The 50509-nt window shown below is 42.2% G+C and overlaps 1 protein-coding gene across 3 annotated transcripts; it reads left to right on the top strand.

The window, feature by feature from the left end:
• The first annotated feature begins 8107 nt into the window (after positions 1-8107).
• LOC115830387 (cytochrome P450 3A7) lies at positions 8108-48002 on the top strand. Of its 3 annotated transcripts, XM_030796954.1 has the most exons (14): positions 8108-8319; positions 12163-12256; positions 20987-21039; positions 22924-23023; positions 26013-26126; positions 26387-26475; positions 27748-27896; positions 28985-29112; positions 30129-30195; positions 32783-32943; positions 34420-34646; positions 35735-35897; positions 38121-38200; positions 47810-48002. In XM_030796954.1, exons 1-14 carry the CDS (start codon positions 8249-8251, stop codon positions 47913-47915), a joined length of 1602 nt encoding a protein of 533 aa, XP_030652814.1. In that variant the 5' UTR covers positions 8108-8248; the 3' UTR covers positions 47916-48002. The 3 variants fall into 3 exon arrangements, with proteins under 3 accessions (XP_030652814.1, XP_030652815.1, XP_030652816.1); XM_030796955.1 differs by lacking the exon at positions 47810-48002 and having other exon boundaries at positions 38121-38679; XM_030796956.1 differs by lacking the exons at positions 12163-12256; positions 20987-21039; positions 47810-48002 and having other exon boundaries at positions 38121-38216.
• Positions 48003-50509: the final 2507 nt, after the last annotated feature.

The following is a 50509-nucleotide window of genomic DNA, read 5'->3' as shown; positions in this document are numbered from 1 at the left end:
CTGGTGTCTCCCCAGTTCCCTCTGTGTGGTGAAGTACTCCCACCTTGGGTCTCAGCATGACTCGTTCTGTGAAGGTCTTGTTCACATTTTCCCTTATGGTTCTGTTCCCCTGTGTTGTGTCACAGCACTGAGCAGACTGGACAATCCATTCACACTGATAGAGAGGGCCCTGTGGTTCTGGAGATAACCATGTAATTGATCAGAATAGGGCATTGAGGGCTGGGTGTCAGGCACGGGCTGCACTTGGGTGGGCAGGCCCCCTGGAAAGTCACTGGGTTTGGCAAGCTTCCTAGTAACATCTCTCCCTGGGGTCCTCTTGGAACTTCATGCAAAAATGCTGGATGCTGGTTTATTCTGGAGAGATAGTTCATTCCGATAATCAATGAAAACCATGTCCCAACTAAAGTTCATAAACTCCAGTTTGTAAACTGAGATAATCTCAGCTGAATGAACTTGCTGACCCTCTGCTTTCCCCCAGCCTCTCGGTGCCCTTGAAATCATGTCAGTTCAAGCAGCCCCATGAGGTATTACAATGTTTAGTTATTTCAGTGTTTATTAAACCTTGTCCTATGTTGACCCCAGGTGAATCATAAGCTGGACTTCTGACAAGGAGAAGTTATGATATTCTTTTCAATTACAGAAAAGGTAAGTTAATTGATAGGATTTTTAAAAAATATTACTAGTTTTGAAAAGGTAATTTGTGCACATGGTAAACAAGAAGGTATAAGAAGATAATGTGTTTATACTACTGAGAATAATGTTTTCCCTAATTTTTTTTGGTAGATGCTTTCATCAGATTAAGAAAATTCCCTGCTATTAGTTGTTGAAGGTTTTTTATATCATGAATGGGAATTGAATATTATCATGTATTATTAATATATCATTATTGAACTATCAAAGGTTCTTCCTAAAACAATCGAGATGATCTTATAATCATTCTCCTTTAATCTGTTGATGAGATCATTGGTATTTATAATTTTTCTCTGTTAACTATTCTTGAGTCTCAGGTTTAAATTCAACTTGGTCGTGGTGTATCGTCTTTGAACACTGCTGTCTCTGGCTTGCTACTGTTGTGTTCAGGATTTTTGCACTGATGCTCATGAATCAGACTGGCATGCCATCTTCCTTTGCGGTCCTGATTTTTTTCTGACTTGAATCATGTGGCCCTCATGGAATGAGTTGGGCGTGATACCTTCTTTTTCATGTATCTGGATTGATGGGACATTTTGGAGTCTCTCCAGATGGCCCTCAATGGTCCCGGTCTCCTCATTGTTAGGCTCCTAGGCAACCCCTTCTCATTTCTGGTAGGCCCAGGAACCTGTGGGTTTTATGTTTGTTTGTTTGTTTTTTGAGTTGGAGTCTTGCTCTGTCTCTCAGGCTGGAGTTGGAGTGCAATGGCCTGATCTCAGCTCGCTGCAACCTCCACCTCCAGGGTTCAAGCAATTCTCCTGCCTCAGCCTCCTGAGTGTCTGGGAGTACAGGCATCCACCACCACATCTGGCTAATTTTTGTATTTTTAGTAGAAATGGGGTTTCAAAATATAGGCCATTCTGATCTCTTTGCCAGGCTAGTCTCAAATTCCTGAGCTCATGATCTGCCTGCCTCAGCCTCCCAAAGTGCTGAGATTACAGTCTTGTGTCTCCACACCCAGTGAACCTGTGGTTTTTAAAAGCTCCCCATGCATGTGAATGCTGTGAGCATCCCAGGATGACAGCCACTGTGTGTTCAGCTGTTGGAACTGTGAGAAAGCACCAGTGGGACCCTCTCCAGCACTTGCCTGCTGAGGTCATGGAAGAGGCTTGTTGGGGAGATGACACCCTGGTTGACTCCTGAAGGATGGTTAGGAATGCACCAGATGGAAGCTGGGTTGGACCCACTCTATGCTAAACAACAGCTTGTGTGGACACAAGGAGACACGGACATGTCATTTTTGTAGAGGCTGGGGAGTGACCAATCACACCATTTGCTTAAAATATCGTGTACATTTGGAGAAGTGGACTGAGACAGGCTGAAGAAGCTGACAGAGGCCAGATGAGAAAGGGTCTTGTGTTACTTCCTAGAGTTATTTAGATTTTATCCTGTGAGTGATAGGAGCAGTTGGAGGGACGGAAGCCAAGGAAACATGCTTCAAGATTCCATGTTTTTTGAGATGCTCTCTGGTGGCTGAGTAGGGAATTCCCTGGATAAGTCCTGCCCAGGGTCAGCCAAAAGAAGTTAGGAGGTTACTGAAATAAGGAGTATGAGAAACGGTGTAGGTTTTGCTGATGTTTTGTAACACATCTCATGACAATCTTCATTTCCCCCACCAATTTCCTGTTTCATTAATTCCCTTCCACATGCTCTTCTGAAATTTGCCTCACATTCTTTGATTTCTCTTTTACATATTGGTTTCATCACCTTTTACTTTTTGCTTTCCCAGGAACACAAATGATTCTGATTGTGACATGTCAGAATTATATGCAACATTCCCCTTTCTGCTGAAACATGAGCTCACTGAATACACAATTTAGTAAAGTGTAGGATGCACATGTTGTTTTCATGGTCATAACCAGCTCTGTAGCATTTTATAACTACACTGGCAGTTTGCTGGAAGGTGTAGAGAAAATATTTATCTCATGTGTGGCTGAGACAACCTGCCAAGTTGTTTTAGGAGCCTCCTTGGAATCCCAGCAAGAATGCCACTGACACAATTTGAAATCACAATGTCCTGCTCCATGCCCTGGCTTCATGGCTTAGTCACCTCTGCAAGTCTCTTTCTAACTGTCTGTTTCCATGTCTATAAAGTATGAGTTAAATCATCCTAACACTATTCATCTTACAAAGTTTTCTTGCTGATATTAAGAGAGTTGGGAAAGAACTGTAAAAATTGTGAAGTGCCATGGAGATGTTAGTGGTTACTTTATCAAGAAATAGACACTCTAGAATGGAGTAGAAAGCCAACAGTTATGATTAAGTCCACCCCTTCTTTTTTTTTTAATTTACAAAGAAAGGTTTAATTGACTCACAGTTCCGTATGCTTGGGGAGGCCTCAGGAAACTTGCAATCATGGCAGTTGGCAAAGTGGAAGAAGGCACCTTCTTCACAAGGTGGCAGGAGAGAGAGAGCTCCTCTTCTTTTTTGTCATAAAGTCTACAGAAGTGCTTATACTTCAGGGCAAGGGCAGGCAGGGAGAAGAAAGGACATTGCTTCACCCCAGCCCTCACTGACAAGTTTGCTAGGGGACTTCACTTTGTCCCAGCATATGGGGCAGAACTCTGGCTACTACCCATTCAGAAGGCCTGGGCTGCATTTCTAGTTCCCCACTAACTCTGTGTGACCTTGGGCAAGGCTGGGCATGTGTCAAAAGATTGTGACCCTGGGCTCTCAAGCTAGAGAATCTACATATGAATCCTGGCTCTGCTAGAGCAATTGGTGATGTAACCTTGGATGGGTCAGTTAACCTTCCTGTGGCTTAGTTTGCTCATCTGTAAAATAGGGATCATAATAATATCAATACCATGGGGTTGTTAGACAGATTGAATCAGTTAATGCAGGGCAAATACTTAGCATGACATGTATTCACTATCATTTCCTTGAGTAAGAGCTGAGTGTGAGTGGGTGTGAGAATGTGTGAAACCCTTTCACTGCAATCTCAGTTAAGAAACCAATTCAGAATGTAAAGTTCAGGACCTAAATGGGTGGTTATCTTCTCCCAGTTGCATCCTATCCCACCTTTGCTCTTCTCCTGCCCATAGGAGCTATTGGACTTCGATTGGGCTGGAAGACCTGGTGGACCCTAAGTGATCTATAAGAGAAGGAGAATAGAGGACAGGAAATGTCTTCAAAACTCCTAGAGGGACACAGAGGCTGAGAGGCAGGCAGTCCTGCAGGGGTCTTCTGATTGGGACAAGGAGGACCTTGGTCTTCATAGGCCAATTCTCGTCAATTTCCCCCATGGACAGATGAGGAAACAGGCCCAGGAATATCCAAGGTCTCACACTTCCCATCCGTCAAGTCTTGTTGATTGTGTTGTATTCACGTCTTTCAAAGAGAGATAGAGTTTAGGGAAAGAAAGAAGGATCAACTGTGTCTGATACCACTGGGAGCTTAAGTAAAGGGTTCTTTTACTTCATAGCATTTATCCCAATTTGTAATTCAGTATTATTTGTGTGGCTGTTTAGTATCTCTTTGCCCTATTAGAGAGCTAGTTTCATCAGGGCAAGGATTCTGATTCTTTAATATTTAGTGCTTGCCACATGCCCTGAACACAGCAGGCATGCAGGCTAATCAACATACAGTGGCATCAAAGTGAGACACCTACCTCCTCCAGTGCCTAGAGTACATGTCCATGGACCTGCCACTCTCCTCAACACCACCCCCAGGCATGAGGCCCAGAAGCATTAGCTAATCCCCTCCTCCAGCCACCAAAACTTAAAGGCCACGTGTGGTGGCTCCCATCTGAAATCCCAGAACTTTAGGAGACAGCAGCAGGAGGATCAGTTGAGGCTGGGAATTTGAGACCAGCCTGGGCAACATAGCTAGACCCCATCTGTACTAAAAATTAGCTGGGCATGGTGGTATGCCTGTAGTACCAGCTACTAAGGAGGCTGAGGTAGGAGGATCACTTGAACCCAGGAGATGGAAGCTACAGTGAGTTATAACCACAGCACTGAACTCCAGCCTGAGCAACAGAGTGAGACCCTGCCTCAAAACAATTTTAAAAATAAATAAATAAAAACAAAACTTAGATACCACCTGGTCACCCCAAACTGCAAATTCAAGTTTTCCCCTACTGAGAAGAATGGGGACTTGTGAGCTGAGTTGCAGAGAGATAATCTTCCTTTTTTTTTTGGTTTACATCCTCAAGATCATGACCTGTGAAATTTGAATCTAATACACAAATCATTCCAGAGCAATGTTGCTTCCCCATACCACCAGCAATTCACTTGGCCACTGGAAGTCAGGACAAGCTTCCCAGAAGAGAGGTACCACTTGGGCTACCAATATAAAAGGATGAAAATATCGGAGTGAAGGTGTTCCTTGCATCACTGAGTCCCTGGACAGCCTGTCCACTCATGCTGATATCTGAGCCTAATGCTTCTCTGAATGTTGAGGTTTAACTTTGATCCAATGAAACTAGATCAAGAAAGAAGAAACGTCTTTCATTGCTGATAAGGACATGATTTTTCTCATAGTTTTATGATTACTTTTCCTTAGCTGTACTATAATTATCTGCTTATTTGTCTCTTCTCCATGTGCTTAGGGTACAAAGTTGACCAAGACCAAGAATAATGTCTGGGAGCACAGTACTGACAGCATAGCTTTAAAAACATGATGAATGCTTTAATACAGGAAATGAGTAGGGGAGAGGCCTGTGGTGCTTGGATGTTCTTCTAATACGTAGTATCTTCCTTGACAGTCGGTGCAGCTCTCAGTAGTCAAGTCCCTACATGTTAGAAGATGTTACCTTCTGTGGAATTAAGTGGCAGAACATGCCTTCGATTATTTTCCTTTGCAGAACAACACCAATTGCTTTAGTTAGGACAGAGTGCTGGCTGCATTTGAGTTCCAAGCAACGATTAGTCTATCACTGTTGGTATAGAATCCAACCAGTCACACCACCTCCTGAAGTTTGTAGGGCAGGTAAATCGTCATCTTAGAATAAAAATCATCTTAGCCAAGTATGTGTTTTAGAGGAAAGCAGAAAACATATTCGTTTCTATAAGAGTTTTGTTTCTAAAAAAAAAATAAGAAAGGCTCTTGGTTTAGGTGAGCTAATGAAGTTGTTGATAGTTATCAGATGACACTGGAATATTTACTTGTCTGAATGTGTTCTGTGCACCTCTCAGTGTGGGAACATAGAGATGGAGATCCTCCAGCAATGCCACTGATATGGTCAGAAACTGCATCTTTCTTTCTCCCTGCTGAGATGAGATGGAGTCCTTTGTTCTAGAAAACCCAGGGGGTGCCGCTGGGAGTAACCCTTGAGACAGGAACACGAATCTCAACCAATTTCTGGTTGCAGCCTTGAGTCTCACTATTTCCCACAGTGATGCTTAGCAGGGAATGGCAGGTGCACCAGAGCAGCAGAGGACCTTCTATCTCTGTTAGCTTTTTATAATGTTTTATTGTGATCAGTAGCAGTTGGGAAGCTACTTGCAGTCACTGAGCCTCAGTTTCTACATCTGTAAACTGGGGATAGTAGCATGGCCCTATTTAATGTGCTCAGCAAAGCCACTAAAAGGAGACAGAAATGTATCAGAATTCCCTGGACTTTTATCCTACTTCTCCTGGGGATTGTCACCCACCTTCCCATGTCTGTCCTTTGTTGGTTTGACACTTGCTGTCACTTCTTTTCTTAGGTACCTCTCTGTAGGGCTCCATTATTCCAGGGATTCCAGAGTTACAGCACATGCATAGCTCCATCCAAGCACGTTTATGTGCCTCCTGCTGCAATAGGCTGTCCCCAAGGAAGCTGTGGCTCCCAGCACACGCCTGGCACAACACTGCCCATGACATTCACCCACTTGGCCTTGAATCTGACATGGAGTCTGGCATGATGTTCACCCACTCAGGCCAGGTGCCGAGCAGCCCTGGAGGCTTAGGGGCCAGAGGGATGGGAAAAGGTGCATTTCTGGGGTGAGTATCAGTTTCTGCAGGAGGGCTGAACCTGAGAAAGAATAAAGAGAGAAGGAAGTGAACAAGCATAGCTTAAACATCATCTATTTCTAATGAGTTTTATGAACTCTGAGATTTTGTTTGTCATGTAATCCTTTCCTCAGGCGAAGCAGACACAGAACTTGGGTCTGAGTGAAGATAATGAGCTGATATAATTTTCACACCCTCATCACTGAGATCTCTCCCATCAGGAATGGGTCAGGGGGCTCACAGGTGGCAGCAATTGCTATTACAGGCCTCATCTCTACCAGCTCCTGGCACCTGCTCTCCTCCCATTAGAAAATCCTCCATTTGTCAAAAAGGAAGCCATTTGCTTTGAATTCCAATTCCACCCTCAAGAGGCTGGGACCGTCTTCTTGGAGTCCTTGATGCTGTGTGACCTGCAGTGACCGCTGCCCCACCGTTGCTGGCTGAGGTGGTTTGGGTCCACCTGGCCATCTGGGCAGTTGTTCTCTTCTCTCTTTCTCTCTTGTTTCCAGACATGCAGTATTTCCAGAGAGAAGGAGCCACTCTTTGGCAAAGAACCTGTCTAACTTGCTATGTATGGCAGGACTTTTGAAAGCTACAAAGGAAGCAGCACAAATTGATACTATTCCACTAAGCCATCAGCTGCATTTCATCCATGCCCTGTCTCTTTTTTAGGGGTCCTCTTGCCAACAGAATCACAGAGGACCAACCTGAAAGTGCAGAGAGCAGCTGAGGCACAGCCAAGAGCTCTGGCTGTGTTAATGACCTAAGAAGATGGAGTGGTCACCAGAAAGTCAGAGGAAGTGACACACAGTGGCCTGGCAATCCCAGCCAAGTCAACTCCACCAGTCTTTCTGGTCACCCACTGTGTGTGCAGCACCCTGATAGGGACCAGAGCCATGACAGGGAATAAGACCAGACTATGCCCTTGAGGACCTCACCTCTGCTCAGGGAAACAGGTGTGGAAACACACAATGGTGGTAAGGAGGAAAGAAGACAATAGGACTGCATGAAGGGGATGGAAAGTGCCCAGGGGAGGAAATGGTTACATCTGTGTGAGGAGGTAGGTGAGGAAAGACTCTAAGAGAAGGCTCTGTCTGGCTGGGTTTGGAAGGATGTGTAGGAGTCTTCTAGGGGGCACAGGCACACTCCAGGCATAGGTAAAGATCTGTGGGCATGGCTTGTTGGGATGAATTTCAAGTACTCTGGAATGAGGACAGCCATAGAGACAAGAGGAGAGTTAATAGATTTTATGTCAATGGCTCCATTTGTGTTTCTGATAAGAACCCAGAACCCTTGCACTCCCCAGAAACATTGATTGTTTGATTGTTTATGATTCCACATAGAATATGAACTCAAAGGAGGTCAGTGAGTGGTGTGTGTGTGTGATTATTTGCCAGCTGTCAAGGTGGAGAAGCCTCTTCCAACTGCAGGTCGATCACAGGGGGCCCTGCTACTGGCTGCAGCTCCAGCCCTGCCTCCTTCTCCACCATATAAACAATCCAACAGCCTCATTGAATCACTGCTGTGCAGGGCAGGAAAGCTCCACGCACACAGCCCAGCAAACAGCAGCACACACCTGAAAGGAAGACTCAGAGGAGAGAGATAAGGAAGGAAAGTAGTGATGGATCTCATCCCAAACTTGGCCGTGGAAACCTGGATTCTCCTGGCTGTCAGCCTGGTGCTCCTCTATCTGTGAGTAACTGTTCAGGCTCCTCTTCTCTGTTTCCTTGGACTTGGGGTGCTAGTCAGGCCTCTCTTTCCCTTATCTGTTTTGAAGATCAAAAAGGATGTTCAGGCTGGGCGTGGTGGCTCACACCTGTCATCCCAGAACTTTGAGACGCTGAGGCAAGTGGACTGCCTGAGGTCAGGAGTTCAAGACTCGCCTGGCTAACATGGTGAAACCACATCTCTACTAAAATTACAAATTTAGCTTGCATGGTAGTGCATACCTGTAGTCTCAGCTACTTGGGAGGCTGAGGCAGGATAATTGCTTGAACCTGGGAGGAGGAGGTTGCAGTGAACTGAGATCATGCCACTGCACTCCAGCCTGGGTAACAGAGTGAGATTCCATCTCAAAAAAAAAAAAGAGAAAAAAAAGAAAAAAAAAGATTTTCAAGGAGAAGTAGTTCAAGTGTTGGACGCTACAAACATATAGAGGTTATGATGGATGTTTTGCACATCTATAAAGGAATAAATAAGCATCTCCCCCATCCATCTTTAGTGGAAAGAACGGTTTAGGGACAGCATTGATTGAGGATAATCTAATAGACAATGGTTTGGACCCAGCTTACTAAACCAGAATTTGGATTTTACATTTTTCCCTTTAAGTTGCAGGAGAAGAGGATGAATCTTCTCTCCAGTGAGATCCTGGCATCCTAGAGCAGGTGGAGAGAAGAGTCTCTCCCTACTGTGTGTAGTGGAGGTTTCCCACCTATCACATTTTACTTCTAACTCAATTTCACACTTATTAAGAGTAAGGAATCATGGTCACATGGAAACAGAAAATACAAACCTCGTTTTAATTCTTTCACAGAAAAGTTAGCAATTCAGTGAGTTGTGGTAACATAGTTTCCATCTACTGGCATTTCAACATGAATTGATGTGGGTTAAATTCATCCTTTTTAAAGCCAGATTTTTTTGGAGATAGATTAATTCCAGCATGTTCCTTCTGGGTGATAAAAGAGGGCTATTAGTTCAGTATTTGTGACAATAAATGTGTATAAAATAACTTACCTTTCCAGAATAATGTCAGGAATATGAGTCTAATGCACAAATGTCTGTCTCTAGGACAAGATTGCAAATGTCTTCTTAAAAATACTTTCCCAAGAGTTTATTTTAATACCACCATTTCAAATACACCTGCTTAGCAGGTTATCCTAAACTCTCAGGGCTAGGAAGTAAGCAAGAGTGTGAGCCAGTGGTGATAGCAAAAGCATCCAGGTAGGATCCAGATGAAGTGAGAAAATATTCCTCACTCCTCAGGGTAGAACTCCAAATAGATATTCATGGGTCCTGGCCCCCTAGTGGAAGTCACTTGAAGGATAAACATGTTGGCATCTCATCTGCCTGAAGCCTGGACACAAGGGCACCATCAGTGTCACTCTGTGTGTGGTTGGCGATGTTGTGGGGCTGTCGCTACAGATTCTGGCAGTCAGGCAGACAATACCTTAGCCTTAGACTATGCCGGTACAGGCCAGGATTCAGAAGCTGTAGTGTAGACCATGCCCTTCTTAGGCCTATACAATTACATGCAATAGATGACTGATTCTTCTGTTAGCCTCTTCATTGTAACTGAAAGCAGCATTACTCTACCAAACAGAGGAGAGCTGGAAAGAAACTAAATAGTGTGCCCAGCCTAGCCTCTGCCTTGACATGGAACCATGTGAGTCTAGACACTCACCTAGATCTTTCCTCGGGGGCCAATGCTGCTGACACATTAACTCAGTAGTTTGTCCTGGCCTGAGAGATCATGTAACTTGTAGAAAGTTTAGAAGCAGAGATTAGTGTCATTGATTTTCCATGGCAGTGACAACAAAGGAAGGAACAGGGGTGGGAAAACCCAAGGCCACCCTGGTTTTGGTAGAGGGTGCACACACTTCCACTAACTGTTCTGGGGCAAGGATCCAAATGCACTATTGGGCCTGGCTATGCTGTCTCTGCTGGGTTCTCCAAACACGAGCCTCCATGCCATTTCTCAGTTGTATTTTACCACATATTATAAGAGTCACCGGATTTGTACAGAATGTTTGGAACCTATACTGCCTTAAGGGCAACACTTTAAAGAAGAGAAAACAAGGTCTTAATTGAACTGTCTGGAACATTTTATGGTTACTTATGTGGAATACTCCATTTTTGCTATCAACAGGAAGGTACCTGGCCATTAGAAGGTGCGTGTCTTTCAGCTGAAAGCACATATGAGGCATATGGATACATTTATACACACCATACTCTAGAACTGCGTTTTCCTAATTTGCCTGTCTGGGGCCAAGCTTGTGGGACTAGCAGATTCATGGTTGAATTGATGGCTGGCTACCTCTTCCATCAGCTGTTCTTCTTCATCCAGTCTTCTACCCCTCAGTAACCTCAGACTAGGAAGGTCTTCAGATATCCAGAACCCCCAGCTGGGGGGTCCATACATGGCCCATCAAAGATGGGTTGCAAGCAGGCCTACTATAGGGAGCAGCAGCCTTGATGGGTTTTCCTACAGACAATTGATGTGCAGATGCAATAAACTGACTGCTTTGTAATTGATCACCTTGACAAAAAATGAGCATGTCTGGCTGTATTAGTCTTTTCTTCCATTGCTATAAAGAAATATCTCAGGGTGGGTAATTTAGAAAGGAATGAGATTTAATTGGCTCATGGTTCTGCAGGCTCTACAGGAAGCATAGCAACTTCTGCCTCTAGGGAGGCCTCAGGAAATTTACAATCATGGCAGAGGGTGAAGGAGATCTTACATGACTGGAGCAGAAGCAAGAGAGGGTAGGGAGGAGGTGCCACACAGTTTTAAACCACCAGATCTCATAAAAACTCATTGTCAAGAGGACAGCACCCAAGGGGGATGGTGTGAAACCATGAGAAACTGCCCCTAAGATACAATCACCTTCTATCAGGCCCCACTTCCAGAATTGGGGATTACACTTCAACATGAGATTTGGGTAGGGGCACAGATTCAGACCATATCACTGGCACTGTGTTTATCAGGTGGATATCACCAGTTGGAAGGCTAGATTCCACAAGAGGAGGAATGTCCTTGTTCTTAGTTGTGATTCTTCTGCACAGTATCATTCAGGAAAATATGAGTCAATCACCCTCCCCAACAGCTCAAATCAACCAGATCATCTGACCACAGAGACTGAGGTGTAGCTGAAACGTGCTCGCATTTCCACGAGGCCAATGGAAGCCTTGAGCACAGTTGTCAATCTGTAGAAATAAGGACTCTGTGACTCCTCCAAGACCTCTCTGTGAATGACAGTTTAAGAAGATCCTAAAACAGGGTCAGAGCTTAGGGGGAAGGGAAAACATAAAAGACTCTGAGCAAATTTTAAGGACAGGTCACCATAGGCTCTCAGTGACCCCCTGTGATTGAGTCGATGCAGTGATGCAAAATCTCATTATCATTGCAGAAGACAAAAAAAAAAAAATGTCACCCTTTCTACCTAGGATGAGAATCCCAAAATCAGGGAAGAGTCCACTTACTAAAAAGACATGAGGGAATGACGTGCCCTGGAAGAATTCCTGCCTGAACCTCTCAGGATCATTCACATTTGAGAACATTTATCAAATATTCATTCCAGGACTGGGACCATGAAGACTTCAGCTGCTTTTAGCTAATTATTGTAACTTTTTGGTGTCTCATGGTGGAGGCACCTGATGAACAAATATAATCATTGCCGTTGGAGTTACTGTTATTTTTTATGGCCTTAATGTTACCTCCTTCTCTTGATCATTCCAGTTCCTCAGTCAGTGACTCACCAGCCCCTATATCTATAAAGGCACAATCCCTGAGACCTGATTATCTGTTTCACTTTGTAGATATGGAACCCATTCACATGGACTTTTTAAGAAGCTTGGAATTCCAGGGCCCACACCTCTGCCTTTTGTAGGAAATATTTGGTCCTACCGTAAGGTGAGTGTTTTTGAGCTTCCTCTTTTGCTTCTTATGATTGCAAAGAGCAACTTATTTCCATCAGTAAAAATGCTTCTCCTCAGGAGGAATGTCTGAGGTTTTATACTTTCAGAAACAGTGTGTAGGCATCACTCAGAGCATGGCAAGGTTTACCCTGGGGCTCTCGTGCTAACTCTCAGGAACCTCAAGTTTGCCTCATTTGGACAGCCCAAATGTCAAGTAGATCCAGCAATCTGATGTTCACAACTTGGTGTGCAGACTTTGTGAGCACAATAAAGAGCATTTCCTTTTTGCTCCGGGCAGGTTCCCAGGAAGGTACAGCCATACTTAGTTACTATTAAAAGTAGGAACAGGAGCCCCTGATTGTGGCTTGTTATCTGTGGACATGAGAGTAAAACTCCTCTCTGTAGCAAGAGCTCATGAGTAGCCTTTTTCCCCTTCCTCCTGCACAGCTTTGAAACTCAGTTTATTAGGGAGATCAAGTATTTACCATGGGTCACTTGCACCTGCTCGAAGCCTCTTCAAAAAATGCCAAATTTCGTGAGGGAATTTCCATGGATCTACCCCAGCTCTTACTCCCCATGACATCTTTTGCCACTTTGAGACACAGAACAAAGGTGTTCTGCTTTACTTCTTTTCCTTTGAAGGCTGCATCTTGTGGGTGAATCTGAGCACAGAGTGGATGTAACTGAGATGAGATAGTGATTGTTTATTAACCTCAGATATTTAAGCACAATATTAATTAATGGGTTTATTTTTTACACAAACGCAGAATCACATGTAAAATCACTAGAAAGGGGATGATTTGACAAAATTATTAAATATTTAATTTCACTAAATAGAATGTCATATGTGCTACATGGACTGGGGACTTTGGCCGAGCCTTTGTGCCTAACCTTATCTGATGCTGTGTTCAGGGCCTGATCCCTGGATGGGAAATTATGAGCTCATCTCCACAGGGCCAGCAGCAGCAGTCAGCTCTCTGGCTTAGATAATCTTTCCTGCATACCTGAGGCTTGTTTCTCAGATTCTAGTTCTCCCAAGTGAGGGCTTTGTTGTCTAATTACTGCCCAGGAATTTCATATTTTTTCCCTCTGCAAGAGCAATAATTTCCCTACTTTCACATGCGTCCGTGTGAAGAGACCACCAAACAGGCTTTGTGTGAGCAATAAAGGTTTTTAATCACTTGGGTGCAGGCCGACTGAGTCTGAAAAAGAGTCAGCAAGGGGAGATAGGGGTGGGGCAGTTTTATGGGACTGGGGTAAGCAGTGGAAAGATACAGTTAAAGGCGGTTATCCATTGTGAGCAGCGAAGGGGGCCACAAGGTGCATGGTGGGGAGATCATAAGACTCATTGTGCAGAGAAGAATGTCACCAGGTTGATTGATGAATCAGTTGGGGCAGGACGGGAACAAGTCATAATGGAATGTCATAAGATTTGTCAATCAGTTAAGACAGGAGCTGGCTGTTTCATTTCTTTTGTAGTTTTCAGTTGCCTCAGGCCATCTGGATGTACACGTACAGGCTTGGGCTCAGAGGCCTGACATTCCTGTCTTCTTATATTAAGAAAATTAAAACAAAATAGTGACGAAGTGTTGGGGCAGCAAAAATTTTTGGGGGGTGGTATGGAGACAAATGGATGATGTTTCTCAGGGCTGCTTCAAGTGGGATTATGGGCCATTTGGACGCCTTAAAGAAAATTTTATAATGAGTTACAAGAAATAGGAATTTAGGCTGTGGGGAGATCTTGGGGCAGAGGATGGTACCATGGACTTGTTAAAAGTAATATTTGTTGTGTAGAATAATTGGTGATAGTCTGAATGTGTTTTTATATTAATTGAGAAACCAACTGAAGACACAAGTCCTGAATAAGAGAAGGAGAAAAACAGGTACCAGAGGACTAAGAATAGGGAGGAGCCAAGACACCCAGTTAGAAAGTGTCCAGGTGGATCCAGAGTAATTATTTGCCTGGCTGGCGAGTTTTTGGTCTTTATCTTTAAGCTTTTTTATATTGTCATATACCAGGCCGGGTTGGTTTAGATAAAAATAACATTCTTCATTTAAAAATATAGAGTCCTCCTTTTTCAGCAGTGAGTAGGTCAAGGCCTCAGCGATTTTGGAGGATGACTAGGGCTAAGGAGTCAATCTGGGTCTGAAGGACTGATAAAGTTTGTGATGTATCTGTAATGCTAGCAGAAAAGTCATTAGAAAGGCTACAGAAAGTTGTGACAGAAGTTGAAACGCCTGCTATTCCAGTTCCAAGGGCAATAGTGGAAGCAGAAAGTCCTAACCCTACAGGTACAGGGATTAGAGGAATAACTATTTTTTGTCTGGTTGGTGTCATAAGGGGGACAGGAAGTTGTTCAGTCCCATTTGCAAATTGAATTTTTTCAATTTGGGAATAAGAAAAACTAGTGTACATGTACCTGTCAAATTAGCAGATAGACTCATGTACGTGATGGAGCCACAGAGGAAGAAGAGGCCTTGTGCAAGACAAAACTGGAAATGCAAAGTGAAAAGATGAGAGGGAGTGCCAAAAGAGGTGTCTTGCACCCAGACTCTTAGGGATTTAGCAAGGGCATCAGCCCTTACTGGCTGTAATGGGGATTGATGGGGCAACTGGGTAGAGGGGGAGGTTTGATTTTTTTATGGTGTATGAGAAAGAGCATAGTGTCTACAACCAACCTTTCATTGCTATTCATGGGGTTGGGTATAAGTAAACAAGAAGGGGGAATGGGAGGAGAGTCCGAAGAACAAGGGGAAGGTACCCAAGAATGAGTGAAATGCAGGGCAAATGTCTTAAAGGAAATGAGAGATTCTAAGAGGGGGCTAGTGGCTTGTAACCTCCATGGAAGAGGTTATGAAATGACGACAGAATAGAATGGGCCTGTGAGACTGGAAGGAGATATTTTTCTTGGTCTAAGAACCATCTTCCTTGAGTGGGGAGGGATTGATAGGTGGAAACTTCAGTGGGAGAGTAAATAGGAGTGACTGATGAGAAGGAGAAAAACTGGCCATGAGGGGCAGAAGTAGGAATATTGGCTGCTTCTTTAGCTCTCTCATCAGCATAATTGTTGCCTTGAGCAATGGGGTCTTTGATGGCCTTTGCAGTGAATGACTCCAGCGTTTTTTGGAATTAAAGTGGCCTCGAGAAGAATTTTTATTAAAGAGGCATTAATGATGGAGGACACTTGCATAGTGAGGAAACCTCTTTCGGTCCATATTACAGCATGGTGGTGCAGGGTGTGGACGGCATTTAGAGTCAGTATAAATATTGATGTGTAGTCCCTTTGCAAGAGTGAGGGCCCAAGTTAAGGTAATGAGTTTGGCTTGCTGAGAGATAGTGGAGGGGGGCAGAGCAGTAGCCTCAATGATAGATGTGGAGGATAATATAGCACAGCCTGCCTTTGCTGGTGAGTGGTGATTAGGCCTGGTGGAACTGCCATCAATAAACTAACTGTGATTCAGGTGAAAAACAGGAAAGAAGGAAATATGGGGAAATGGAGTGAATGTCAGGTGGATCAGAGAGATACAGTCATGGGGGTCAGGTGTGGTATCAGGAATAATGTGGGAGGCCAGATTGAAGTCCGGGCCAGGAACAATGGTAATTTTTGGAGACTCAACGGAGAGTGGGTATTGCTGAAGGAGCCAGGGAGCAGAAAGTATATGCAACAGATGTGAGGAAGAAAATATATTTTGGAAGTTATGAGAAATGTAGAGGGTGAGTTGAGCATAGTTTGTGATTTTGAGGGCCTCTAAAAGTATTAGGGTGGTGGCAGCCACAGCACAGAGACATGATGGCCAGCCTAAAACAGTAAGGTCAAGTTGTTTGGACAAAAAGGCTACAGGGCACAGTCCCAGTCCTTGTGTAAGAATTCCGGCTGCACAGCCCTGCACTTTGGCTGTGGGTAATGAAAAGGGTTGGGATGAGTCAGGAAGAGCTACTGTGGGAGCAGCCTCTAGAGCTGTCTTCAAGGAATGGAAAGAGGTATGAGGAAAGGATTTAGGATCTATGGGGTCAGCTAGGTTTCCCTTTGTGAGTTTATATAATGGTTTTGTTAGGATGGCAAAACCAGGTATCCAAAGGCAAAAGTATCCAACCATGCCCAGGAAGGAAAGGAATTGCTGTTTTGTAGAGGGGTTGGGGTTTGAGAGATCAGCTGGACATGATCAGCAGGGAGAGCACATGTGTTTTCATGAAGAATTATGCTGAGGTAGGTAACAGATGGAGAAGAAATTTGAGCTTTGGAGGGGGATACCCGATATCCTTTGGAGAATAAATGTTGAAGAAGCAGGAGGGTATCTTGTTGAAAAGGCTCAAAGGAGGGACTACAGAATAGAAGGTCATCAATATATTGAATAAGGTGAGAAGCAGAGGGATGGAAAGAAAGTAAATCATGAGAAAGAGCTTGGCTGAAGTAATGAGGGCTGTCCCAGAAGCCTTGCGGCAGTACAGCCCAGGTAAGCTCCTAGGACTGATGGGTGTCAGGGTCAGTTTAGGTAAAAGCAAAGAGAGGCTGGGACGTGGGGTGCAAGGGAATCATGAAAAAAGCATCTTTAAGATCAAGAATGGAATAGTGAGTTGTGGAGGGAGATATTGAGAACAAAAGAGTGTACGGGTTGGGCACCACAGGGTGGATAGGAAAACAATTTGCTTGATAAGGTGCAGATCCTGAACAAACCTGTAAGACTTGTCCAGTGTTTAGACCGGTAAGATGGGGGAATTATAAAGAGAGTTTGTAGGCTTTAGAAGCCCATCCTATAGCAGATGAGTGATAATAGGCTTCAATCCCCTTAAAGCCTCTTGTGGGATGGGATACTGACATTAACCTGGGTAAGGGTGATTAGGTTTTAATGGGATAGTAATGGGCATGTGATCAGTTGCCAGGGAGGGAGTAGAGGTGTCCCATACCTGTGGGTTAAGGAGGAGGGATACAAGAGGAAGACACGAAGGAGGCTTTGGTTTGGGAAGAAGGGTGGCAATGAGATGTGGCTGTAGTCCAGGAATAGTCAGAGAAGCAGATAATTTGGTTAAAATATCTCAGCCTAATAAGGGAACTGGCAGGTGGGGATAACTAAAAAGGAGTGCATAAAAGAATGTTGCCCAATTTGGCACCAAAGTTGGGGAGTTTTAAGAGGTTTAGAAGCCTGGCCGTCAATACCCACAACAGTTATGGGGGCAAGGGAAACAGGCCCTTGGAAAGAAGGTAATGTGGAGTGGGTATCCCCCTATCAATTAAACAGTGGATGGACTTACCCTCCGCTGTAAGAGTTACCTGAAGTTTGGCATCCATGATTCTCCGGGGGGCTTCCGAGGTGATCGGGCAGCATCAGTCTTCAGCCACTAAGCCAAGGAGATCTGGGAAGGAGTCAGCCAAGAAACATTGGGTTTGAGCTCCAGGAACTTTAGGAGCAGTGGTGATGTGAGTCAGACAGTCCAACCTCCAGTTGGAGCCCACACAGAGAGGGCATGGCTTAGGAGGAATCCCACGCTGTGGGCATTCCGAGGCCCAGTGGCCAGGCTTTTGGCATTTGAAGCAAGGTCCATAAGAAGGTTTTGAAGGAGCCCCTGGGAGCTGTGGCTTGGATGTTCTGAAGGTTTTGTTTGCTGGAGACATAGTTGTGGGTTGTCTTACACTGGAGGCAAGTAGCTGTAACTCAGAGATTCATCATCACTTGGCTGCCTCTTCTCTATTATGATACACCTTGAAGGTGAGGCTATTTAAGTCCTGTTGTAGGGTTTGAGGCCTGGAATCCAATTTTTGGAGTTTTTTTCTAATGTCAGGAGTGGATTGGGTCATAAAATGCATATTAAGGATAAGGCAGCCTTCTGGCCCCTCCGGGTCCAGGGCTGTGAAGCGTCTAATTGTAGCTGCTAAGCAGGCCATGAACTGGGCTAGGTTTTCATCTTTACCTTGGGTAGTTTCCTTTAGTTTTTCATAATTAACAGCTTTGTATGCTGCTTTTTTGAGCCCCTCGACTAGGCAGGAGACCATGTAATCTCACCTAGCTATACCTGGGGAGTCCGTCTTGTACTGCCAATGGGGATGCTCTTGGGGAACTGCCCTGATGCCTTCTTGAAGGTCTGGCTCATGACACTGGTGGGTGTCAGTGTGAGATTGGGCTAGGGTATAAACTCTTTCCCACTCATCTGGGGAGAGGGTAGAAGTCAGGATGACATTTAAGTCACTCCAGGTTAAATTGTAGGACTGAGTTAAATATTGGAATTCCTGTATATATTTAGTGGGGTCTGATGAGAAAGAGCCTAAACGCTGACTGATCTGGGAGAGGTCGATAGAGAAAAAGGCACATGTACCTTGACTATGCCTTCAGCTCCAGCCACCTCACTAATAGGAAATTGTTGGGCAGGTGGAGGAGGTCTAGTCTCAGAATGAAACTGTAAGGTGGAGTGGGTGTGAGGAGGGGAGGTAATACTTCTATTACAGGGTGGGGGAGCAGAGGCTGAGGAAGAATTGGGACCTGGCTCGGCCTCGTGAGGAGCAGCCTGGTGGGGAGGGGAGAGGTCAGATGGGTTCATGGAAAAGGAGGATTCAAAGGACTCAGAGCTTAGGGTGGAGACTGAAGAAAGAGACAGGAGAGAAAGAAGAAAGATTTGGGATGAGTCTCACTGGGATCAGAGACTAGGGAGAGACTGTTGTGTAAAAGAATGCCTGGATGTCAGGTACCTCAGACCATTTGCCCATTTTTCAACAAAAATCATTCTGGTCTTATAAGATCAAGAAATCAAAAGTGTAATTTTCTGGCTATTTGGAACCATTGTCGAGTTTGTATTGGGGCCAAGCGGTATTGCAAAAGAAAATAAGGAATTTAGGTTTTAGGTCAGGTGTTAGTCAAAGGGGGTTTTAGGTTTTGAAGAACACAGGCTAAGGAAAAAGAAGGGGGAATGGAGGGTGGAAGGTTGCCCATAGTGAAGGGGGCAAGCCCAGAGAAAAGAGAAGGTAGAGACACGGAGAGAGGGGGGATGATACTTGCCACCCAGGGGAGGCGGTGCTTGCCACCCAGGGGAGGCGGTGCTTGCCACCCAGGGAAGGTGGTACTTGCCACCCAGGGGAGGTGGTACTTGCACCAAGGTGAATGATCAAGGCAGGCATCCCCAGAGTGATCAGACACCTCTGAAATGTGGGTGAATAACCAGGCAGGTGTCCCGCCAGTGATTTAGACACCAAGGGAAGACTGTTCCCGAGTCCGTGACCAGTGCCAGAGTTTTGAGTTCATGGATAAAATGCATCTCCTCTGTCTCTACCAGAAAAGGAAAGAAACCAAAATTAAGAAAGGGAGAGATTGAAGCGTGGAGGGATAGCAAGAGAGGTTGGAGAAGAGAATAAAAAGAGGCCACTTACCCCATTTAAAATTGGTGAGATGTCCTTGGGCTGGCTGGTCTGAGGACCCAAGGTCATAGGTGGATCTCCTCATGGAGTGAGGGCGAGGACAGGGGACTGGACTCCCAAAGGAGTCCCCCTGTCCCGGGTCTTTGGCACCAAATGTCATGTGCATCCATGTGAAGAGACCACCAAACAGTCTGTGTGAGCAATAAAGCTTTTTAATCACCTGAGTGCAGGCTGACTGAGCCTGAAAACGGAGTCTGCAAAGGGAGATAGGGGTGGGGCAGTTTTATAGGACTGGGGTAAGCAGTGGAAAGTTGCAGTTAAAGGAGGTTATCTATTGTCAGCAGAGGAGGGGGTCACAAGGAGCATGGTGGGGAGATCATAAGACTCATTGTCCAGAAGAAAAATGTCACGAGGTCGATTGATCGATCAGTTGGGGCAGGGCAGGAACAAGTCATGACGGAATGTTGCAAGGTTGGTCAATCAGTTAAGGCAGGAGCTGGCTGTTTCACTTATTTGTAGTTTTTGGTTGCCTCAGGCCATCTGGATGTATACATGCAGGCTTGGGCTAAGAGGCCTGAAACCCACCACCTTTCCTATGTCAAATCCTTAGTAGATGTACCCCCAAGATACACATTCCTCGGACCTTCTTTTCCATAGTTGAAACTTCACCCCTGAAATGTAGAAACAGGAAAGTTTTTTTTTTAAAGTTTCAGTGCGAACTCGGAGCAAGTGTCATAATTTGCTGTCTCCGGTGTGTAGAGGTGACATTTTCTCAGAACTTCCATGTTAAGCTGGAAAACTGGAAAGTGAGTCCACTTTGTCATTCACTCACTCACTCATTTTCTCACTCAACAAAAATGTCTCACACTTATCTAAATCTGCTAGACTAAAAGAGGTCCCTGGTGTCTGTAACTTTCTAATTCTGCTAGAACTCTAGAGCAAGCTCATGAAATAAATGAAAAGGATGAAGAACAAAGAGACAAAAGACTGCACGTTCCCTTCTGATGCTCACTTACATTCCCTCAGCCTCAGTTTCTCCACATGCCCCTGGAGGTGATCATTCAAGGATTTATGAGATTTTAGAGACAACATATGAAAAAGCAAAGAACATCAGAAAGACAAGGAGTTACTTAGTATTTATACACAAGGATAAGACATTCAGTATTGACAACACTTAAAGAAAATTCAAGAGTGATTTTAAATTTCCCATTTCAAATACCTCCTCTATTTTGTTTCCTTTCTCTTATGATGTCTCTAAATAAGCTTCCTCTAGCTGCCAGCAAGTCTAATTTCATTGGATTTGACTGTTTTCAACCCCAATTAGAGGCAGGGTTAAGTACATTTAAAATAATAATGAAATATTATTTTGTTTCTCCTCCCAGGGCTTTTGGACGTTTGACATGGAATGTTATAAAAAGTATAGAAAAGTCTGGGGGTGAGTATTCTGGAAAATTCCACTGGATAGACTTGTTTCTATGATGAGTTTACCCCACTGCACAGAGGATAGTCTCAGCCCAGAGCCTCTTGGGATGAAGCTCTTGCCAACGTAACTACAAACAGAGAGGTTTTCTGAAAGAAGAAGATATGTATTTGGGAGAAGAGTATTAGAATGGGAATCTGTGTGCCATTATAAGCTATGTGCAAATTCAGGGAGGTAAAGGAAGACAAAGATGTTCCAAGGAAAATATGAGGAGGACTTCATATGGATTTTGAAATAGTTCTCCTTCACTACAAAGATCAGTAACAAGGGTGATGCAACACCAAGGTTGGACAGGGAGTTGCTGGGCAGGTGTCCTTGCAGAAATATTTTTGTGTAAGGTTGGGTTGGGCTTTCAGCAAGCTTGTGGTTTCGCCAAGTATTTTGTGATAGTTTTGTTATCAGGCACACAAGCATGAGAATCCACTCATCATAGCCTTCTTTGATTTATTTGTCAAGGTTTTTAACCACACACATAGGCACACAGACACACTGACACACACACACACACGTGCCATAATTTTGGTTCTCACAATGTTCACACTGGCTACTGTAGAATTTTTGAGGCTTGTCCTACCAAGGATCCCATATGTCACCAGGTGTTGAGGTCTTCGGTCTAAACTAGGCTGGGAGCATTGTGGTTACCACTTTTCTCCAGGCTTTGGTGGCCCAGGGACTCCCAGCATCACTTTCTGTCCAGTGTCTGCCTATTCCCCTCTTCTTTTTTTTCTTCCCTTGATGCCCTTTTATCACATGCATTGTCTCAGACCCTTCGAATATGTGCTCATAAATGCATGGCATCATCTCCTTCCCACATCGATTCACTTTAAATTAAAAGCCAAAACTCTTTCATTTAAACTTTGGATTTAACATGCTTTTGAAAGAAGGGTTGAGAGATATAGAGAAACAGATTGGGAAACCATTTATGCTCTGCTGTTTCTTTTTTTTTAACTTTCCATGTAAGTGTGGAATTTTTCATTCTGTTTTATTATTAACTTTAAGCCAAGACTTTTTAATAGAGGGATATATAAGTATATCTTTGTCTATACATTTCTGCTGAATTTGAAGAAATGCTGAATATTCTTAAACCATTGTGTTCCCTGGTGGGCTGATGGACTGTGATTTTATAAGGTGGCCTCAGCCAACTGCAGCAGCTGTTCCCTGTCAGAGGGGCTAGAGGTTTGGCAAGAGTGGTGGAAGAGGTGCAGTGGTGTGTTCGTTCACTAGAAGCATCAGGGAGAAGGTTTTGCCTGTTTGTACTTCATCTTCTCTCATCAAGTCTTCAGAAACCACAGTGCTGCCTGCAGGGTGCTGTGGACCTGGCATGGCCCATACAGGCAACACGACTGAGTAGGAAGGACACACAGCTCTGGATGTCCATTGGCCCCATAGCAACTAGCTTTGAAACATTTAGTCCTTGTGAGCATGTGATGATTTACTTGCTTTCAATTTTCCACGGACCTAATATTCTTTTTAAAGTGAAATATTTTAAACCTATGAAACATTGTGGAGAATGGCATGGGAAATACCCATGTATGCACCACCCAGCTTAACAAATGCTCTCCTGTCATTTCTAACCACGATCTCTTTGAAGAGCTCTTTTGTCTTTCAATCTCTCTTCCCTGTTTGGCCCACATTACCCTTCATCATTTGAAGACTTGGGTAGCTCCTGTGTCAGACTCTTGCTGTGTCTTATACCTAATGAACTAGAACCTAAGATTACTGTGTATTGTACAACTAGGGGATTATGTAATGTCAGGATCAAAGTCTGGCTTCCTGGGTTTGGCTCCAGCTGTAGCATAAGGCTGTTGATGTTTAATCAACTCTGTTTTCTCCACACAGTTTTTATGACTGTCAACAGCCTGTGCTGGCTATCACAGATCCCGACATGATCAAAACAGTGCTAGTGAAAGAATGTTATTCTGTCTTCACAAACCGGAGGGTAAGCATCCATTTTTTGAAATTAAAATACTCATTGATTGATTAAATTTTTATTTTAAAATTTTTTTTATTTTTTTCTTTATTATTATTATTATTATACTTAAAGTTTTAGGGTACATGTGCACAATGTGCAGGTTTGTTACATATGTATCCATGTGCCATGTTGGTGTGCTGCACCCATTAAATTGTCATTTAGCATTAGGTATGTCTCCTAATGCTGTCCCTCCCCCTTCCACCCAACCCACAACAGTCCCTGGAGTGTGATGTTCCCTTTCCTGTGTCCATGTGTTCTCATTGTTCAATTCCCACCTATGAGTGAGAACATGCAGTGTTTGGTTTTCTGTCCTTGCAACAGTTTACTGAGAATTATGGTTTCCAGTTTCATCCATGTCCCTACAAAGGACATGAACTCATCACTTTTTATGGCTGCATACTATTCCATGGTGTATATGTGCCACATTATCTTAATCCAGTCTATCGTTGTTGGACATTTGGGTTGGTTCCAACTCTTTGCTATTGTGAATAGTGCCACAATAAACATACGTGTGCATGTGTCTTTATAGCAGCATGATTTATAGTCCTTTAGGTATATATCCAGTAATGGGATGGCTAGGTCAAATGGTATTTCTAGTTCTAGATCCCTGAGGAATCACCACACTGACTTCCACAATGGTTGAACTAGTTTACAGTCCCACCAACAGTGTAAAAGTGTTCCTATTTCTCCACATCTTCTCCAGTACCTGTTGTTTCCTGACTTTTAATGATGGCCATTCTAACTGGCGTGAGATGGTATCTCATTGTGGTTTTGATTTGCATTTCTCTGATGGCCAGTGGTGATGAGCATTTTTGCATGTGTCTTTTGGCTGCATAAATGTCTTCTTTTGAGAAGTGTCTGTTCATGTCCTTCACCCACTTTTTGATGGGGTTGTTTTTTCCTTGTAAATTTGTTTGAGTTCATTGTAGATTCTGGTTATTAGCCCTTTGTCAGATGAGTAGGTTGTGAAAATTTTCTCCCATTCTGTAGGTTGCCTGTTCACTCTGATGGTAGTTTCTTTTGCTGTGCAGAAGCTCTTTCATTTAATTAGATCCCATTTGTCAATTTTGGCTTTTGTTGCCATTGCTTTTGGTGTTTTAGACATGAAGTCCTTGCCCATACCTATGTCCTGAATGGTATTGCCTAGGTTTTCTTCTAGGGTTTTTATGATTTTAGGTCTAACATTTAAGTCTTTAATCCATCTTGAATTAATTTTTCTATAAGGTGTAAGGAAGGGATCCAGTTTCAGCTTTCTACATATGGCTAGCCAGTTTTCCCAGCACCATTTGTTCAATAGGGAATCCTTTTCCCATTGCTTGTTTTTGTCAGGTTTGTCAAAGATCAGATAGTTGTAGATATGCGGCATTATTTCTGAGGGCTCTGTTCTGATCCATTGATCTATGTCTCTGTTGTGGTACCAGTATTTAATGTTATTTTGACAAGAATTGAATTAAATGTATAGATCAATTTAGGGAAAGTCTTTATCTTCACTATGTTTGGTCTTTCAATTCATGAACATAGTATGCCTCTCCATTTCCTTAGATTTTCTCTGATTGCTTTTAGCAATTTGTAGTTTTCAGCATGGAGATCCTGTAAATGTTTTGTTGGATTTACAGCTAAAGTATTTCATTTTTGTTGGAGTGACTGTAAATGATATTATGTTTTTCTTGTATTTTCAGATATTGATTGTTAGTACATAGAAACGTGCTTGGTTTTTGTTTGTTGATCTTGTATCCTAGAACCTTGCAGAACTGACTTAGTATTTCTAGAAGTCTTTTTGTATTCCTTGAGATTTTATACATTGACAATTATGTCACTTGAAAATAGAGACAATTCTTTTATTTCCTTTCCAATCTGTATGCCTTTTAATTCTTTTTCCCAGTATAATGTCAAATAAATGCGGTGAATTTTTGAATTATTCCTAATATTAGGAAGGAAGCATTTGGTTTTTCATCATTAAGCATGATTTAGATGAAGTGGGTTTTTTTTGTAGATTCTCTTTATCAAATGGAGGAATTTTCTCTCCCTAGTTTGCTGAATTTTTAACATAAAAGAGTGCTTTAAGTACTCATTATAAAACAAAATATGGCTATGGAAGATGAAAGAAAGTTTCAATCATGCTGGCTTGATAGGCCAGATCCAAGTTGGCAAAAATAATTCTCTTTCTTCTTTTTTTCTATCCATGGAATAAAAAATTAAGAGAAAAGAATGTTAATAGAATCGCATTATTTCTTCAAAATACATTGTGAGTTTTAAAAGTATTACCTACTTTTTTTATTATACTTTAAGTTTTAAGGTACATGTGCACAACGTGTATGTTTGTTACATGTGTATACATGTGCCATGTTGGTGTGCTGCACCCATTAACTCATCATTTAACATTAGGTATAACTCCTAATGCTCTCCTTCCCCCCTCTCCCCACCCCACAACAGGCCCCGGTGTGTGATGTTCCCCTTCCTGTGTCCATGTGTTCTCATTGTATATTTTTTTAAATCCACCACATCAAGGCACCTCTTTTAATGTTGCCCATGGTTTAGGTGAACATAAAGACAGAGCTCCTCTGAGGCAACATACAGTCCAACAAAGCCACCTGCCTCTCTGTCGCCACTCTCTCTCTACACTGCATGAGCACTAGGCGTTGATCCTGTCTATTCCACTGGAAGAACAGGTTCCCTACCATGTGGAGAATTTGCATGTAAAAGGAGACTGGGATATACAGGCTGGAGACCACATCAGGTGGCTGGGTCTCCCGATCACTGCCCCCACATACAAATACATCCCAGGACACTGGGCATCTGGGATAAATCCCTATTGAGCATCTATCATAGGGCCTGTCATCTAGTAGACAGTCACTAAATATTTGTTAAATACATGATGCCTGTTTAACACATTTTCTACAACCATAGAGATCTCCACAACTGATGTAGGACAAAATGTTTCTGCTTTGAACTCTAGCCTTTCGGGCCAGTGGGATTTATGAAAAGTGCCATCTCTATAGCTGAGGATGAAGAATGGAAGAGAATACGATCATTGCTGACTCCATCTTTCACCAGTGGAAAACTCAAGGAGGTATGAAAATAACACGAGTTTTAATTAGAAACTGCAAGAACGAATCAGGTGGGGAGAGGTAGAAAGTAAGATCACAGTTCCTTTCCAAGGGGTAGTCTGCTGAATTTGAGCTTCCTAAAAATGGTCTTTTTATGTACAGAAAACCCATCATAAAATTCATTATACAACGTCACTTATTGTTCCATGCCAGGGAAAGTCATGTCCTTCTGGGACTTGTGTCTGCACATTTAACTATGGGTGGTGTTGTGTTTTGTGCTTAGATGGTCCCTATCATTGCCCAGTATGGAGATGTGTTGGTGAGAAATCTGAGGCGGGAAGCAGAGACAGGCAAGCCTGTCACCTTGAAAGAGTAAGTAGAAGCACAGCCATGGGGTTCTGAGCTGTCATGAGCCCCTCCATCTGCCTGCCACGGAGCTGATATTCCCACTGTTGGGTTATTCCAGTGACCAGACAAAAGGAAGGCTGTGGTAATGCAACTTCAATGGGTCACCCAAGGTGGGGCAGCTCCGATGAGGAGGTGGGGCAGCTGGAGGAAAAGGATCTTCTCCCCTGTGCACAGGGGCCAGGGTTTACATCTCCGTTAAATTGTCACCTTGGATATTCTGGAAGACTAAATACATCCTTTAGGGGGAAAAAGTGTGATTGTATCAGAGTTTTAAGCATGGAGTGTATGGGATGGTGGAAGGGGAAGGCACTTGTTATCTGTTGGTTGGCAGTGAGTAGGGTGGGAAAGTTATACTGGAGAACTTAGGATAACTTTGATCATTTCATGTTTTTTTCTGAGGATATCAGCAGAATACCAAATATTAAACATTCCTACCATTTCTTTTTCCTCCAGTCTCAAAGAGAGAGGGTGGTAAAAATGCTGTAGGTAGGGCAAGCCTATTATTTGCTGTCTACACTTATGCAGGAATAACAGGTGTAATCTGAGCCTGTCCTGGGCCGACCAGGGATATGTGGTCACTCACTATAGAAATTTCCAAACCAAATTTTGAGAGATTGTTTTTTAACCAGGACATCACTGGTCATTATATTTTACAAAAATAATTCTGCCATCAGGGCAACCTCAGCTCACCACAGCTGGGGATAGTGGAATTTTCCAAAGCTTGAGCAGGGAGTATAGAGAATAAGGATGATATTTCTAGGAGCTCAGAACAGGATACTGTTGCTTTATAAAGTGTTGAAGAGGAATCAGCTCTGGGCATAGAGTCTGTAGTCAGTCAATGTCACCTGTCTTGAGCCCCTTAGGAAGAGTGAATTTTTCTACTCTTGTTCTGCTGAAGCACAGTGCTTACCCATCTTGTATCATCCACAATTAACACATGCTACTGCAGTTGTCTGATAGTGGATCTCTGCCTTTCTATGACTGGGCTCCTTGACCTCAGAGGTAAGTCTAATTCAGTTGAGTGTCTCCATCACACCCAGCGGAGAGCCAGCTGTGTCCCTGACACCTGTTAACCACCTTCTGATGGAGTGTGATGGGAGATGATCCAGTAGATTGTTCTGAAAGTCTGCAGCTCTTTGTCTGTCTTGACTGGACATGTGGGTTTCCTGTTGCACGCATAGTGGAAGGATGGTAAAGAGGTGCTGATTTTAATTTTCCACATCTTTTTCCACTCAGCGTCTTTGGGGCCTACAGCATGGATGTGATCACTAGCACATCATTTGGAGTGAACATCGACTCTCTCAACAATCCACAAGACCCCTTTGTGGAAAACACCAAGAAGCTTTTAAGATTTAATTCATTAGATCCATTCACTCTCTCAATAAGTATGTGGACTACTATTTCCTTTTTTCTCTCTCTCTCTTAAAAATAACTCCCTTATTGAGATGTAAATCACCATGTAATTCATCCACTTAAAATGTACAGTTTAATGGTTTGTAGTACATTTGAAGATATGTATGACCATCACCATTGTAAATTTTAAAACATTTCTGTCATTCTAGAGACCTCATACAAGTTTAGCTATCAACCCCCTGCCACAAACCCTGTCATCATATGCAACCACTAGTCAACTTTCTGCATCTATAGATTTGCCTATTCTGGTCACTTCATAGAAATGATATTAATTTGTCAGGGTTTTTTTAATTCTCTAGTTCATGAATTTGTACTTTAGTCTGTATTATTTTCTTTCTTCTGCTGGCTTCAGGCTTAGTTTGCCCTTCTTCATTTACTGTGTTGTGGCATGAATGTAGATTATTGATTTGTGGTTTTTTGTTCCTCTAAATTTAGACATTACAACTATGAATTTCCCTCTGGGCACTTCTTTGCTAAATACCATGAGATTCTGGCCTATCACATCTTAATTTTTGTTCAGCTCAAAACAGTTTCTATTTGCCCTTTTAATTTCTATTTTGACTCATTGGTTACTTAAAAGTTTATTATTTAACTTCCACATATGTGTGAGTTTCCCAATTTTGTTACCTTATTGATTTTAGCTTTATCCCATGATAGGTGACAGAGATACACTGTGTTATTTCTACCTTGACTACCTGCTATTTCTTGAACAGCATGATTAATTTAAGCAGCAAAATATGATTTGGGTTATCTTAAGAGACCCTAGTCCAATATAAAGGCAAAGAGATTAGGGCATTGAATTTTGTTCCTTTCATCATTCGAAAGATGCACAAGGGGCTGCTGATCTCACTGCTGTAGTGGTGGTCCCTATGCACAGACCTGCCCTTGCTCAACCACTGGCCTGGAAGAGGGGCAAAAGTCACAGAAGGAATGGCTTCCAGTTGAGAACAGTGATGTATTTTACTCTTCTGATTGGTAGAGAAAAGTAGAATTGCTCCAGGTAAATTTTGCACATTCACAATGGTTTGATTTACTGTTGGTTTTTTTTTTTTTCCTACAGAAATCTTTCCATTCCTTACCCCAATTCTTGAAGCGTTAAATATCACTGTGTTTCCAAGAAAAGTTACAAGTTTTCTAACAAAATCTGTAAAACGGATAAAAGAAGTTCGCCTCAAAGAGACACAAAAGGTAAAATGTGGTTGTAGTTATAGGAGGATGTTTAGTTTTCATAATTGTTTAGATAATATACATATGATTGGTGCACTTCCCTGTATGTTTTTAGAGAAAGATTTTAACATAAAGAGTACTTTATGTTTAGAGCAAGATAATTTATTTGGTAGGAATGCAGAAATTGGAGTTTGGGGAAGGAGATATGAGAATGAGTCAGAGAGAGCACTTAAAATTTGATATGAGGCACAATTAGTATGCCATGGCATAAATATTATTCAGGTAAAACTTTATCACATCACTTCCCTTCAATAAATTGTCAAAGGATAAACATTACTGTTTGGAAATACATTTTATTGGTATTATGCTTTCTGTACATCATAGATTGGTAAAGAGTCATTTCAAGTACAAGCCTGTTATTTTACACATTCTCCAATGAAAGGCCCTATCAGGCCACCTGCTGAAGTGTAGTGTGTTACATTTGAGCCCTCTGACAGCCTCGAGTGATCAGAGGTCTTCTCTGGGAATTGAGGCCGCAAGGCTGGCTAACTCAGCTTTGCCTTCATGAGCCCTAGAGTCCAGCTGAAAGACATCTGCAGGTCAGGGAGGCAAGAAGGGGTAACCCAGGTGTCACTGAAGATTGTATAGATTTGGGGAATGTTGCAGTATTTGAAGGTGCCCCCACCAAAGCTGCTGATAAGTTCTGGAAATGTCAGGAGAATAATCTGTGTGGACATTGATGAAGAAGAAGACAGAAGAATAAAAGGTCCAGGACTTCTTCACGGGTATGCAGTTAGGACTAGGGAAAAGACCAAACAGCAATTGAATATTTTAGCCAGATTTGTTTCAGGAAAACATCCTGCTTTCCAAGGATTTAGATGGATATTCTTTCTCACTGGTGACTCAGGCAACACCTGTCAGATTTCTGGTCTCCAAGGGGCTATATTCTCAGAAGGGAGGTTGAGGACTGCACTTCTGATTAACTTCTGACTTCATGAGTCACTTTCTGTCAATAAAATTTCTCTTTTTGCTTCTAGCACCGAGTGGATTTCCTTCAGCTGTTGATTGACTCTCAGAATTCGAAAGACACTGAGTCCCACAAAGGTAACCAAAGTGTGCTTCTGAGGGCTACTGGTGGGGCACTCAGAGGGAAGGTTTTGTTCTGAAAATGTGCATGAAGTATTCCAGGAAGATGAGAATTTCTGCCACATAGCAGAACGACACAGGTTTGGATGTTATAAATTGAAGCTGGAGGCACTTTCTAGAGGCATGCAGGCATAGATGGCCATGTTCTAAGCTTAAAGGGCAACCCTAAGGAAAACTGGCATGCCAGGAAGAGTCAGCGGTCTGTGGATCACCTAAATAAGATCAAATGCCAGTTCTCAGCCTCCTCCAGATCCACAGAATTAAAATTTCTTCCTGGAAATTTATTAGGTTTCTGCAAAAATAATTGCAATTTTTGTGATTACTTTCAATGGCAAAAACCGCAATTACTTTTGCAGCAACTTAATGCATCTAACATCTAATCAGGAGGCATGCTGTCCAAATAAGGGTGATTTTAACTGGCAATTTTTGGTGAAAGTGTGTTCACCAGGTTAATCAACTACGAAGTTATTTTTTCCTTTGCAATGGATAGGTGACTTTTGGGAAAACCTCTGAGATTTGCAACATTGTAAATATCCTCTTTGTCTTCAATCTTTACCTACCAGTTTTACAACCCATGTACGATTTTTACGGAATTCATTGTTACTGTGACAGTGGCAAAATGATGGCCATGTTCAATTTCAAGCCACCAAGATTTGGCAGTCATCTCACAAAATTCCTGAATATTTAATCATTGGTTCTAGAGAGCAGGAGTAGGCTGACTTTAGCATACAGCTTTAAATATGTTCATGTCTACATCTATTTCTGTCTGTCTATCTATCTATCTATCTATCTATCATCTATCCATCTATCATCTATTTATCTACTTATTGATTATCTAGCTATCATCTCTCTGTCTATCCCAATACAACTTGCTGTGATAAAGGAAATAGCCTATTGTTTTAGTGTTTCATCTAGAAATCACTAGACACATATAGCTATTGAGCACTGCACATGTGGCTAGTGCCACTGATGAAAAATTTTAAATTGTATTTAAGTTTAACTGAATAAAATTTGATTTTAAATAGCCACTAGTGGATAGTGGCTACCATATTGGACAGCAGAGCTCTGAACTTTGAGATTACAGTTCAGTTTCACATCAGTATCCTCAGGTTCATGGTAACAGAATACAATTATTAGATAGTTGAATTTACCCACAACTGCATCACAGAAACCTTCACTGGTAAATCACAGCTCTGTTGTCATTTCTCACACTCCCTTCATATTGGTTTTGGTGGTGAATTGCATGGTTGGAAACAGGCACTATATTTATTTCTGTGTTCCAGGTCTCTAAATGTCCTAATCCAGTCCTGATCAAACAGACCAGTGATGGGCCATCCTGAGCTTCTCTCAGGAAAAAAATCAAGAGGGGGCCAACTTGGAATCACAAGAGCTTATACTATTTTAATGTCATTCATCAGACTGTAATCAATCACCACTCATCTAGCTTTTTGTCCGTCTTCAGTTGCTGTACATCCTGAGATAGTCAATTCTGAGACCTATAGCCTAGGTCTATCACCTGGTGCATCTCAAAGATATAATCCATACTTCTCAACCTGGGCTATGCACACAAATTATCGCATCTTGTGAAATTCAGATTTTGAATCAGCAGTTCAATGGTGGGGTTTGAGATTTTGCATTTCTGTTTTTGTTGTTCTTGTTGTTTCATTCTGAGACGGCGTTTTTGCTCTTGTTGCCCAGGCTGGAGTGCAATGGTATGATCTTGGCTCACCACAACCTCAGCCTCCCAGATTCAAGTGATTATTCTGCCTCAGCCTCCTGAGTAGCTGGGATTACAGGCATGCGCCACCATGCCTGGGTAATTTTGTATTTTTAGTAGAGAAGGGGTTTCTCCATGTTGGTTAGGCTGGTCTTGAACTCCTGACCTCGGGTAATCCACCCACCTTGGCCTCCCAAAGTGCTGGGATTACAGGTGTGTACCACCATGCCCAGCCTTTGCATTTCTAATAAGGTCACAGATGCTTATGACCCACGGACCACACTTTGAGTAGCAAGAGGTGGTCTGTATTCCAATATTGGTCTCTTAAGTTCCCTCAAACATATCTAACGGAAAGGTCCTTTAATTTTCCCTACATCTAACCATTAATGTCGCAAATTCTCTCAAAGTTTGTCAAGGTATATTGTAGCTAAAATGAATTACATTTTTCTTGAGAGAGAAGACTACCCCATATTAATTTACAATAAAGTACTTTTAGGATCATTCAAGGAGCACACAATGATACTGAGTATGTTATGCAGAAATGCTCTCTCTGGAAATTACCCAGCTGTGAAGGTGGCAGGGATGGCATGAGGAGGAGTGGATGGCCTACGTTCTTGAAGACCTTGGGGAAAACTGGATTAAAATGATTTGCCTTGTTCTGGCTCTGTAAGACACACATCAGAGTGAAACCACCCCCAGTGTGCCTCTGAATTGCTTTTCTATTTTTCCCCCTGGGGATTTGAAAGTTTCACTTCGATTTCTCTTCATATAAACTGTGATGCCCTACATTGATCTGATTTACCTAAAATGTCTTTTCTCTCCTTTCAGCTCTGTCTGAACTGGAGCTCGTGGCCCAATCAATTATCTTTATTTTTGCTGGCTATGAAACCACGAGCAGTGTTCTCTCCTTCATTGTGTACGAACTGGCCACTCACCCTGATGTCCAGCAGAAACTGCAGAAGGAAATTGATACAGTTTTACCCAATAAGGTGAGTGGACAGTACATGGAGAAGGAGGGAGGAGGTGAAGGCTTAGCAAAGATGCCTCCTCACCACTTCCCAGGAGAATTTTTATAAAAAGCACAATCATGATTGTTTCACTCACAATATGTAGTAAGGCTCTAAAAATAAAAAGGAGGAAGCATAGGGAATGGTTGCTATTGACAGAAGTATAAGATCTTTGCAAAGCAGTCCTCTCCCTGGTTCATCTGCTTTCTGTTACCACAATAATGCTAAGTAAAAAAAATCCAAAAACCTCCATGGCATTTAACAATATGCATATTGCTCACACATATTGATAGTGAGCTCTGCTGACATTGGCAGGACTTCCTCTGGTCTGGCTGTGGTCTGACGGAGCCTGGCCCTGGGTGCGCTGTGCAGGTTGACTCAGCTCTGCCCCATACGTGTCTCATGTTTCAGTCAGGTAACCACTGGTGAAGAAGCCAAGCTAGGAACCAGGGTATCTGACTTCTGAGCTAAACTCTTAAACTGTATAATATTGCCTTTCAAATATAACACCAAGTACTAGGTGCATATCGACCACACTGTTTTCAGACCTCTGCCAAAACTCGGATTCTTTGTGGTATAAAGAGACACGGCTTTGGGGCTGGTCTTCGTGTGGCAGTGAGGTGAACACAAAGGGATGTTCTTCAGAGATTACAGTCCAGCCCTGAAACAACAACTAGGAGACTGTTTCAGCAAGTGAGGACAGGGCTGTGTGGGGTTGTATCCTCTTCATAACTTTGCCTGGCACTGAAATCGCGTGCTCTGGTAACATCCAACCAGAACCTTCTTTTGTCATATTTGGGATAGAAAGGGACTAGTCTTTCCTCAAATTATTGATAGAGATTTTATATAATATAGTGTTTCTCTCCACATTTTATGTATATAACAAAAGCCCTGCTTTTTGTGTGTTTATGCATATATACACACACACACACACACACACACAAACACACATATATAATACAAATCCTGCTTTGTAACTGTTTTTGTATATAAAATAAAAAAAGTTATGAACCAGAACTTTGGCCAACAATCCTTGTCACACAGAGAATTCACTTTTTCTATCTGTTTTCACTTTCTTGGTTACAGACGTGTAACCTCTTTTTTGAATGGTGAAAATCACTTTGTCATATTTTATTTGGTGCTAGTGGTCATAGCCTATTAGTCATGCTTGCTTCCATGAGAGAGAAAAACCACTACATGGTTATGCTAAGGATTTCAGTCCTTGGGGTGAGAGCCATCCCAAATGTCTCCCGCTTTCATAACTCCTCCACACATCTTAGTGGGCCATTGAGCACATCAATGGGCATGACAGTTATTAAAACACTTTATGAATGCTACAATCCTTTGCCAGTACGAGTTGTTCTCTGGAGCTTCTAACAGTTCAACAGTACTACATGGACTGAGTTAAAAGTTAATTCAAAAATCTCAATTTATCCAAATCTGTTTCTTTCTTTCCAGGCACCACCCACCTATGATACTGTGCTACAGATGGAGTATCTTGACATGGTGGTGAATGAAACACTCAGATTATTCCCAGTTGCTATGAGACTTGAGAGGGTCTGCAAAAAAGATGTTGAGATCAATGGGATGTTCATTCCCAAAGGGGTGGTGGTGATGATTCCAAGCTATGTTCTTCATCATGACCCAAAGTACTGGACAGAGCCTGAGAAGTTCCTCCCTGAAAGGTACAAGGGCCCTGGGAAAGGAGCCCTCCCTGAACCAGCCTGGTTCAAGCATATTTTGCCTCTCTACAGGACAGTCATGGACTTGTACAATCATTTGCTTGTCTTTTTATGTTTAAGTTTTTTTATCATGAAATTGATCATTGTCACACTTTACAAACCACAGACTAGATAAAAGAAAACTATAGCCAGCCACAGTGCCAGGAACTTAAGATGAAGGTCCTCAATTATGTCCTTATGGGTCATAAGTGTCAAAAATATAAGGACTCTTTTAAAAACACATGATCACAAATTATGTCCACAAATGTTTTTTCCTTAATATAATCAAATCTTCAGGAATCAAATTTGAACAAAAAACATGGATCTAATCTTCAAAGAATTTATAGGTTAGTGGAACAGATAGACAAAGAAAGCAGTGATGATACTGCTTTCCATCAATACAGTAGCATCATATGCCTGTGTAAATTATCTGACAAACTAATCTATGGAGGTGTGGGGGAGAAAGAGGGAGAGATGGAGATTAGAAGAAGGAGGAGAAGGAGGAGAGGAGGGGTAAGACAAGGTAGGGAGGAGAAGGAGGAGAAGGAGGAGAGGAGGGGTAAGACAAGGTAGGGAGGAGAAGGAGGAGAATTAGAAAAATAAGAGAGGAGAGGAGAAGGAAAGTACAAAATAACAATTTTGAAGTAGTGCAAGACAATTTCTTCTTCTCCTTCCTCATGACCAACATAAGTGTGACTTGAAGCAGGAATCTACTTTTCTGTCAGTCAGTCTCATCACTTATGTGCCTTTTGTAGTGTGAACACATCACCACCCTGAATATAATTTGAGTGTTTAGAAATAAATATTCTTTGCAACACTATTTATCTCATCTCAACAAGACTGAAAGCTCCTATAGTGTAAGGAGAGTAGAAAGGATCTGTACCTTACAATTCTTATAGCAAAATAGGCATAGCAGGATTTCAATGACCAGTCCACAAAAGCATCCTGTGTACTACTAGTAGAGGGGTGGGCCCTAAGTAAGAAACCCTAACATGTAACTCTTAGAGGTATTATGTCTTTAACTTTTAAAATATCTACCAATATGGAACCAGGTTCAGTAAGAAGAACAAGGACAACATAGATCCTTACATATACACACCCTTTGGAACTGGACCCAGAAACTGCATTGGCATGAGGTTTGCTCTCGTGAACATGAAACTTGCTCTAGTCAGAGTCCTTCAGAACTTCTCCTTCAAACCTTGTAAAGAAACACAGGTCAGTCAATTTTCTGCATTAATAATGTTTTATTAAGAATTATTTTAACTGAAGGGTATATATATTTAAAAAAGAATACACTCGCTCAATCTTTTAATAATTTGTTCTGTGGGCCAAGGAATCTATTTGGACCCATCTATGATCTTTAAGGGTGCTTCAGTTCTGGAGTTCAGAAGCTGTAGCATTAAAAACATCATGCAATGTCAATGTAGATTAGCATGACATGATTATCTGCAGTCTCCTTGAACTTGAGCAAAGTTAAATTGTTTCAAGTCGATTGGAAAGATGGGGAAGTATTTCGCACAATCATGAGGTGCAATTATTATCTTGTTTTGACTTTTGAATGATGCTTTTCCTTCCCAGAACTTGTAGAAGTTTTCTCATGACAGTGGCTCCCAACCAGTAGTTGTACATTGGAATCACCAGGGAGCTTTAAAAATTCATGATGCCTGGAACATCTCAGAAATTCTAAACTAATTTGCCCAGAGGGTGGCTTTAAAAGCTCCCCCATTGCTTCTCATGTGAAGCCAAGGTGGAAAATGACTAATTTAAGGTAGTTCTATTGGATATGAAGGACTACCACAGTCCAAGGCCATCCTTACTGACCTCACCTTCCAGGTGCCTAGCTCCATCCAACTGAGCTCCTTTTCAACTCAATCATAACTCTACTAATTTTCTTTCCTTTCTTCTCCTCATTCTGTTCTTATCTTTCAAGTCCTAGTTCAATTCCCAAGCCCCTCCAAGGTGTCTTCTTGACCTAGTCCAGGGCTCATTTACTCCTCTGCTCTGTTATTAGTTACTGGAGGCTATTATCATATAATTTCATAATTTGCCATTAAATCATTGAGTTTTGTTTTCTATATTTTCTATTTATCTAAGAATGTCTTCCCCCCTCCACTAACAATATCCTCTCATTTTATTCCATTTAAAATATCCCAGTGGTGCCTTGCAAGTGACCTCATCTAACTCAAGCATTTGGTCATTTGGTAAATGTTTAAGGAGTGATATGCAGTCGATTGGCTTGCATACAAATATTAAGTTTTTAAATGTGAACATTTAGCAAATGACATTCATGTATTTGCATGGGTGTGTGCTTGAACATGTGCACATGCATGTCTGTCTGTCTGCAGGGAAAATATATTCATGCCTTTTGAAAACTTTTAAATAATAAGGTGTTATATTTATAGAAAGATTTGGAAACTTTTCTCTGAAGAAGTTAAAGAACAGATGTCATTGATTCATATTAAGCAAGACCCTATAAATCTTATTTCTAGGTCTCATGTATTTATTAAGCAACTCCACACCTTAAGCAGGCTTTCTACATAGAAGAGGAATAAGATAGAGATGGTTTCCATATTATTTTCATATTCCACATTATTTGTGGCTTTAGGCCAGCTATGTAGCTATCCTGTATGTGTGCTCAGATAGGAGACTCAGCCCTGAGAGAAGGCGGTCCTCTGGCACACCTAGGATGGGGAAGGTACTCCCTTGGAAGTCCCAAGCTGGCACTTCTGGATCTCCATGGCAATTTTCTTGCCCATCACTCCATGGAGATCAGAATATCACTCTATTGTGTCCCCTCAACACTGAAGGAGTGTCTCAATAAGAAAAGTTGAGTCAAAACACTGTAGGAATTGAGAGGTTCCCCACTTGCACTACCCTTGGAAACCAAGAGAAGATGTTAAAAAATAAAACGATAATGCTTCCTGAAGGTGTCTTCCCATCTTTACACTGGATGGGTTCAACTGGGAGGAATTACTGGACTCTGGAAGTTGAAGACTGTCCATATAATTAAAATGTACAATAGCTACTCAGGATTACCTTGCAAGTTTCAACGTACACAAAATTAACTTCATAAGATGCTTTAAAAATAGTTTACCATTATACCTAATAATCTCATTTAAATTTTAAAAACTCATCCATTTTACTTAAAATTTAAATCAAAAAAGAACACAGGTTCCCATGAATTTGTCTCAGGTCAACCCTTGCACAGAATAGGTGCTCCATGAATATTTTGTTAAATGATAGATGATGAATGCTCTCACTATCCAATCTTCACATACCTTATAGAGTAAGCATAAAGAATCCAAGATTTATAGTGCTGAAAGTAGTTTTTATATGTTTACAAAGCATTATTGTCAGTAATTTTTTTTTACTTTGATGCTATACTTTCTACCTTTGCTTTATTTAATGCTTCTCAATATCCTCGTTTAACTGTTGCAGATCCCCCTGAAATTACACTTCGGAGGACTTCTTCGAACAGAAAAACCCATTGTTCTAATGGCTGAGTCAAGGGATGAGACCGTAAGTGGAGCCTGATTTCCCTAAGGACTTCTGCTTTGCTCTTCAAGAAAGCTGTGTGCCAGAACACTAGAGACCTCAAATTGCTTTGTGAATAGAACCCTGAAATGAAGACGGGCTTCATCCAATGTACTGAATAAATAACTGGGGATTCTGTACATGCATTGTGCTCTCTCATGGTCTGTGTAGAGTGTTATACTTGGTAATATAGAGGAGATGAGCAAATCAGTGCTGGAGAAGTAGATTTGGCTCCTCTCCTTCTCATAGGACTATCTCCACCACCCCCAGTTAGCACCATTAACTCCTCCTGAGCTCTGATAACATAATAAACATTTCTCAATAATTTCAACCACAATCATTAATGAAAATAGGAATTATTTTGATGGCTCTAACAGTGACATTTATATCATATGTTACATCTGGAGTATTCTATAGTAAGTTTTATATTAAGCAAATCAATAAAACCTCTTTACAAAAGTATTATTGGATGCTTTCCTGCACATTAAGGAGAAATCTATAGAACTGAATGACTGAGAACCAACAACTAAGTATTTTGATCATTGTAATCACTGTTGGTGTGGGAACTGGAGTGCAGTGGTGCGATCTTGGCTCACTGCAAGCTCTGCCTCCCAGGTTCACGCCATTCTCCTGCCTCAGCCTCCTGAGTAGCTGGGATTACAGGCACCCGCCACCACGCCTGGCTAATTTTTCTATTTTTAGTAGAGACGGGGTTTCACTGTGTTAGCCAGGATGCTCTCGATCTCCTGACCTTATGATCCACCCGCCTGGGCCTCCCAAAGTGCTGGGATTACAGGCATGAGCCCACCGTGCCCAGCCCAATTTGATTATTAACATAGGTGAGAGTTAACCTACCATGACTTTGCCCATTGTTTATAAAGAATATTCATAGTTTAATTATGACATTTTTGATGAGACACAGTGGCTCATGCCTGTAATCCCAACACTTTGGGAGGCCAAGGCGGGCAGATCATCTGAGGCCAAGAGTTCAAGACCAGCCTGACCAACATGGTGAAGCCCCATTTCTACTAAAAATACAAAAATTAGCTAGGTGTGGTGGCACGTGCCTGTAATCTCAGCTACCCAGGAGGCTGAGGCAGGGGAATTGCTTGAACCTGGGAGGTGGAGGCTGCAGTGAGCCAAGATCATGCCACTGAACTCCAGCCTGAGTGACAGAGTGAGACTGCATCTAAAAAAAAAAATTATGCCTTTTTGTAGGACATATATTTTGTAACATACAACTGAAGCCAGTATTATATTATTAGTTTTCATTTAATGTTTTCAGCCCATCTCCCCTGATATTTCTGGGAGACAGGAAATATGTTTTCTTACACTCTTGCATTCCATCCTCAACTCCCAACTGTGTGAATGCAAAGAACACTTAATAAAAAAACAGTTGATTGGTCAATTGATTGGGCAACAAGGCTAAAAGTACTCATTTCTTTTCTTTTCCTATTTCTTCCTTTATTTTCCCTTTCTGAATAATTTAGTCCTAGAGCCATTAGGTGGGTGGCAGCCAGATGGTGGCCACACATTAAGGTAGAGAAAAGAGTCATGGTGGTTCCAAGTCAGAGACCAAGTAGGATGAGGACAAAGTGGGTGTTCATGTGGAAACAGCCTGCCTGGGTGTGAGTCCAAGCAAGCAGAGAAGGGGTCCACAGAGAGGTGTGGCCTACAAGAGCAGCCAGAGCCTAAATAGGGCATGGAGAACCCATGTGAGGTCAGGAGGGCATCCATGAGTGGGAAGGGATGGGTGAGGTTGGGTTACATAAAGGGGATTTATCAAAGAAGTAAATATATTAAGGATGATGGAAGCCAGGCTTCTCATCTTTGAAGAACAGAGTCATGGACTCAGAAAGGGAGAAAACTAGCATGAATCCTATGAAATTAGATTGGAATGGATGTATTCGTGTATACTCATACCCTTCTAGATAGATAGATGGGTAGATAGGTGATACATAACAGATATATGACAGATAGTTATATAGATAGATGAAATGTGTATATGTGTTTGCGTGTGTGTACAAAAAAACCCCATAAATTTCCTACTTCTCTTCACTAATAGGTCTAGGTAACAATGACATTTCAATAGCAATGAGCACACTTAGTGCCCAGATCTTGGCTTATGAATACCATATTCCACGGAAAGGAACCAGAGCTCTTTAGAGAAATGCCTGATTCCAGGACCAGGGTTAAGAATGTTCAAGACAAGCCTAGGACACATTTTGTGCCAGGAAGCAAGAAAATGTTCAAATGATTTCCAGGTAATGTTTGGAAATGATATTTGAAAAAGACTTCCAAATGATAACTCCAAATTATTTTCAAATGATATTTGCAAAAACCTAAAGACTCCACCAAAGAACTATTAGAACTGATAAACATATTCAGTAAAGTTGCAGTTGCAGGATACAAAATCAACATACAAAAATTAGTCACATTTCTATATGCCAATAGTGAACAATTTGGCAAAAATAAAAAAGTAATCCTATTTACAATACCACAAATAAAACTAAATATCTAGGAATTAACTTAATCAAAGAAGAGAGAGATCTCTATAATGAATACTGTAAAACACTGATGAAGGAAATTGAAGAAGACACAAAAACAGAAGGATATTCCATGTTCACATATTGTAAGAATCAATATTGTTAAAACTGTCCACACTACCCAAAGCAATGTACAGATTCAAGGCAATCCCTCAAAATACCAATGACATTCTTCAAAGAAATAGAGGAAAAAATTCTAACGTTTCTATAGAACCACAAAATACCCAGAATAGCCAAAGCTATCTTCAGCAAAAAGAACAGAACTGGAGAAATCTTATTACCTGACTTCAAATTATACTACAGGGGTATGATAACCAAAACAGTATGGTATTTGTATAAAAACAGACACATTGACCAATGAAATAGAATAGAGCACCCAGAAACAAATCCACACACCTGGAGTGAACTCATTTTCGACAAAGTTGTCAAGAACATACACTGGGGAAAAGAGGGTCTTCTCTGGTGCTGGGAAAGCTGGATATCGATATGCAGAAGAATGAAACTAGACCCCTATATCTCACCAGACACAAAAATCAAATCGAGGTGGATGAAAGACTGAAATCTGGCCAAACACGGTGGCTCATGCCTCTGATCCCAGCACTTTGAGAGGCCGAGGCAGACAGATCACTTGAGGTCAGGAGTTCAAGACCAGCCTGGCCAACAAGGTGAAACCCCATCTCTACCAAAAAATACAAAAGTTAGCTGGGCATGGTGGTGCATGCCTGTAGTCCCAGCTACTCAGGAGGCTGAGGTGGGAGAATCACTTGGGCCCACGAGGCAGAGGTGGCAGTGAGCCAAGATCATACCAATGCACCCCAGCCTGGGCAACACAGTGAGACTCTGGCAAAAAAAAAAAAGACTGAAATCTAAGACCTCAAACAATGAAACGACTACAGGAAACATTGTGGAAACTCTTCAGGACATTGGTCTGAACAAAAAATGCTGAAGTAATACCCCACAAGCACAGGCAACCAATGCAAAAATGGACAAATGGAATCACATCAAGTTAAAAAGTTTCTGTGCTGCAAAGAAAGCAATCAACAAAGTGAAGACACAAACCACAGAATGGGAGAAAATATTTTCAAACACTCCAACAACAGATTAACATCCAGAATATACCCAGAGCACAAACAAGTCTTTGGAAAAAATTTAATAATCCTAATAATTAAAAAATGGGCAAAAGATTTATACAGACATTTCTCAAAAGAAGAAATACAAATGCCACATAGGCAAATGAAAATGTGCTCAACATCATTGATCATTAGGGAAATGCAAATCAAAACTACAATATCATCTCTCCCCAGCTAAAATGGTTTTAATCCAAAAGACAGGCAATAACAAATGTCAGCGAGAATGTGGAGAAAAGGGAAATTCTTGTACACTGTTGGTGTAAATTATTAAAACCACTATAGAGAACAGTTTGGAGGTTCCTCAAAATATTAAAATGGAGCTATCATAAGATCCAGAAATCCCTGTGCTGGGTATAAACCTGGAAGAAAGGAAATCCATATATTGAAGCGATATCTTCATTCCCATGTTTACAATAGCCGCTATTTACAAATGCCAGGATTTGGAAGCAACCTACGTGTCCATCAACAGATGAATGGATAAAGAGAGTACTCCACTTATACACAATGGAGCACAATTCAGCAATGAAAAAAGCATGAGATCCTGTTCTTTGTAATAACGTGGCTGGAACTGGAGGTCATTATGTTAGGTGAAACAAGCCAGGCACAGAAAGACAGACATTGCATGTTCTCATTTATCTGTGGGATCTACAAATCAAAACAATTGAGCTAATGTCTGGGTCTCAGTCAATTTTGTTCCCTAAGTACTGGGAGCACAGCTGTTAAAATACATGATGAATGCCTTAATACAGGAATGAATAGGTTAGAGGCACAGGGTGGTTGGGTGTTCTTCTGATACACAGTATCTTCCTTGACACATTCAGTACAACTCTCAACAGGTAAGTCTCTTCACGTATGTTACCTTCTGAGGAATTAAGTGGCAGAACATGTCTTCTATTATTTTCCTTTGCAGCACAAGACCAATTGCATTAGTTGGGAAACAGTGCTGGCTGCATTTGAGTCCCAAGCAACCATTAGTCTATTGCTATCACCACAGACTCAGAGGGGATGACACACAGGGGCCCAGCAATCTCACCTAAGTCCACTCCACCAACATTTCTGGTCACCCACCATGCATACAGTACCCTGCTAGGGTCCAGGGTCATGAAAGTAAATAATACCAAACTGTGCCCTTGAGGAGCTCACCTCTTCTACGGGAAATAGGCACAGAAACCCACAAGGGTGGTAGAGAGGAAAGAGGACAATAGGACTGTGTGAGGGAGATAGGAGGCATCCAGAGGAGGAAATGGTTACATTTGTGTGAGGAGGTTGGTAAGGAAAGACTTTTAATAGAAGGGGTCTGTCTGGCTGGGCTTGGAAGGATGTGTAGGAGTCATCTAGGGGGCACAGGTACACTCCAGGGAGAGGGAATTGCATGGATAAAGATCTGTAGGTGTGGCTTGTGGGCATGAATTTCAAGTATTCTGGAATGAGGACAGCCATGGAAACAAGGGCAGGTAAGAGGAGATTTAATCGGTTTCATGCCAACGGCTCCACTTCAGTTTCTGATAAGAACTCAGATTCCGTGGACTCCCTGATAACACTCATTAAGTTGTTTATGATTCCTCATAGAATATGAACTCAAAGGAAGTCAGGAAAGGGGTGTGTGCGATTCTTTGCTACTGGCTGCAGCTGCAGCCCTGCCTCCTTCTCCAGCACATAAACATTTTAGCAGCTTGGCCTAAGACTGCTGTGCAGGGCAGGGAAGCTCCAGGCAGACAGCCCAGCAAACAGCAGCACGCAGATGAAAGTAAGACTCAGAGGAGACAGTTGAGGAAGGAAAGTGGCGACGGACCTCATCCCGAATTTGGCAGTGGAAACCTGGCTTCTCCTGGCTGTCTGCCTGGTGCTCCTCTATCTGTCAGTAACTGTCCAGATTCCTCTCCTCTGTTAACTTGGACTTGGGGTGCTACTCAGGCCCCTGCTCCCTTATCTGTTTTGAAGATTAATAGAGATGTTCAAGGAGGAGTAGATTAATTGTTGGATGCTACAAACACATAGAGGTTATTATTGATCTTATGCAGATTTATGAAGAAATAAATAAGCATTTGTCACAGCCACCTTCTCATTTTGGTAACTAGGAGGGTTTAGGGACAGCATTTGGTAGTGGGAATGACCTAATTAGGTTAGATTTGACCTATACTAGTCAATGAAAACTCAGCAAAGGCAGATTACAAACTGCTGAACACGATGGGGCGGGTGATCCTCATCCCCTTTCCAGGTTCTGGGGATTCTGGGTGCAGGAAGGAGCAGCTTGGGTTTTTGTCTCATTACCTTCGTTTTCTGGGTTCTCTGTCTGCTGGAAGGGATGTGTAGAAGTTTGTCCCCTGTGGACCTGGTGGCTCCTGCTCCCCTGCCTTCCACCCCAGGATATCATTTACATAACGCACCAGGGAACACCAAGACTTCAGGGGAAGCTGTCCCCTGGCTCTTCCCTCTTCCCTGTGCCATGCCCCTGAAAATCCCCTCCCTCCTATGACTCACTCCTCCACCCTGTCATACACAGAACTATTCACCTTGCAATGATTAATCTCCAGAGCAAAGGAGACTTGGAGGAAGTTTTGAAGATTTATTCTTTGCTTTAATCTTTCTCCTCCAGTCTCTGGGAGGTAGGATTAATATAGAGCTTTGTTTCTCACCTAATGGGAATCTACTAGCAGCCTGAAAAGGCAGGAGCTGTGAAAGCCAATTTGGATTTTACACATTTTTTTCCCCTTTATGTTATAGTAGAGGAGGATAAACCCTCTCACTGGTGGGATTCCTGGCGTCCTAGAGCAGGTGGAGAGAAGAGTTATTTTCCACTGTGGGGAGTGGAGGCTCCACCTGTCACATTAACTTCTACCTCAATTTGACTTTTATTAAGCGTAGGGAACCACAATGACTTGAAAATGGAAAATATAAACCTCATTTTAATTCTTGCACAGACAGCTTAGGAATTCAGTGAGTTGTGGCAACATGGTTTCCATTGTCTAACATTTTAAAATGAATTGATATGGTTTACATTCATTCGTTTTTAAACCAGAATTTTTTGGAGATAGATTATTTCCAGCATGTTCCTTCTGGATAATAAAAGAGGGCTGTTAGTACAGTATTTGTGATAACAAATGTGTGTAAAATAACATCACCTTTCTAGAATAATGTCAGGAATATGAGTCTAATGCACGAATGTATATCTCTAAGACGAGACCGCATATGTCTTTTTAAATATACATGCCTGACAGTTTATTTTAATAACTCCTTTTTGAATATACCTGCTTAGCAGGTTATCTTAAACTGTCAGGCAGGGGAGTAAGCAATACTCTGAGCCAGTGATGGTAGCAAAGTCATCCAGGTAGGATCCGTATGAAGTGGGAAAATATTCCTCAGCTCTCAGGGTAGAACTCCAAAGAGATATTCATGGGTCCTGGCCCCACAGTCGAGGTCACTCAAAGGGCAAACAGGTTGGCATCTCATCTGCTTCAAGCCTGGACACAGGGACATCAAATGTGTCACTCTGTGTGTGGTCTGCCATGTTGTGGGGCAGTCACTACAAACTCGGGCAGCTGGGCAGACAATACCTCAGCCTTAGATGATGCTGGTGCAGCCCAGGAGTCAAAAACTGTAGTGTAGACCATGCCCTCCTTAGGCCAACACAACTACATGCAATAGATGACTGGCTTTTCTGTTAGCTTCTTCATTGGAACCAAAAGCGGCATTACTCTACCAAACAGAGGGGAGCTGGAAAGAAACGAAACAGTTTGCCCAGCACAGCCTCTGCCTTGACATGGAACCATGTGAGTCAAGACACTCACCTAGATCTTTCCTCGGGGGCCAATGCTGGTGACACATTAACTCATTAGTTTGTCCTGGCCTGAGAGATTATGTAACATGTAGAAGGTTTAGAAGCAGAGATTAGTGTCATTGATTTGCCATGGCTGTGACAACAAAAGAAGAAACTGGAGTGGGAAAACCCAAGGCCACTCTGGTTTCAGTAGATGGTGCACACACTTCCACTAACTGTTCTGGGGCAAAGATCCAAATGCATTATTTGCTGCCTCTGCTGGGTCCTCCAAACCCGACCCTCCAGGCCATTTCTCAGTTGTATTTTACCACATATTATCAGAGTCACTGGATTTGTACAGAATGTTTAGAACCTATACTGCCTTAAGTGCTACCCATTATAGAAGAGAAAACAAGGTCTTAATTCAACTGTCTGGAACATTTTATTGTTACTTATGTAAAATATTGCATCTTTTGCTATCAACAGGAAGGTACGTGGACATTAGAAGGCCCCTGCCCTTCAGCTGAAAGCACATATGAGGCGTATGGATCCATTTATACACACCATGCTTTTCAGCTACATTTTCCTAATTTGCTTGTCTGGGACCAACCTTGTGGGACTAGCAGATTCACGGTTGAATTGATGGCTGGTGACCTCTTCCATCAGCTTTTCTTCTTCCTCCAGTCTTCCACCCCTCAGTAACATGAGACTGGGAAGGTCTTCAGACATCCAGAACCTCCAGTTGGGGAAGTCCATACATGACCCATCAAAGATGTGTTGCAAGCAGGCCTGCTAGGAGCAGCAGCCTTAATGGGTTTTCCTACAGAGATAGTTGATGTACAGAGGCAACAAACTGACTGCTTGGTGATTGATCAGTTTGAAAAAAATGAGCATGTCTGGATATATTAGTCCTTTGTTGCATTGCTATATAGAAATACCTGAGGCTGGGTAATTTATGAAGAAAAGAGACTTAATTGGCTCATGGTTCTGCAGGCTCTACAGGAAGCATAGCGACTTCTACCTCTAGGGAGGCCTCAGAAAATTTGCAATCATGGCAGAGGGTGAAGGAGAAGCAGGCAGATCTTACATGGCTGGAGTAGAAGCAAGAGAGGGTAGGGAGGAGTTGCCACACACTTTTAAGCCACCAGATCTCATAAAAACTCATTGTCACCAGGACAACACCCAAGGCGGCATGGTGTGAAACCATGAGAAACTGCCCCTAGGATCCAATCACCTCCTATCAGGCCCCACCTCCAGCATTCGGGGTTACATTTCAACATGAGATTTGAGTAGGGGCACAGATTCAGACCATATCACTGACACTGTGCTTATCAGATGAATATCACCAGTTGGAAGGCTAGATTCCACAAGAGGAGGAATGTCCTGGAAACTGGTTCCTTAAGTTGTGATTCTTCTGCACACTGTCATTCTACGAGTCAATCATCCTCCCCAATAGCTGAAATTAACCAGATCATCTGACGACAGAGACTGAGGTGTAGCTGAAAGGGCTCGCATTTCTATGAGGCCAGAAGAAGCCTGGAGCACAGTTGTCAATCCGTAGAAATAAGGACTCTGACTCCTCCAAGACCTCTCTGTGAATGACGGTTTAAGAAGGGCCAGATCCTAAAACAGAGTCAGAGCTCAGAGGAAAGGGAAATTGTAAAAGTCTTTGCAAATTCTAAAGACAGGGCCACAATAGGCTCTCGGCGACCCTCTGTGACTGAGTGGAGGCAGTGATGCAAAATCTCATCATCACTGCTGAAGACAAAAAAAAAGTCACCCTTTCTACCTAGGATGAGAATCCCCAAATCAGTGGGGTCCACTTAATAAATAGACATAAAAGAATGAAGTGCCGTTGAAGAATTCCTGCCTGAACCTCTCAGGAGCACTCATGTTTGAGGACATTTATCAAGTATTCACTCCAGGATTGGGACCATGAAGACTTCAGCTGCTTTTAGCTAATCGTTGTGAATTTGGGGTCTCACAGTGCAGGCAGGAAAGGACCTGATGAACAAACATAATCATTGCTGTCAGAGTTACTGTTATTATTTATTGCCTTAATGTTACCTCCTTCTCTTGAGTATTCCAGTTCCTCAGTCAGTGACTCACCAGCCCCTATATCTATAAAGTCACAATCCCTGTGACCTGATTTCTGTTTCACTTCATAGATATGAAACCCATTCACATGGACTTTTTAAAAAGCTTGGAGTTCCAGGGCCCAGACCTCTGCTTTTTTTGGGAACCACTTTGTCCTACCATCATGTGACTGTTTTTGAGCTTACTCTTTTGCTTCCTATGATTGCAAAGAGCAGCTTAGTTCCATCAGTAAAAATGCTTCTCCGCAAGAGGAAGGTCTGAGGTTTTACCCTTTCAGAAACAGTGTGTAGGCATCACCCAGAGCATGGCAAGGTTTACACAGGGGCTCTCTTGCTGACTCTCAGGAACCTCAGGTTTGCCTCAGTTGAACAGACCAAATCTCAGGTATATCAGCAACCTGATGTTCGAAACTTGATATGCAGACTTTGCGAACACCATAAAGAAGATTTTCTTTTTGCTCCATGTAGGTTCCCAGGAAAGTACAGTCATAGTTAGTATTAAAGGTCGGAACAGGATCCCTTGATTGTGGCTTGTTATCTGTGGACATGAGAGTCAAACTTTCTTCTCTGTAGCAAGAGCTCATGAGTAGCCTTTTTCCCCTTCCTCCTGGACAGCTTTGAAACTCAGTTTATTAGAGAGATCAAGTATTTACCATTGGGTCATTTGCACCTGCTTGAATCATCTCCAAGAAATGCTAAATTCCCTGAGGGTTTTTCCATGGCTCTACCTTAGCTCTTACTACCCGTGAGGTCTCTTGCAGCTTTGAGACACACAGCAGAGGGGTTCTGTTTTACTTCTTTTTATTCAAAGCCTGCACTTTATTAGTGAGTCTGAGGAAGGAGTGGATGTAACTGAGATGAGATAATGTTGTCTATCAAACTCAGACCTTTTTTTTTTCATAATACTTTCAGTTCTAGGGTACATGTGCACAACGTGCAGGTTTGTTACACATGTATACATGTGCCATGTTGGTGCGCTGCACCCATTAACTCATCATTTACATTAGGTATATCTCCTAATGCTATCCCTCCCCCCACCCCCACCCCACGACAGGCCCCAGTGTGTGATGTTCCCCTTCCTGTGTCCAAGTCTTCTCATTGTTCAATTCCCACCTATGAGTGAGAACATGCGGTGTTTGGTTTTTTGTCCTTGCGATAGTTTGCTGAGAATGATGGTTTCCAGTTTCATCCATGTCCCTACAAAGGACATGAACTAATCATTTTTTATGGCCACATAGTATTCCATGGTGTATATATGCCACATTTTCTTAATCCAGTCTATCATTGATGGACATTTGGGTTGGTTCCAAGTCTTTGCTATTTTGAAGAGTGCCGCAATAAACATACGTGTGCATGTGTCTTTATAGCAGCATGATTTATAATCCTTTGGGTATATACCCAGTAATGGGATGGCAGGGTCAAATGGTATTTCTAGTTCTAGATCCTCAAGGAATCACCACACTGTCTTCCACAATGGTTGAACTAGTTTACAGTCCCACCAACAGTGTAAAAGTGTTCCTATTTCTCCACATCCTCTCCAGCACCTGTTTCTTCCTGACTTTTTAATGATGGCCATTCTAACTGGTGTGAGATGGTATCTCATTGTGGTTTTGATTTGCATTTCTCTGATGGCCAGTGATGATGAGCATTTTGTCATGTGTCTGTTGGCTGCATAAATGTCTTCTTTTGAGAAGTGTCTGTTCAAATCCTTCACCCAATTTTTGATGGAGTTGTTTGTTTTTTTCTTGTAAATTTGTTTGATTCTTTATAGATTCTGGATATTAGCCCTTTGTCAGATGAGTAGATTGCAAAAATTTTTTCCCATTCTGTAGGCTGCCTGTTCACTCTGATGGTAGTTTCTTTTGCTGTGCAGAAGCTCTTTAGTTTAATTAGATCCCATTTGTAATTTTGGCTTTTGTTGCCATTGCTGTTGGTGTTTTAGACATGAAGTCCTTGCCCATGCCTATATCCTGAATGGTATTGCCTAAGTTTTTCTAGGGTTTTTACGGTTTTAGGTCTAACATTTCAGACTTTAATCCATCTTGAATTAATTTTTGTATAAGGTGTAAGGAAGTGATCCAGTTTCAGCTTTCTACATATGGCTAGCCAGTTTTCCCAGCACCATTTATTAAATAGGGAATCCTTTCCCCATTTCTTGTTTTTGTCAGGTTTGTCAAACATCAGATGGTTGTAGATGTGTGATATTGTTTCTGAGGGCTCTGTTCTGTTTCATTGGTCTACATCTCTGTTTTGGTACCAGTACCATGCTGTTTTGGTTACTGTAGCCTTGTAGTATAGTTTGAAGTCAGGTAGCATGATGCCTCCAGCTTTGTTCTTTTGGCTTAGGATTGACTTGGCAATGCGGGCTCTTTTTTGGTTCCATATGAACTTTAAAGTAGTTTTTTCCAATTCTGTGAAGAAAGTCATTGGCAGCTTGATGGGGATGGCACTGAATCTATAAATTACCTTGGACAGTATGACCATTTTCATGATATTGATTCTTCCTCTCCATGAGCATGGAATGTTCTTCCATTTATTTGTGTCCTCTTTTATTTCATTGAGCAGTGGTTGGTAGTTCTTGAAGAGGTCCTTCACATCCCTTGTAAGTTGGATTCCTAGGTATTTTATTCTTTTTGAAGCAATTGTGAATGGGAGTTCACTCATGATTTGGCTCTCTGTCTGTTATTGGTGTGTAAGAATGCTTGTGATTTTTGCACATTGATTTTGTATCCTGAGACTTTGCTGAAGTTGCTTATCAGCTTAA

Source organism: Nomascus leucogenys, chromosome 17 (genome assembly GCF_006542625.1).
Source record: "Nomascus leucogenys isolate Asia chromosome 17, Asia_NLE_v1, whole genome shotgun sequence".
Classification (NCBI taxonomy): Eukaryota; Metazoa; Chordata; class Mammalia; order Primates; family Hylobatidae; genus Nomascus; species Nomascus leucogenys.
Note: the sequence above shows the minus strand (reverse complement) of the source record. Positions and strands in the feature narration are given on the sequence as shown.

What these genes read in the sequence shown, in the direction of transcription:
- LOC115830387 (XM_030796954.1), top strand. Translation starts at nt 8,249, where the DNA reads ATGGATCTCATCCCAAACTTGGCCGTGGAAACCTGGATTCTCCTGGCT. An exon ending in GCCTCAAAGAGACACAAAAG is followed by an intron (nt 29,113 to 30,128) that starts GTAAAATGTGGT and finishes TTTTGCTTCTAG; the next exon opens with CACCGAGTGGATTTCCTTCA. An exon ending in AGACACTGAGTCCCACAAAG is followed by an intron (nt 30,196 to 32,782) that starts GTAACCAAAGTG and finishes CTCTCCTTTCAG; the next exon opens with CTCTGTCTGAACTGGAGCTC.